This window comes from Odocoileus virginianus, unplaced genomic scaffold, assembly GCF_023699985.2.
Source record: "Odocoileus virginianus isolate 20LAN1187 ecotype Illinois unplaced genomic scaffold, Ovbor_1.2 Unplaced_Scaffold_9, whole genome shotgun sequence".
NCBI classification, from domain to species: Eukaryota; Metazoa; Chordata; class Mammalia; order Artiodactyla; family Cervidae; genus Odocoileus; species Odocoileus virginianus.
In genome coordinates, this window is record NW_027224271.1 from 2,121,585 (window position 1) to 2,193,673 (window position 72,089).

Genomic DNA, 72,089 nt, shown 5'->3' on the forward strand with positions numbered 1-72,089 from the left:
TTTCAGATTATTGCTATGATAGTAATTTATAAGATCAATTTCTGTACCACTACATGTAGGCTGCTTAATTCCTGTGTAAAACTGATTTGCTTCTTGAAATATATCCTAGATTCACTTGAATTTTATTAATTTATAATCACAAGTGCTTTGTTATACCAATTATTTGGTTATAGTATGAATTAGAAGGAAGACCTGCATGGTATTCACAGTTAGGGAATTGCATTCAATGATATTTCAACTCTAGCTAATAATGGTGTCTTTAATATAGATAAATCATATTAGAAAAGAAGTGATTCCATCGTGTTTACTTGATTTCCTTGCACAGAGGGCAAGAACTCCATATAGACCCTAACCTATCACCCTGAACTGCCTTCTTATTCTGCCCTCATGATAAAGCTCTGAAGAATAAGGGGCTGAGTGGCCTCATTGCCATTTATTGATGTCCTAAACCTTGGGAGGTTTGCATTTCATTCAAGACATGAATGTGATGATGGTGGGCTGCATGCATGCTACATGATTTTAAGTACATGTCCCCCAAGATAGTCCTTTTGTTAGAGATGCTTGAATTTTACATAAAATAATCATGATCACAGTTCCTGTCTGAAAGAAGCTAAGGACTAGCTGGCAACAAAGGAGGAGAGAAAAATCCAATTAGCTAATGAGAATAGGCCACCTCCAGGGTTGCATAATTCAAAGGGGTGTTATTCACTTAGCTTCTGATATGAACAATGGTCCCTGTGTTTGTGCAAGTAAATGAAAATATAAATGAACTGATAATACAATAGTAACTTACAGCTGTAACTCAATTTTCTCCAGATATCAAAAAATTTTGAAGAACAGCAAAGTTAGATTAATAATACTGACCCAAATTTCTTATCTTCTTACCCTACCCACATACTTCAGAAGACCCTCAGCCTCTCATTCAGATCCCCATACTTTCAAGTATTTCTGGGAATTCCTAAAAGGGCTCTCGCATTTTCTCATGAGCAAATCCAGGCTGCTATGGACAACCACCCTCACTCCACTGCATTTGCTCTTAGCTATTACCATTCACTGCATTGCTGCCTCCGACTGGTCTGCCACTCTACCCTGCAGGACTTGTTCATAAGAAAATGTGAAATCTCAATAAAAGCAAAAATAAACAAATGGGACCTAATGAAACTTAAAAGCTTTTGCACAACAAAGGAAACTATAAGCAAGGTGAAAAGACAGCCCTCAGATTGGGAGAAAATAATAGCAAACGAAGCAACAGACAAAGGATTAATCTCAAAAATATACAAGCAACTCCTCCAGCTCAACTCCAGAAAAATAAATGACCCAATCAAAAAATGGGCCAAAGAACTAAACAGACATTTCTCCAAGGAAGACATACAGATGGCTAACAAACACATGAAAAGATGCTCAACATCACTCATTATCAGAGAAATGCAAATCAAAACCACAATGAGGTACACGCCAGTCAGAATGGCTGCTATCCAAAAGTCTACAAGCAATAAATGCTGGAGAGGGTGTGGAGAAAAGGGAACCCTCTTACACTGTTGGTGGGAATGCAAACTAGTACAGCCACTATGGAGAACAGTGTGGAGATTCCTTAAAAAACTGGAAACAGAACTGCCATATGACCCAGCAATCCCACTCCTGGGCATACACACCGAGGAAACCAGATCTGAAAGAGACACGTGCACCCCAATGTTCATCGCAGCACTGTTTATAATAGCCAGGACATGGAAGCAACCTAGATGCCCATCAGCAGACGAATGGATGAGGAAGCTGTGGTACATATACACCATGGAATATTACTCAGGCATTAAAAAGAATTCATTTGAATCAGTTCTAATGAGATGGATGAAACTGGAGCCCATTATACAAAGTGAAGTAAACCAGAAAGATAAAGACCAATACAGTATACTAACACATATATATGGAATTTAGAAAGATGGTAGCGATAACCCTATATGCAAAACAGAAAAAGAGACACAGATGTACAGAACAGACTTTCGGACTCTGTGGGGGAAGGCGAGGGTGGGATGTTTCGAGAGAATAGCATCAAAACATGTATATTATCAGGGTGAAACAGATCACCAGCCCAGGTTGGATGCATGAGACAAGTGCTCTGACCTGGTACACTGGGAAGACCCAGAGGGATTGGGTAGAGAGGGAGGTGGGAGGGGGGATCGGGATGGGGAATACATGTAAATCTATGGCTGATTCATGTCAATGTATGACAAAAACCACTACAATAATGTAAAGTAATTAGCCTCCAACTAATAAAAATAAATGGAAAAAATAAAAGTAAAATGTAAAATCTCACTAAGACTAAGAGCTCATGTGCCAGGCACTGGTCTCTCACAAAGACATTCTCCTACTGGGATGGGTGCACTGAGCCCTTAAATGATCAAAATTGTGTGTGGTGAATAGGAGAGAATGTTCAACTTCTCTTTGTATTGTATTCTGTTAGAGAGTACATACATCTGAAGAATGAAACAGTCCTCTGTGTTTAAATCTACTGTCCTCTCTCTGACATCAATCCAAGGGAACTGGACCAGGGAGATACTAACAGCTTCTAAGTTGTCCTTAAAACAACTCTTCTCCTCTAACAATTAAGGTTAAACCACTGTGTCAAGCTTGTTTATATCTGCATCATCCTTTCATTTTGACGTGTTCTTGTTCAGAAGTCCCATCAGTTAACCATGCAGAGATTCATTAGGACAGTTCATCATACAAGTGAACCATGGATGGGCATTGCTTTAGGGTACACAGGCCAGGAGTCCAAGCACAAATGTATGCCATACATTAGAAGTTATTGTGTGTTTTCACACACATTCAGTCATCCAGTCTTCACAGCATCCCTGTGAATTAAACTATGTTTCCCCATAAAAGGCATCACAATTCAGAGAGGAGATGTTATTTGCTCAAGGTCATTTAAATGGCTTGATAACATTAGGAAACCAGAATTTTTTCTCCACAAGATTTCTTTTCTTAATTCTTCCTAGTCAGAGGGCTTATTTCATTTCATTTGGAAAACTTCCTGCCAAATTAGGGCATCAAAGTAAGCGACACTAAAAGAATTATGCAATGCTTAGACCGTATCAACCTACTCTCTGTTTCATCTACATGGACAAGTCATAACAGCAGTAACGATCACATCACCTGATGAAATACACCATACTTAAGGCATGTAAAGAGACTAACCTTACTGAGACTGGGTTCAGTAGGTTGGTGGGGAAAGAAACCCTTGCAAAGATTTGAGGAGAAGAGAGGTTCAAAAGCTGAGAAACAGGGCTAGATTATTTTGATAAACTTGAGCTATCAAGTAACATACTATTTGAGAAATTAAAGGACATTTATGAGGATACATATAGAGCAAGAATCTTTGCTACTTGGGAAAAGATATGTTTGACCATACTTGGTAACAGAGAAGCAGCTAATGGAGAAAAATCCAAAGTACAAAAGAGAAAGACAATATTGTAAAGTAATTAGCCCAACTAATAAAAATAATTGGGAAAAAAATAAATAAAAAGTGGGAGAAATGAAAAAAAGAGAGGGAGAGAGAAAGACAACATCTTGATGAAGTGAGGGCCCAAAGAAGGCAGGAAATGAATTAAATACATATTGTCCTGGGCTTCCCTGGTGGCTCAGTGGTACAGAATCTGCCTGAAAATGAAGGGGACTTGGGTTCAATCCCTGCTCCGGGAAGATCCCACATGCCTTGGAGCAACTAAGTTGGTGTTCCACTACTACTAAGTCCATGTTCTGCAACTCCTGAAACCCATATGCCCTAGAGCTTGTGCTGAGCAACAAGAGAAGCCTGTGCACCACAACTAGAGAGTAGCCCCCACTAGAGAAAAGCCTGCACAGCAACTAAGACCCAGCACAGCCAAAAATAAATATAAATTTTAAAAAAATAACCAGAGTGTCCTGGGGTTAGTCTAGGAGTAAACATACCATAGAATAGGAGAAATGAAAAGGCAAAAGAAAATGTCAACTTTAATCATTGATGAACTGTGGTGTTTGAGAAGATTCTTGAGAGTCCCTTGGACTGCAAGGAGATCCAACCAGCCCATCCTAAAGGAAATCAGTCCTGAATATTCATTGGAAGGACTGATGCTGAAGCTGAAACTCCAATACTTTGGCCACCTGATGTGAAGAACTGACTCATTGGAAAAGACCCTGATGCTGGGAAAGATTGAAGGCAGGAGGAGAAAGGGAAGACAGAGGATGAGATGGTTGGATGGCATCACTGACTCAATGGACATGGGTTTGAGCAAGCTCCAGGAGTTGGTGATGGACAGGGAAGCCTGGCATGCTGCGGTCCATGGGATCGCAAAAAGTCGGACACGACTGAACTGAACTGAATCATTGAAGAAGCTTTCAATAGTCTGGTAAACCTGCTTTTATTTTAATTATCTTAATGAATATTCATAAGGAAAAATGTAAAGTGGACTTTCCTTCTCCCATCTTGAGAGTCATTTATGGAAGAGCAGAAATAGCTACAAGAGAGGATTTAAAGTTTAAGTCCAAATTTTGATACATGTCTTGACCCCAACAACATGGTGTTATCTACCTAAAAGACTTCTGATGTCTACATGAGATAAGGGACATGTATATGCTTTATAAATTACAATGATAAATATTAGTTATTTTTACTAACTACACTTTTTTGAATATGCTTAAAACTTAATAAATGCCTTTAAGCAGTAAAAAGTCATATAAAGATAAGGAAAGTGGGAATAAGAGATAGAAATGTAGCTAGAATGAGAGAGAGAGAAAGAGAGGTTGAGAGAGACAGAGAATCAGCTAAGAAAACCAACATCAATGCCAAGCAGACAAGATTCAAACTTCCATAAATTACCAGACAAATGGACACTTCTCTGAACTGACAAAATATTAGACAGGATTTCTATCAAAATCCAGTAATGCCACAGTGGAATTCTGTGTGTGTGTGTTAGTCTCTCAGTCATGTCTGACTCTTTGCGACCCCATGGACTATAGCCTGCCAGGCTCCTCTATCCATGGGATTCTCCAGGCAAGAATACTGGAGTGGGTTGCCATTTCCTACTCCAGGGATCTTCCTGCCCCTATCTTTGATCAAACTCTCAAGACGTGAGATGCCTGAGTTTCTTCAATTGGTTAAGAATATGATGCCAAAATCAGCAGAGCATGATTCTTGAACAAGATATTGCATATCTGTTTCTGGTTAACTGCATGGTTGTTCATCATTAAATCTACCCCAGAGTCTATTTTCATTCTCTTCATTACCTGGTGTATCTGTCAGTGCCGCTGGACTATGACAAAGATCCAGACCACAGCTGCTTCCTGTTACTTACCTCCTCCCATCTTTCCCCTCCAATCCCCAGCACTGTAATGAGGCCACAGCAGGTGCACCATAGAAGCACATCATGTTGAATTAAGGGGAACATCCCTTTTATTGTGTTCATAATACTTTATTTGCTGATGTTTTGATTACTGTTTAGAACACATAATAAATGTAGCCAAGTAGGCCAGTGTACTACTGGCAAATTTTTGTGTCTTATAATCTATGCTAACAACAGCAGCAATAGCAATGATATCACCCCAATTACTTGATGGCCAAACACTGTATAAACATTATCCCTCATACTTGTAATTCAGCAAGACAGGCATAATTAGCCCTGTATTACAGATGAAAACGTGTGATGCAGAAACATTAACTGCCTTTCCCATGACCACACCTGTATAAATGACATGCTCTGACCTAGGTATATATGTGTCTCAAGTCCATTCTTTTTCCATTCTGCCATGTTTTCTACCCAAAAGAGTTGAGGCTTAAATGAACTGATGGCATCTTCAGAATTACATTTTATTAAAGTTAGCTATCCAGCCATGTGAGGTATTGACTTGAGTGTCCCCCTCAAGGGGCATGGTAGCACAGGCAACTCGGGTAACACAACTGAAAGAGAATATACTGGCAAGACTCAGATCCCAAATTCCTCAGAGCCTTTCCCTCATCCCTGGTAATGGGATCTCAAGTGAAGAGTAGTATTAATCATATTCTTCAATTTATGACACATTGTAACTATTAGCTTTTGTAAAGCCTCTCTCGATTTTACATATCTTCATTCCCTTTTATCCCCAATTTGCCCTCCCCTTCTCCTCCTACCACAGACAACTGGTGTAATGGGGTTAACATACAAAATGCCTGTAAACTGTGTATCTTTCTCTGTGTGTGTCATTAATTTTTAAATTTGTGTGAGTGGTATTGAGATCTCACCTTCTTTCTTACTATTTTCACTCAATATTTTACTCTGTATAGACTTAGTCCATTTTGTCTCTCTTGCACACCCACCATAATGAACAATGAACAAAATCAAATACCTCTCACAGAAAAAAACAACAAAATGAAAATTGCAACAAATAACTTCTGTATATGGCTATGCATAGACCTGTGTGTAATTCTGTTTGGGATATTCAGCAAAACTATCAGGTCCTCGAGTATGTATATCTCTATTGTACTTTGACTAAATACCAGCAGTTTGCTTTCCAGAATGACTGCACCAGTCTAGGCACCCATCAGCAGAAGCCTTTGCTAATATATCATTTTGTCAAGTTTCCTGGATTTTAAAACGCATTTTCACTCTCCTGACAGCTCAGTTCCTAGTATTAGGTGGTAAATATTATGCCCAAGGAGGTCTCACCAACAAACTAATCAAATGATGAAGTGTTAAAAGAAAAGAAAGAAAGGGCTTCACATCACATGTTCTGCACACTTAGCACCTGGAAGAAAAACACTGACCATGTTCATCTATTGTGTTCTAATTCACACGTCAAGTATGTTCACAGGGGAACCATACAAAAGCACTCTTCCGCTTTTGTTTACATCTCTCTATCATGGTTTTGACGAAGCAAAGCTTTTTAAAAGTGTCCACGAAGGAGAAATTCATGTAATGATATCAATGATTTCGTGTATCTTTAGGTTACATCTATACAAGCTACCATTCATCACTTCCTTAGTTTACTGTGGTTTCAATTGTCAACAATGATAGGTGTTTGAAGGGTATGTCTTAATTAAAAATCAAGCTTCAACTCAAAGATATTTTCCTATCAGTTTGGAGGCAGCATGACCAAGTTTTGGTTTTACATTCTATTTTGGATACTCCCCAGAGTTTATATGGGTAGAAGCGTGTTTCTGTTACTTACTTCTATTCTATACTTCCATGCCATGCAATTACATGGTGTCTGATATGAGAAGCATTTAGTTATAGCTCCTTGTTAACATAGTAGCCAATATACCTTCCATAAACCAAGACTTGGGGTTGAATTTGCCTATTATGGAGTGTTGTTTATTCCATAAGAACGTAACTCCTTAAGAGTTGTATACACTATTACATAACCAGTGCCTTGAATCCTGAGTAAGTAGTATTAAATGATTTATTTTTCATTCAGCCTAATGGAAAAATCCTCCATAAACAACAGGAATATTCTACAAGCCCTCTTCCAAAGGCATGGGGGATTTGCACAACGAAGTCTTAACCAAAGGAATTCAGGCTAGAGGACAGCAGATTCTGGAATGACAGTCTGATCTGATTGCAACTGCTTCAGCCATATCTCAGCACTCCCCAGTAGAACCAACAGAAATGGAATAAGAATATAGGCCCAAAAATCTGGTGTCTTAGGCTCAACTGTCTTTATATGTCCCCCAAAGCCTACCTAAAAACACTTATGTTCTGCTTTATCTTACCTTACTCTTCTCTCCCCTTTGTAATAGCTATACTTTGTTCTAAAATTCAAATGATCCTAATTATTAGGAGAAATAATTATATGTGAAAGAAGAAATGACAAAAAAATTACTGAAGAACACATGGAAATGGATTTAAAAGAGCAGGGGAAAAATAGCTTAGAGAAATCTTGCCCATTGACCTCATTGTATGTATTGGTACATATGGTATTGTGGTCCAATGCCACATGAGGTCACTTCTTAATTTTTAATATTAATAGAAAAGGAAATTGCATCAGGTAGATAAATATAAACAAATACACATACAAGATGTCACATAAAACCCAAATGAACTTTTTGGACAATCCAATACACACACATACACATAGATATGTGTGTGTGTGTATGTGTGTGTGTGTATTTACATATACATGCTTCACCCAAGTATATTTAAGCATATCTAAGGAGAGGCGTGGGTTGTAATAACAGCATTACCTTTGTGATCTCAGTTTCCCCATCTGTAAAGTTAAAGCATTTTTGTAATTTTTAAGGATCCTGCAATTTTTAGTTCTCAATTCTCTGGCTGATATTAATGCTGTATATAAAAATAAAAATTCCTGATTATGCTTAAATTTCCCAAAACGCAAACTACAATCTATATCTGATTCAAACAAAAGAAGTGCTTGAAGATTAAACATTAGCCGCTATGACATTTCCCAGCATTATTAGAATTAGGTTATAAGCTGTGTAAGAAAAATTATAGGATACTGATGATTAATAACCTGTAGTGAAAAACTCCGTGGGAGCGTGTACTGTGTGAACTATTATTAGATTTTAAAGGCACTGGGGAAATCCACCTGAGAATTTGGACAGATGCCCTTGAATTCATGTGCTTAATATTAATTTTCATTCCTAAGTAGCTAGATACTGTGCTGCAGACAGAGGTCATTGGAAAGGCCCACTATTGTGTGCCAGAGTCTTCAGAGGTTAAAAATGCACCATACCTAATACTACTGAATTTGTGTGAATCAGGAAGACAAAAAGTAGGAATGGATAATGCATTTCTTATAAATAATTAATCTTTCAAGTAAAACATGTTTTATAGATGACTATACCAAAGGTAGAAGCAAAAGTCCCCTCCCTCCCAAGGAATTACAGAATTGTCACAAATATAACCATCCTTAGCTCCTATCACCTGCTAAAACTCACGGTGGATTTCACAAATGAACCAGTCTACCCACTTGAACTGTTTGGGTATCTTAGTAAAGCTAATACCAGAGCCCTGTGATGAGACATAATTCATCAACAGATCCTCATGAGTAAATGTCTACACTGAATACATGGATCTTGACAAACCATGCAGAGGTGTCATCAGCCCTGATGTGTGAGTTACTTACCTGGTTTTGGTGGTCCAGGGTGAGGCAGACAAAAGGGCTTAAGCCCTAGGATGTCTATGCTATAAACTAACAAAGGCCAGAGAGAGTGTAACGTGATGGAGGCACCCACGTTCCATGTAAAATTAACAGAGGATGCATCAAAACTCAGTCAACAAGATAAACGATATTTTAATGCAATACTTTAAAAAAATCAAAATTAATCATAAACAGGATTTTTTTAAGTGCTAAACTTTGAAATATGACTCCTGTACCATTTTTAATTCCACATCTTAGGTAAACGCCTCCCTCGCCCAGCTTCCAGTCCTATGTGCTCAGTCGCTCACTCATGGCCGACTCTTTGTGACCCCATGGACTGTAGACCATCAGGCTCCTCTTTCCATGGAATTTTCTAGGCAAGGATACTAGAGTGGGTTGTCATTTCCTTCTCCAGGTTCCAGCCCTAATATCATGCCTAAAGTGAATGTTTAATGCTAACTGAAGTCTGAGTCTCAAGATTTTTCCCTCATTTGCTGCTAAGCTATACAGATATAACACTTGCATAAAATACTCATTAAAAATCCCTCTTGATAAAATGAGACTACATACTCTATGGGAATTATTTTAATCCTAATTTCACTAAAATTGCTACAAGGTTAGTTTGCAACACTTTTTTTTTCTTCAAATAAATAGCACTTGAAGAGATTATGAGATATAAAGTACTCCTAAAACCGTCATGATGGGAGGGATTGGGGGCAGGAGGAGAAGGGGACGACAAGAGGATGAGATGGCTGGATGGCATCACCGACTCGATGGACATGAGTTTGAGTAAACTCCTGGAGTTGGTGATGGATAGGGAGGCCTGGCGTGCTGCGATTCATGGGGTCGCAAAGAGTTGGACATGACTGAGTGACTGAACTGAACTGAAAGAACAACATTTTGATCAGGCAAGTAAAAGCAAATTGGAAACACTCTATATGTATTTGAAATCTTTGTGTTTCAAAGAATGCTTGGGACATTCAGCAGCACTGATGAGGGAAGAAAGATGATCAATTCCAGCAATGCTTGGTCCTAGGTGTGATATTTCTACATGGCCAGTCAGAAGAAAGGGATGTAGAATAACCAACAAATGGACAAGGCTTAATGTGCCTGCATATTGGCATCACTCATAGATTTGATTATACTTTCACAAAAGACATCAATTTTGCTATCTACACATGTCTGGAAAGAACCCTTGATTTCAGATTCCAAACTGTTGCTCTTTATTCTCAGAAATAGACTTGAAGGAAAGAACAACAAAAAGGAGTAACACTTGCATAAACTGAACTCTAGTATTGAATTAACAATGGCATTCTAAGGGTAGTAATGGAATGAATAAAATGCTATAGGGGCACCAGCGGTGGGTGAAAAGTTCTTCAATGGTGGGAAAAATGAAATCAGGAAAGATGTTGGAGACATGATAAATGAAATAGGCCTTAAAAGGTGCACAGGGATTCTCCAGAGGAAAGAGGGGGGTTCAAGGCAGAGGCAACCACATCAAAAATAAGAGTTTATGATGACATGATCTTCTTTGCTTTTCTGTCAAAGAGCTAAGATGAAGGACCATGACACTCAATGCAATGTAGGAAATTCAAGGAAGAGTAAGACAGCATAGACAAAATAGCACAAAGAAGTGGGAGGAAAGAGAGAAAACATCCAGCTTGAATTTTACACAGTGGATCAAGAACAGCATCACAGGGGAGCAAACACCAGAGCTGAACACTGAGAGGTGATGGAACGTGAGTGTGCACAGATGATAACCGGAGTCAGAGGCACACATGATGTTAAAGCAGCAAAGAGTTGTTTGGTTTGGACATGACATGTATGAAAAGGAATAATGAGAGAGAATGTGAGAACCTTAGCTGGAGACCGGAGAGCTGAGGACAGCAAAGTCCAGATTTGTATTTTTAGGCAGTAATTAAATGGCAATGTCAGACACTGGTGGTTTTGAAACAAGGGTGTGATCACAATTGTGCTTTGATAGATAAATCAGACCACAGAGTGTAAAATGGAATTAAGGGAAGAAAGACCAAAGGCAAGGAGACAAGGAAAGAGACTTTAAAAGTTCTACTAGGATTGCTGGATCCAGCAATCCCACTTCTGGGCATACACACCGAGGAAACCAGATCTGAAAGAGACACGTGCACCCCAATGTTCATCGCAGCACTGTTTATAATAGCCAGGACATGGAAGCAACCTAGATGCCCATTAGCAGACGAATGGATGAGGAAGCTGTGGTACATATACACCATGGAATATTACTTAGCCATTAAAAAGAATTCATTTGAATCAGTTCTAATGACATGGATGAAACTGGAGCCCATTATACAGAGCGAAGTAAGCCAGGAAGATAAAGACCATTATAGTATGCTAACACATATATATGGAATTGAGAAAGATGGTAACGATAACCCTATATGCAAAACAGAAAAAGAGACTCAGATGTATAGAACAGACTTGTGGACTCTGGGAGAAGGCGAGGGTGGGATGTTTCAAGAGAACAGCATTGAAACATGTATATTGTCTAGGGTGAAACAGATCACCAGCCCAGGTTGGGTGCATGAGACAAGTGCTCGGGCCTGGTGCACTGGGAAGACCCAGAGGGATCGGGTGGAGAGGGAGGTGGGAGGGGGGATCGGGATGGGGAATACATGTAAATCCATGGCTGATTCATTTCAATGTATGACAAAAACCACTGCAATGATGTAAAGTAATTAGCCTCCAACTAATAAAAATAAATGAAAAAAAAAATAAAAGTTCTACTAGGGAACTCCACCTTAATTCAGGACATGATCCTTTAAGACAAGTTGAATCTATCTTCAGGAAACTCTGTGTTGCAAGTAGTGCTGGCATGAAAACCTTACCAGAAGAAATCCCTGCCCTTTAATCCACTCTCAATTCCTAGCCCTAAGTCGGAGCCAGTGCTCTAGCCTTTAGTTGATATAGTTGCTTGATGTGCACGTCATCATTTCTGTTTATCATATACCTGTTCTTTAGTAAGCATTGTCAGGTGCCTAGCATTGTCTACATGTGGAATTCAAAATGGTTTCCATCTCTGTGGGTAGCCCTCTGGCTATTGGTCCAACTGACTCAAATGTCAGCATGACTTTTGAAGGTTCTCCACTGGCTTACAGGTTGAAATTCAAGCTTCTTGGCTAGAGATACAAAAGGCTCTGGGACCTGGCCCTTGGTGGAATCTCCAGCTTCAATTTTCATCAGTCTCTGACCCACAATTTACGTTCCAGCAACACGAAAACAAATGTAGTTCCGTCTTCACAAAGCCCTTATCTTTGCCTCATAACTCACATTGTGCAATACCTAACTCTCCCTTTCTCTAACCAAGTGAGGCTCCTTTTGGTGTACTTCCTCAGTGAAGTCTTCCCTCACAGGTGACTTCAGATTCATGTACCAGTATGCACCATTGGATGCAATGTCATGGATGGTCTGATAGAAGAAGACTGGTCTTAATGCAGTGAAGAAAACAGACTGTGAGCTTGCTTCCTCCTGAGATTATGAGACAAGAGAAACTGGATAATAGCCTTGGCATTTCCTCCTACCTGCCTGCTCCTTTGAGTCAGTCCTGCCAATGATCTGTTGTGCTGTCATGAACAAAGGTTGCTTCATCTCACCTGCTACCCTAGGGGACAGTCTTAGACTTTTTATTAAGGCTTCAGCAAAGAATCACAGCAAGTTTTTGGTTTTTTAGAATCACAGCAAGTTTTTTGTTTTTTTTTTGTTTTTGTTTTTTAGGAAGCTGAGTTGATTAAACCATTCCCGACTCTGCACCTTACACTTCATCATTGTGACATGAAGACTCAAAAGCATTTTTCACCCAGGGCTAACCCTTTTTTTTCTCTTTTATCTTCGTCCCTTGGATCCCAATTCACTGTCAATAGTTCTAGTATTTAAATGTGGACCAGGAGTCTATTTGAATTTAACACAAACATTTTAATGGTAGAAAATCTGGAAAACACAATACTATGCAATGAATGTCTCTGTCTTCTGAGTGTCTGAGTGTTGTGTATGTGTGCAAATACTTACATGGAATTATGTAGTCACATAACTCCATTCTTAGAGCAATATTCTGTACTTCATTTTAAATTTGCAATTTGAATTTTTATGAACACTTAGTCTTATAAACACTTGAAATGTACTAGTCTGTACATACTGGTTCTCAATTTTCACTTCTACAATGTTGTCCAAACATAGACTTATGGAAATTTAGAATGGCAAGCGACTCAGAAATTTAGTCCAAATTTTTCACTTTATGTATATGGAAACTGAGGCACAGATCAAAGAAGTGACTTGAAAGTCACACAATTAGTTGCTTAGCAACGGCAAAACTTAACATTTATCTCCTGCTATGTAGCCTCCCTGTTGTGCCCAAACCACTACTGCCACCAATTAAGCACTGTGCTAACCAAAAGAGAATGAAACCACAAATAATTTCCCTCAAAGGGCTAGTTCTCCTATCCCATAAAAATGGTTTGTAAATCCTGTTACTCTTATGTGCTAATTTTCCAATATTATGTACTAAATTTCCAATATCACCTCTCCGCTAGGATGACTTTCTCAGACCTCACAGGGCCAGTTAGTCACCTTTAACAACATATTGTAATTTTCTCTGTTTATGTCTTACTCTACCTTCCTAGTCTATGAAATATTTGAAGCCAAGGGCCACATTTCATATATGTCACCATGGCCATATATTCAATTCCTCTAGATGTTGTAATAAATTTTCACAAACCTAGTAGCTTAAAACAACAGAATTTTATTCTCTCACAGTTCTGGAGGTCAAGATTCTGAATTCAGTCTTACTGGGCCAAACTCAAGGTGTTAGACAGACCCTACTCCTTCCAGAGGCTCTTCTGTGCCTTGCTGCTGCCAGCATCACTTGGCTTGTGTTCACATCACTCCAGTTTCTGTACTTCTGGTCACACTGTCTTCTCCTCTTCTGTTTATGTCTAATCTCCCTCCACCTCCCACTTCTAAGGATACATATGGTTGTAGTTAGGACCCATCTAAACATACTTGACTTAATCTCAACTACAAAGTAGTCTGTCTGTTTTTGGCCACATAAAGTGACAATCAGTTTCCAGAGACTGGGACATGGGGAATATCTTTGGAGAGGTGTCATTATTCAGCTTGCTGAAACCTCCACTTCAAGATTAGGATCTGACTCATAGCACAAAGAGTTTATATTCACATAGTTCTTTGGGTACTTAGCATATCTTTAAACCACAGTTTACAGAATCAAGCTTCTCCATTTGGCCTTTCCAGTGTAAGGAAAGCATTTACAATCAAGATGAGATGCAGCCAGAGATTCAGATCTCAGATACCTAGGTAATGAACTGATTTCACAGCTTAAATACAGTTAACTTTGGTTATGATAACAGTTTGGAATAAAGAATATTTATTTCCTACTGATTATAAAATCACTGCTTGCATATTATAGAATATTAAGGGGAAAAAAAAGAAGGAAAAAATATAAACTAAAAAAAATCACCTGTAATTCCTTTACCTATAGATAATCACTGTTAACATCATGTTTATTTCCAATACATGATATATATGTATACATAAATAAGCATGCTTAAACAAATACATTTTACATTTGGTATATGTATCCCTAATATTGTAAATTATACTATTTCATATACAGTAATAGACATCAGTTCAGTTCAGTTCAGTCACCCAATCATGTCCGACTCCTTGCGACCCCATGAACTGCAGCACGGCAGGCCTCCCTGTCCATCACCAACTCCCGGAGTCTACCCAAACCCATGTCCGTTGAGTCAGTGATGCCATTCAACTATCAGAGGACAGAGTAATAGACATATATATCATATTTTCTTAGATGGTTTTATACCATATTATGTGGAACATTTCTGTAGCCTAATTTTACCCACTAGGCATATCATTAGCATTTTCCCATGTCATTAAAAATTCTTTGTAAACATCATTTTAGTAGATGCATAATGGTCCATCATGTGGATGTACCATAATTTACTTTACCATCCCCTTAATGTTAGGCAATTGGGCTGCTCATAAATGACTTTTTATACCACTGAATTATAAAATAAATGAGAGGCACCTATCAAAGTCAAGCCAGTATTGGTGCAAGTTGATGAGTTTATTTTCAAAGACTGGGAAACATATGCTTCCATATAGCCACACTTAATACAGAGTGTTGAAGTACTGATATTTAGACCATGTTCCAGCATGGCTTTGCCCCCACTATCTAACAGTGTAGTACCTATGGTCCAGTGCTCTGCAGCATATGTTTATCAAGAGCCAGAGAGTATGAGATGGGCAAAGATGTGTGGCAAGTCAGGAAGAGTTTAGAAAGTTACAACCTGAAATACTTCCCTTGGAAGATAAAGCCCAATCCAGGTCCGGATATGAGCCAGAAAAGGCATGGGGTATCCATAAGGCAAGTGAAGTTAGATGAGGAGGTGGCCACTGAGTGGCTTAGTTGCCTCCAGCAGGCCTGGGTAGATGCAAGAATATTGAGAGCTAGATGGGAGGTAGAAAGAATAAGCTTCAGATTTTTATACCTGAAGGGCCAGAGTTTAGCAGTTTCCCCCTTATGCATGGTTTCCCTTTCTATGGTTTCAGTTTCAACTGTGGCCCAAAATATTAAACGGAAAATTCCAAAAAGAAACAATCAGTTTTAGAATGCACACCATTCTGAGTATCTTGATGTAGTAGCTCCACCCACCATGGGCATGAATTATCTCTTTGGCCAGTGGGTCTTCCCCATTATTCAGTTAGCAGCTGGCTCAGATAACAGATTGACTGAAGCAGCATCAGCAGTGCTTGTGTTCAAGTCACCCTTATTTTACTTAAGAATAGCCTGAAAGCACAAGAGTAGTGATGTGCACAGATTGAATATTATCTTCCTGTGCCAATTTATAAATTAAACTTTGTCATAGGTATGTATGTATAGGAAAAGTGACAGTATATAAGTGTGGAGTTTGGTACTCTACACAGTTTCAGGTATCCACTGAGGGGGATCTTGGAAGGCATCTCCCACTGAAATAGAGAGAACCACTGTAATTCTTTCAGGCAGGGAGATAAGGTTTGTGTTTTTGTGCTTGCTTCTATGCACATCAACTTTCTATCCCCTGTATCCTTTTCAAAGTCTTAAAGAAACTGACCTGACTTCTCATAAATTCAGTATTTAAGAGCTTCCTATGTGCTAGGTTCCATGTCAGTGCTTTTATTATACATCATCTCTTAGCATCTTCCATCAATCCTATGACAGAGCGTCCTTATGTTACACATAAAAGTAACTGATGTTCAGCAAGGTTAAGCACAACTCAAGATTGTTCAATCAAGATGAACAAGCTCAGGAATCCACTGGCATTCCAGGGGTTAGAACTTGGCACTTTCACTGCTGAGGGCCCACGTTCAATCCCTGATCAGGGAACTAAGATCCCTCAAGTCATACCGTGTGGTTAAAAAAAAAAAAAAAAAGTTGTGCAGGTCTCCAAAACTGTGCTCTTAAGTCCTCTACCTCATTCTCATCCTAGGTTTCTGGGCTCATTTCAAGATATTCTAGTTCTAAGATTCCAGTTGGTACCTAAACAAAGCACTTCATAAATATGTGTCTTTGGGTACACAGAAAAAGCTGGGGCTGGAAAAACAATTCAAACTTATGACTCCCTCCCAGTGAATTAATTTCATCATAAGCACTCAGGGGTCATTTTCTTTCAATCTCCTGGTGCTTGCGTAGAATCTTTAAAACACACAGAACAGTCACTCTGAGTTTTACTGCTAGTGGAACTCTAATTATATGAAAGGAACATGAAATTTAAGAGATATAAAATTAGAGATAAAGATGTCTTTAAATAGTATAACTCAGCATTGAAAGATTGGGAAAGAACTTTGAATGTCAGAGCATTAACAAATACCCTTGATATATTAAGGCAGGAAATTCATTGCTTTAAAGTTTAAATGATTTCTTTTGTTGGGGCCCAGGGCAGGCTGCCCCAAATATGCCTCAATGGCATATTGATTATTTTAAATTAATGTTACTTAAGGAAAGACTGATGCAAGAGGAACACTCTGACCCCCCTTGCTGTCTTCCTGGACACATGAAGTGAATCTCCCATGTCAAAGGTGCTCTCCCTGCATCTGAGCTAGAAGGACACCCTTAGCACCAGAGACGAAGAACTGGGGGCTAGAAGCCTGTAGAAACAAGCCTTGTCACTTTAACTGACTACCCCAAGCCCAAACTCTGTTCAGATTCTTCACTAACTCAGCACCCAAAATCTGTGTCTCTTTGTCCTGTCAACTTTATTGTTTCTTTGTTTGAAAAGTAAAAATGCTGTTTGCTTTGGCCACCTTGTAAGACCCATTTCTATTATACCTCTATGTACTCGAATTAAAAATTGTTTCTTTTTCTATTAATCTCTCTTTTGTTAATTTCCTTATCATATGCAAAACTCAAGAGGAGGAGAGAGGGAAATTTCCCCTCCCTGACACTACTGAAATGGAGCAGGACCCTATGGTCCTTGCCACCCACCTCCCATGTCCTCGGCCTGCCTTTTGTCTGTAGAAAACTTTAGTCAAAGAATAAGTTTAACCAGAAAAGTGAGAAATGTGGAAACAAAGGAAAACAAAGGAAGTTGAATAATAACAATGTAGTAATTAAGCATAGTCAAAGACCTTTAGTTCCTTCTCAAGGGCTATAGACAATATTCTGAGTCATATCCTGTGAGCACAGTTTGAAACACCAGGTGAAGTTAACTACATGATGACTGGACTGTACCCACGACAAAGCTGCCACAATTCCAAGAACTGGCCTCAAAGAAATGGGAACAAATGGACCCTGGAACTGAAGATTAACTGTACCTAAAACAACCAAGATGATGCTGGTCAGACCACCAATGACCAATTTGAAGATGACTGTCAGAGCTGACTGTGCTGTTTCTGCATATAGCCCTCTTTTTCTGTTTACAAAAGCTCTTGCTCCACTGGTTCCAATGTGTGGGGAGGGAGTCGGCCTTTGGACAGATGTCCACCACCCTCCCCTCCCCCCAGTTGCTGGCATCTGAAATAAAGCAAACTTTCCTTTCCACCAACCTGGCCTGTTTATTGGCTTTTGAGTGGCAACAGCCAGATTCCACACACACTTTTGGTAACACTATCTTTCTCACAATCAATGGTCACCCACTCATAACATTATGTTTAATACCAGCCACAGTGACAATGTTGATTATTCATGTTAATAAATTATATATCACTGAGTAGGAGTCATCTGAATTAATTTCCTTTGGTCCTGAACCAGTTTTGCCTAGACATTCCAAAACTTGGCCAAGTTTTTATATTTTCTTCATACTTAAACTTGTTTTCCCATAAGTCTTACTTTGTAGACATGTGATTTCAGTTCTGTTCATTCAATGCAATTAGTCTTTCTCTACCAGGAATGCCTTTTACCAGTATACAAAATCATTCACAAATATTCTCTTCAACATTCCCATTGACAGGAAATTCATTAAATCTTGGTGTGATCTATTACATCTTTCAGCACTTACAATGTTTAGAAAAGCTTTCTTATCCTTATTTTGATCAAAATTCATCCCCCAAAGCTTTCGTTGTTTTTAATTATAGTTTTATCAGATGAACTCTCAGAGAAAAGTCTAATTTTTCTCCCACAAGTTTCAAAACACTGAGATTATAATATTACAACACTCTGGTACTGATACAAAATAATTAATAATGATAACTAATCATTAGATAGTGCTTACTGTATGCCAGGAAGTATTCTGACTTTTTACATATATTAACACATTGTAGTAGTCTCAACAACCCTACCTCTTAGATTCTATTATTATTCTCATTTTATGGAGAGGAAATTGACACTGAGAGAGAATAGGTAACTTGCCAAAGGTCATGCTATTAATGAGTAGGGGAGCCAAGATTCAAATAGGTTCTATGTTTGAGGCCACTGGACTATATACATATGAAAACTGATTTATATTATGTTATACTAGACCAGATTACATTATGTTATGATATGTGAGTTAATTATCACACAGTCTAAAGAGTTGGATGTAAAGCATGGATTAAAGAGTAAGGCATCAAGTCATTAAGGAATATAAAACACAGGTAAATATATATTTCTGATCTCCCTCCACCATCACAGTTCTCAGAATCTAGGCTAGGTTCTAAGGGGAAAAATTAGAATATCCATTTCTGGATAAATGTACAGGTACTGACACTCAAGTATACCAGTCAACAGTACAACGTATTTGCTCACACTTTCCAAATATATTTTTATCATCCCATGCTTAAATATTCAGTCAACCAAAGGACAACAGACATTTGAGAAAATTCTTCCAAGAAAAGATAGAGACCTTAAGAAATGAACATAAGAAAACATGAAGAAGAAAGAGATAATTTAAGGAGCAGAAGTCATCATTAACAATCTCAGATAAATAAGATAAAATATTAAAACCATAAAGTTAGGCAAGATGTTATTTAAAAATAAATATTGCCCCACAAAAGAAAATCATCTTCTAAATAAAAAATATGATTTCAGATTTAAGAAAAAAATCTTGGTAGAAACTGGGCAGTAAAATCAGTATGTCATGTAGAAAGTGGAAGTTAAAGATCAGTGACATAGTGCCATCAAACTTCTCAACAGCATTATTGGAAGCTAACTGATAAAGGATCAATGCCATTGAAAGAGAGAAATGACATTAACTTAGAATTCCACAGAAAGAAAAAATATCAATCAACTGTGTGAGGAAAATAAGTATATTTTCAGATATGCAACGGCTTCAAATTAAACTTCCTTGAACTTAAAAAAAGTCTATTTTTATAGGAGAATTTTCTATATCAAAATGAAGGAGGAAACAAAAAAGAAAGAAAGATGAGATCCAGCAAACAGGAAATCTAAGTCTGGAAAGTTCCAGCATCCTTGGACCTTATATGTCACTCAATTTGGTCCCCTTAAATATAAGTCAGACCACTTTTCTCCTGATTAACACACTGTAGTGTCTTCCTATTGCACTTACAAGCAGATAAAAATTTTTTTTTCACCTATTTCTCTACCCTCCTTCTGTCTCTCAATGTTGTAGACATTTTGACCTTTGATCAGGACCCTGAATACGTGAATGGCTTCTAGCTGTAGGGTTTGCAATCTATTTTTTCTTCCCTGGCATGTTTTCCCCTCTGATCTTCACAGAGCTGTAACCTTCTTTTCATCCAGCTCCAATACCAAATACCATGTCCTTAGACTCTTCAACTGTTTATTTATAATTGTATCAATGCCATCCTTTATCATCCTTACATTGTATCATTTTTCTTCAGTCTTTACCATTACTTGACATTATTTTATTTATTCATTTATTTTAATAATTGTTTTTCTACCCTTCTATAATGTAACTTCCAGGAGAGCAGGGGTTCTAATTTATTCCTTGATCAACCCCTATTGCACAATCGGTTCCTAAAACATGTCAGGTGCTCCATTAAATATTTGTGGCATAAATCAAATTTACCAAGATGTTATTAATGTGTGTTTTTTTTTTTTTTGAGCACAAGGCATGGATAATCTCTTTACACCTTTTAGTAGGTTCTAAAATTTCTATAAGCATTTACTACTTCCATAATTTACAAAAGAACCAAAGAATTTCCCTGGTGGTCCAGTGGTTACGAATCTGCCTTGCAATGCAGTGTACACTGCAGTTTGATCCCTGGTCGGGGAGGGTCTCACATACCATGGAGTAACTAAGCCTCTGCACCACAACTACTGAGGCTGCGCTCGAGAGCCCTTGAGCCACAACCACTGAGACAACATTAAGGCTCCCTGTGGATGAACACTGCCTCTAACAAATTCTCCTGAGAGCTGGCACAGAGGAACAAAGAGAATGTTGTTGTGGCTTCACATCTCAGAATCCCGGTCTGTTTGATTAGCCACCAAAATGCAATTTGGCCCTTGCATCTTCCATCTCTGGTGGAAATCAGAGACAATATTCTCACTCATCACAAACCCAAACTCTCAGGACATTGAAGAAAACAAAAAGAAAATCTCATCTGGTCTTACACAGGGTACCTACAGCAAAGTTTGTCTAAACATGTTGGTCTGGTGGGAACCACGAGCTTACAAATCTCTGAGGCCAGCTTGATCAACAGGGTCTTAGGGTTAATGGCTGTGTTCTACCCTACAGTTTGCCTCCTTATGACAAATCTCACACACAACAACAACAGCAACAACAAAAACAGAGACAAAGGAAAACAAAGACCATCTTGAGAGGAAGGAAAACAACAGTACTCATAACAAATCTTTACCAGAGTCAGTATACTTGAGAAAGAACCTTCAACAAATATTTTCTCCTACTAATATAAATTTAGAAAGAGAAAATGACTCATCATTCTTTCTTCCTTCAGAGCCTGCAGCAGAGATTGGAGAGATTGTCATGGTAAGAACTCTTACCTTCTGTTGATTCCTGTCAAAGGTCCCAGGATCTCTCAGCTGCAGCATCTCAAAACCAGCAGTGTCCAGCCAGTGGAGAGGCCTACACTGGGCGCCAAAACTGTAGGAAAGGAAATATTTTTCATTTTTGCTTTCTAGGATCTTTGACTGGTCTAGTAAGCAAAACAGATTAACAAGAGAAAAACAAATTTTGTACGTATGGGATGCTCAAAGACAGGAGACCCAAAGACAGGCAATTGAGGTTTATATGCCATACAGAGTTAAGGAGAAGGGGTAGGGACTTGGGCTTCAATGGGGAAGAAAACAATGTACAGGAAGATGAGAAGAGCAAATGTTTGGTAAACAGATGTTTGTTTGGCCATACAGACAAGTCTTTCTGATATTAAATGTCATCACTGACATTCACTATCTTCCTGCTGTGGGCCTTCTACCTGTATTCTTTTCGGCAATTAAGGGAGAGCTAAAGAGCTTTCCCTGAATCTGTGAGATCACCATTGTTTTCAGCTCAAAACAATCCACATGCTGAAGTGGCACATTTTGGGTCATATACACTAGTCCCTGGGGAAAGGAAATTGAAAAACCTCTCAAAAGAAAAAAAAAAAAAAAAAACCCAAAAACCATATATTATGACCCAAGGATTCAGAAAACACATTAAAACAAAGATGAGATACAAGCTGAAAAGTGAAAGTCACTCAGTTGTGTCCGATTTTTTGCAACCCCATGGACTGTAGCTCACCAGACTCCTCTGTCCATGGAGTTCTCCAGGCAAGAATACTGGAGTGGGTAGTCATTCCCTTCTCCAGGGGATCTTCCCAACACAGGGATTGAACCCATGTCTCCTGCATTTCAGGTGGATTATTTATCATCTGAGCCACTGGGAAGCCCAAGATACAGGCTATGATCCATTAATTTAAACATTAATCCGTAGTACTAGTAGGAACTTTGAGAAGGGTAAAGGGCAAAGAAGTCAGTACTCTTTTATATTACTTTTGGAAAGCAATTTGAAAATAAGTATGAATAATCCCGAAGTTCGTTATTGCATTTGACCTGGTAGTTCCATTTTTGGAAATTTATCCTAAAGATAAATTTACACACACACATACATACACAGACACACACACACACACACACACACACACACATATATACACACACAAGGAGATAATTTAAAATCTCTTAAAACTGTAAAAACCTCAATGTTCAATAGTATAGTATGGCCAATGAAATATTATAGAGCCATTGAAAGCAATTACTTTGAAAAATACAGCAACATGGGGGAAATCTTGTGATATAGTGCCAACTAAGAATCTCCATGTGGCTGAAAATGTAAAGAGAAAAGAAAGGTTAGGGTGTGTGTGTGTGTGTGTGTGTGTGTGTGTTGGGAGGCATGACAAAAGCTGTTGAAGATTCTTACAACCAATGAAAAAGGGTCTTGAATGCAATGAGATACAAAAAGAAGACAGTGTGGTGGTATTAATATATTTGAAGCCTATGTGAAAATTTGATGTATCTTGCAGAAATATCAGTTTTATATAAATAGTATAAGGAAAAGGGTTATGTTCAATTGACAAGTAGAGTGTGGAATCCACATTCATTACAAAGATAAATTTTGAAACTTCAAAGAAAATTGAAGTTCTTCCCAACAACTGAGCTCATGGGAGTATGTGTTCATACTCTTTCTTAGGGAGAAATGTCTCAGTTATACCATTTAAGACGTAAAACAGTCAGGAGAGTAGGAAGTCAGTGACAAATTTTAAGAAATAAAATAGCATGCTGAAACGTATGCTTCAAAAATATACTCAAGCAGTGTAGGTTAGGTAGAAGCCACATGTAGGCTCTCCAGTGAGGAGATTGTTGTGACTGTCCATTTAGAGATAGGGGACTTGAGCCAAGAAGGTGTGAGAGTAGTCATGAATGAGAGAAGATGGATGTGGGAGAGATGTCAAAGATACAATCATGATTTTTAATATGCAATTAGGGGAGATAGCTGAGAGGAAATGATCCGACGTAGCTCTGATGGTGTCATTTTCCTCCTTCAAAGCTCTCGATCACTTTTTCTTTTCTGGCTTGTAGTAATAACTTTATTTTTTTGGTCATTTTATTTATTTATTTTTTTAAACCAACTCGTCTGCAAGAAGTTATAAATCAGAGAAATCATCATTGGTCACATAACTGACAAAGGTTCACATTTACCATTTAGCCATTTTCAATGACAGTTCAACCAAAGACAACAATGTTTAAACAAATAGAATTTCTTAAACATTTCAGCAACGTCCTTTGAAATTTTCTTTGCAAGTCTAAAGAAGGATTGGTGTCTACCTCTTGCAAATACAGGATAGTTATAGCAGTAGTATTGGTATTATTGTCATTACTAATATTGCCAGTTAAGCTGTTTGGTCCAACCAGGGTGACAAGGACAAATGGCATTTGGTGGCAGCAGTGTGCCAGGCTCAGTGAAAGATACGGGGTCTTAACAGATGAGCAAGATATGGCCCACAACCTGTTAGTTCTATGTTCTTTACCAGAACCTCCTGTCGTAAAATAACTCCTGCAAATAGCTCATTGTCTCTGCTAATTCTACTATTATTAGCCTGACTGTAATCCAACATCATACACTTAAATAAACCAATCAGAGAAGCATGGAGAATAAAAATATAAAAGGATAAATTTACTGAAAGTATTTTTTATTTTTTGAGAGTGTATTTTTTAAATACAGAAATTAATACTTTACATATTTCAACTTATAGGATTCTGCCATATATATATATATATATATATATATATATATATATATATAATTTATTTTAATTGGAGGCTAATTACTTTAAAATATTGTGGTGGTTTTTGCCATACATTGACATGAATCAGCCATGGGTGTACATGTGTTCCCCATCCTGAATCCCCCTCCCACCTCCCTCCCCATCCCATCCCTCAGGGTCATCCCAGTGCACCAGCCCTGAGCACCCTGTCTCATGCATCGAACCTGGACTGGCAATCTGTTTCACATATGGTAATATACATGTTTCAATGCTATTCGCTCAAATTATCCCACTCTTGCCTTCACCCACAGAGTCCAAAAGACTGTTCTATACATCTGTGTCTCTTTTGCTATCTCACATATAGGGTCATTGTTACTATCTTTCTAAATTCCATATATATGTGTTAATATACTGTATTGTGTTTTTTCTTTCTGACTTACTTCACTCTGTATAATAGGCTCCAGTTTCATCCACCTCATTAGAACTGACTCAAATGTATTCTTTTTAATGGCTGAGTAATATTCCATCATGTATATGTACCACAGCTTTCTTATCCATTTGTCTGCCGATGGACATCTAGGTTGCTTCCATGTCCTGGCTATTATAAACAGTGCTGTGATGAACATTGGGGTACACGTGTCTCTTTCAATTCTGGTTTCCTCAGTGTGCATGCCCAGCAGTGGGATTGCTGGGTCATATGGCAGTTCTAGTTCCAGTTTTTTAAGGAATCTCCACACTGTTCTCTATAGTGGCTGTACTAGTTTGCATTCCCACCAACAGTGTAAGAGGGTTCCCTTTTCTCCACACTCTCTCCAGCATTTATTGTTTGTAGACTTTTTGATAGCAGCCATTCTGACTGGTGTGAGATGGTACCTCACTGTGGTTTTGATTTGCATTTCTCTGATAATGAGTGATGTTGAGCATCTTTTCATGTGTTTATTAGACATCTGTATGTCTTCTTTGGAGCAATGTCTGTTTAGTTATTTGGCCCATTTTTTGATTGAGTCGTTTATTTTTCTGGAATTGAGCTGCAGGTGTTGCTTGTATATTTTTGAGATTAATTCTTTGTCAGTTGCTTCATTTGTTATTATTTTCTCCCATTCTGAAGGCTGTCTTTTCACCTTGCTTATAGTTTCCTTCATTGTGCAAAAGCTTTTAAATTTAATTAGGTCACATTTGTTTATTTTTGCTTTTATTTCCATTACTCTGGGAGGTGGGTCATAGAGGATCCTATATCAGAGAGTGTTTTGCCTATGTTTTCCTCTAGGAGTTTTATAGTTTCTGGTCTTACATTTAGATCTTTAATCCATTTTGAGTTTATTTTTGTGTACAGTGTTAGAAAGTGTTCTAGTTTCATTCTTTTACAAGTGGTTGACCAGTTTTCCCAGCACCACTTGTTAAAGAGATTGTCTTTTCTCCATTGTATTATTCTTGCCTTCTTTGTCAAAGATAAGGTGTCCATAGGTGTGTGGATTTATCTCTGGGCTTTCTGTTTTGTTCCATTGATCTATATTTCTGTCTTTGTGCCAGTACCATACTGTCTTGATGACTATAGCTTTGTAGTATAGCCTGAAATCAGGGAGGTTGATTCCTCCAGTTCCATTCTTCTTTCTCAAGATTGCTTTGGTAATTTGAGATTTTTTTGTATTTCCATACAAATTGTGAAATTATTTTTTCTAGTTTTGTGAAAAATACCATTGGTATCTTGGTAGGTATTGCATTGAATCTACAGATTGCTTTGGGTAGTATACTCATTTTCACTATATTGATTCTTCCAATCCATGAACATGGTATATTTCTCCATCTATTTGTGTCATCTTTGATTTCTTTCATCAGTGTTTTATAGTTTTCTATATATAGGTCTTTTGTTTCTTTAGGTAGATTTATTCCTAAGTATTTTATTCTTTTCATTGCAATGGTGAATGGAATTGTTTCCTTAATTTCTCTTTCTGTTTTCTCATTGTTAGTGTATAGGAATGCAAGGGAGTTTTGAGTGTTAATTTTATATCCTGCAACTTTACTATATTCATTGATTAGCTCTAGTAATTTTCTGGTGGAGTCTTTAGGGTTTTCTATATAGAAGATCATGTCATCTGCAAACAGTGAGAGTTTTGCTTCTTCTTTTCCAATCTGGATTCCTTTTATTTCTTTTTCTTCTCCGATTGCTGTGACTAAAACTTCCAAAACTATGTTGAATAGTAGTGGTGAGAATGGGCACTTTTCCTGAATTTAGACGAAATTCTTTCAATTTTTCACCATTGAGGATAATGCTTGCTCTGGGTTTGCCATATATAGCTTTTATTATGTTAAGGTATGTTCCTTCTAGTCTTGCTTTCTGGATGGTTTTTTTTTTTTTTTTTTCATAAATGGATGTTGAATTTTGTCAGAAGGCTTTCTCTGCATCTATTGAGATAATCAAATGGTTTTATATCTTTCAATTTGTTAATGTGGTGTATTACACTGATTGATTTGCAGATATTAAAGAATCCTTGCATCCCTGGGACAAAGCCCACTTGGTCATGATGTACAATCTTTTAAATATGTTGTTGGATTCTGTTTGCTAGAATTGTGTTAAGGATTTTTGCATCTATGTTCATCAGTGATATTGGCATGTAGTTTTCTTTTTTGTGGCATCTTTGTCTGGTTTTGGTATTATAGTGATGGTGGCTTCATAGAATGAGTTTGGAAGTTTACCTTCCTCTGCAATTTTCTGGAAAAGTTTGAGTAAGGTAGGTGTTAGCTCGTCTCTAAATTTTTGGTAGAATTCAGCTGCAATGCCATCTGGTCCTGGGCTTTTGTTTGCTGGAAGATTTCTGATTACAGTTTTGATTTCTGCACTTTTGATGGGTCTGTTAAGATTTTGTATTTCTCCCTGGTTCAGTTTTGAAAAGTTATAGTTTTCTAAGAATTTGTCCATTTCTTCCAAGTTGTCCATTTTATTGGCATATAGTTGCTGATAGTAGTCTCTTATGATCCTTTGTGTTTCTGTGTTGTCTATTGTGATTTCTCCATTTTCATTTCTAATTTTGTTGATTTGATTCTTCTCCCTTTGTTTCTTGATGAGTCTGACTAATGGTTTGTCTATTTTATTTATCTTCTCAAAGAACCAGCTTTTAGCTTTGTTGATTTTTGCTATGGTCTCTTTTGCTTCTTTTGCATTTATTTCTGCCCTAATTTTTATGATTTCTTTCCTTCTACTAACCCTGGGGTTCTTCATTTCTTCATTTTTTAGTTCTTTTAAGTGTACAGTTAGGTTATTTATTTGAGGCTTTTTTTTTTTTCTTTTTCTTGAGGTAAGCCTGTATTGCTATGAACGTTCCCCTTAGCATTGCTTTCACAGTGTCCCACAGGTTTTGAGTTGCTGTGTTTTCATTTTCATTCGTTTCTATGCATATTTTGATTTACTTATTATTATTTTTTTTCATTTCTTCTGTGATTTGTTGGTTATTCAGAACTGTGTTGTTTAGCCTCCATATGTTGGAATTTTTATTTTTTTTCCCCCTGTAATTCACATCTAATCTTACTGCATTGTGTTCAGAAAAGATGCTTGGGATGATTTCAATTTTTTTGAATTTTCCAAGTCTAGATTTATGTCCCAGAATGTGATCTATCCTGGATAAGCTTTTGTGTGCACTTGAAAAATAGATGAAATTCATTGTATGGGGGCAAAATGTCCTATAGATATCAATTAGGTCAAACTGGTCCAATGTATCATTTAAAGTTTGTGTTTCCTTATTAATTTTTTGTTTAGTTGATCTATCCATAGGTGTGAGTTGGGTATTAAAGTCTCCCACTAAAAAAAATTTTAAAAAATAAAAAAATAAAGTCTCCCACTATTATTGTGTTATTGCTAATTTTATCTTTCATACTTGTTAGCATTTACCTTATGTATTGTGGTGCTCCTATGTTGGGTGCATATATATGTTTAATTGTTATATCTTCTTCTTAAATTCACCCTTTCATCATTATGTAGTTTCCTTCTTTGTCTCTTTTCACAACCTTTATTTTAGTCTATTTTTTCTGATATGAGTACTGCTACTGCTGCTTTTTTTTTTTTTTTTTTGGTCTCTATTTGTGTGGAATATCTTTTTCCAGCCCTTTCAGTCTGTATGTGTCCCTTGTTTTGAGGTGGTTCTCTTGTAGACAGCATATATAGGGGTCTTGTTTTTGTATCCATTCAGCCAGTCTTTGTCTTTTGGTTGGGGCATTCAACCCATTTACATTTAAGGTAATTATTGATAAGTATGATCCTGTTGCCATTTACTTTGTTGTTTTGGGTTCGAGTTTATACACCTTTTCTGTGTTTCCTGTCTAGAGAAGATCCTTTAGCATTTGTTGAAGAGCTGGTTTGGTGGTGCTGAATTCTCTCAGCTTTTGCTTGTCTGTAAAGCTTTTGCTTTCTCCTTCATATTTGAATGAGATCCTTGCTGGGTACAGTAATCTGGGTTGTAGGTTTTTCTCTTTCATCACTTTAAGTATGTCCTGCCATTTCCTTCTGGCCTGAAGAGTTTCTATTGAAAGATCAGCTGTTATCCTTATGGGAATCCCCTTGTGTGTTATTTGTTTGTTTGTTTTTCCTTGCTGCTTTTAATATTTTTTCTTTGTGTTTGATCATTAATTTGATTAATATGTATCTTGGGGTGTTTTGCCTTGGGCTTATCCTATTTGGGACTCTGGCTTTCTTGGAGTTGGGTGACTATTTCCTTCCCCATTTTAGGGAAGTTTTCAACTATTATTTTCTCAAGTATTTTCTCATGGCCTTTCTTTTTGTCTTCTTCTTCTGGGATGCCTATGATTCGAATGTTGGGACATTTAACATTATCCCAGAAATCCCTGAGGTTGTCCTCATTTCTTTTAATTCTTTTTTCCTCTCTGCTTCATTTATTTCCACCATTCTATCTTCTACCTCACTTATCCTATCTTCTGCCTCCATTATTCTACTGTTGGTTCCCTCCAGAGTGTTTTTTATCTCATTTATTGCATTATTCATTATTGATTGACTCTTTTTTATTTCTTCTAGGTCCTTGTTAAACATTTCTTGCATCTTCTCAATCCTTGTCTCCAGGCTATTTATCTATAACTCCATTTTGTTTTCAAGATTTTGGGTCATTTTTATTTTCAGTATTCTGAATTCTTTTTCAGGTTGACTCCCTATGTCCTCCTCTTTTGTTTAGTTTGGTGGGCATTTATCATGTTCTTTTAACCTGCTGAGTATTTCTCTGCCTTTTCATCTTGTTTAGATTGCTGTGTTTGGGGTGGCCTTTCTGTATTCTGGCAGTTTGTGGTTCCTCTTTATTGTGGAGGTTCCTCCTGTGGGTGGGTTGGACGAGTGGCTTGTCAAGGTTTCCTGGTTAGGGAAGCTTGCATCAGTGTTCTGGTGGATGGAGCTGGATTTCTTCTCTCTGGATGCAATGAAGTGTCCAGTAGTGAGTTTTGAGATGTCTATGGGTTTGGTGTGACTTTAGGAAGCCTGTATATTGAAGCTCAGGGATATGTTCCTGCATTGCTGGAGAATTTGTGTGATATATTTTGCTATGCAACTTGTTGGCTCTTGGGTGATGTGTTTTTAGTGTAAGTATGGAGGCTTTTGGATGAGCTCTTATCAATTAATGTTCTCTATAGTCAGGAGTTCTCTGGTGTTCTCAGGTTTTGGACTTAAGCCTCCTGCCTCTGGTTTTCAGTCTTATTCTTACAGTAGCCTCAAGACTTCTCCATCTATACATCACTGATGATAAAAAATCTAGGTTAATGGAGAAAAGATTGTCCACAATGAGGGACACCCAATAAGGTTCACAGAGTTACATGGAGAAGAGAAGAGGGAGCAAGGAGATAGAGATGGCTAGGAGGAGAAGAGGGAGAATCAAAAGGGGAGAGAGCAATCTAGCCAGTAATCAGACTCCTAAGTAAAAATGGGTACTGAAGATTGGAATCTTCAATGGATATTGAACCTTCTTAAAGGTACAAAATTGATAACAAATACCAAAAAGCAAAGATTAAAAATCTAGAGTAGAGGTTAGACTCTCAAAAATACAATATTAAAAAAAAAATCACAAAAATTATAAAAAATATATATGAAATTTGCTTTAAAAATAGGGTCTTTTTTGGTGAGGTAATAGTACATTATAAAAATGAGGAGTAAAGGAGTAATATAGGACTTATACATATATTTTTTAATTTAAAAAATGATAATAGTTAAAATATTTTGAGAAATTTCTCTGGAGCTGTTGTGGGCAGTGTGGGGTCAATTCAGTTTCAGATAGTTCCTTGTTCCGGCTTATCCTTCTCAAGATCTATAGGCCCCTTCCAATGTAGTCGGTGCTAACTACAGGGTTTTAATCTGTTGCACCTGTCACTTCCAAAGTGGTTCCCTCTGTTTATTTTGGCTTCTTCTGTTTGCAAGTATCTTCGGTGTCTACTTTCTGCCCTGACTCAAGGGGGCGAAGGTGGTCACTTATTTAGGCTCACTTGTTCAGTTGTGCTGTTGGGATGGAGGAACACTGCAAACAAATATCACAGCCGTGTGTGGAGAGTGTTCAGTGTCTCAGCCACACTGGGTTTGCCTCAACTCACAGTGTGTGTGCTTTCCCTGTCTACACTGCTCAGGCTCCAGGTTGCTCTGCATGGGAACTGTCTAAAGTGGACCCTGAGTTGTGTGCACTTCCCAGGTCTAAGCCACTCAGGTTCAGGTTCTCGGGTACTCCACAAAGGTGCAGACTCGGTTGGGCCTGCATTTTGTGCCCTTCCCAGGTCTGAGCAGCTCAGGCAACCAGGTGCTTGTTGAGTGCAGTCTCCCAAGGTTTGGGGGTGCGTCTTATCACTTCCCAGGTCCTGGCTGCTCGGTTTCCTGAGTGCGCAGTGGAAGCGCCATCTCAGGTGTGTTGTGTGTCTCTCCTGGGGAGCTGATCTCTGGCTGTGGCCCTCCTGGTGGATGTCAACTGTCCAGGATCCCAGGAAGACTTGGTTAGCAACTGGGAGCCTGCTCGCAGTTTGGTGGAGGATGGTCTCTGGGGCAGAGTTTGCCCCTTGCCTTCTGGCTCTGGCTGTTGCCCGCCTGCCTCCCTGCCTCCTGGTGGGGGATGGGCCTGTCCACAGCTGGCTAGCTCTCCTCTGGTATTCTCTCAGTCCTTTGTTCTGTGAGTGGGTCCAACAATGCCTTAGGTTAGGGTTTTTCGTGGGAAAGTTCTCTCTCTCTTTTTTTCTCTCTCTCTCTCTGGCTATCCCACAGTTTGGGTTGCTATCTCAGGTTAGCTCCCTCAGACTGCCCTCAGGGCATTCAGGCCTGGTCCTTACCCTAAGCAATGCAGCCCGCGCCTCCCTGTTCAGCCCCTGCTTGCTGGTGGCAGATGTGAGCATCTGGGCTACTTCTCCACTGGGAGTTGCCAGTTAGGCACATAATCTGTGGGTTTTATTTATTTATTTATTTTTCCTCCTGTTATGTTGCCCTCTGAGATTCCAAAACTCCCCACAGATCCGCCGGTGAGAGGGTTTCCTGGTGTTTGGAAATTTCTCCTCTTTCATGACTCCCTTCCCAGGATGGGTCTCCATCCCTAACTCTTTTGCCTCTCTTTTTATCTTTTGTATTTTGTCCTACCTCCTTTCAAAGACAATGGGCTGCCTTTCTGGGTGCCTGATGTCCTCTGCCAGCATTCAGAAGTTGTTTTGTGGAATTTGCTCAGCGTTCAAATGTTCTTTCGATGAATTTGTGGGGGAGAAATTGGTCTCCCCATCCTATTCCTAATATTTAAGACTGTTTCTCCAGTAGTAAGTTTAAAACACTGAGCCTGGCACTCAAGATCTACAAAGATAGAGCCCCAAAATGCCTGTCTTTTTGGATCTGACTTACAGTGCTAGTAGTCATGAGTCCTTGCCATTTTGCAAATAGCCCTGGCCTGTTCACGCCATTCTATATGCTTGAGATTTCTCTCACGTGTCTACTTGGCCAGGCTGCACAATCTACTTCAGGGAGCCCACTCCTCAGTGAAAACACTCTAATCAGTCTTGAGTTGTGAGCTCGCATTTCGGGGAATGCTAAAAGCCCTGGAACCTCATTTCTTTTGTGTCACACACTTCATCCTTGTCTCAGCAGGGAAACCTGTTATCCTAGTTATCCTCGTATCCCAGGAGTCAGATCAAAGCAGTGCTCAAAGTTCTGTCGTGGTTCCCACCTTGATGAGCTAAATGCAGAAGTCCTTAGAAATCCCCATCTCAGTGTTTCTCAATCAACTCCAGCTACACATTTGATTCCTATTGAAAAGTAAATTTAAAAAATCCATGTCCAACCTGGACTCCAAGTGAATCCAATCCTCAGGGGTGCTATTTTCTGAACCTCCCCCAGGTGATTCCCCAGTGAAGTCAGGGTTGATTGAGAGCCACTGAGCTAGTCTGAAGTGAAGCCGCAGGAACAGATGATCAGCTGAGTGCTCACTTCATGGACTAGAGGCCCACTCTGGGCCACAGGTGGCCTCTTTCTGAACCATGAACACCTTTCTCCAGTACCTGCCTCAAGCTCGAGCTTATCCACACAAATAAATCAATATGCATGAGCTTACTTAGAACATGGTCACCCTCAGAAACTGTCAGTTTCTGCCACTTGGAAACATTTTTTCCTCTGAAGAAAATTATGAACATAGCTTGGTCTGCGGAAAAATGTGATCTTTTTTAAAAATAAATATTTGATTCAAGTTTATCAAAACTGCAGTTGACAGAAAGCCACCTTTGTGAGAGTTAGCAAGTACATTGTAGAACCGACTCCAAATGCCTTGGGTGTGGTGCCCTGCCTACCTGGGGAGGGCCTGGTGGTGACTGTGCAGCTGCCGCTCTTGCCCTCCCATTCTGTCTGTCTGGTCTCTGTGGTTCAGGGGGGTGCTTCAGCCTCATACCTATACTTTAGAATTCTCTCAGTAGTGTCTTGTCTGTGAAGAACTGTTGGTTTTTCTTCTTGGGAAGGGAGTGGAGTCAGGAAGAACCTATGTCACCATTTGGTGATGTCACTCCCAGAATAGAATCCATCTGGCAAAATGAGGCAATGAAATGAATCTAAAGAAATGCAGTAGAATTGCTGAAACACAAGCCAAATATATCAGAGGTTTGATGTAGAAGCAGCACACAGAAGAGGTATTTAGGGTGGTGACTATGAGTCAAGAGTGTGGCAGTTTTCAAACCTGAGCATTCATTAGCACCACCAGAAGGGCTTGGCAAAACCGTCTGCTGGCTTCCCCCTTCTCTGATTCAATAGGTCTGGGGTCCAGTCTGAAAATTCATATTCTAACAAGCTACCAGGTGAAGCTGATCTTTAGACTGCCAGCCCAGGGACAACTGCTTGAGAATCACTAGTGTAGTATGAAGTTCAAACGAGATTACTAGAAGTTTAGATGGTAGAAGCAAAATTTGTGCAATGAATTCAGTCATTTCAGTTCAGTCACTCAGTCGTGTCAGACTCTTTGTGACCCCATGAATCGCAGCATGCCAGGCCTCCCTGTCCATCACCAACTCCTGGAGTTTACTCAAACTCATGTCCATCGAGTCAGTGATGCCATCCAGCCATCTCATCCTCTGTCGTCCCCTTCTCCTCCTACCCCCAATCCGTGCAATGAATTAGGTAATACTACAAGTATTCTCCATCAGCTCTAGTAGGCGTCTGTGCAATGCATGCCATAACCAGCAAGACGATCAGAGAAGAGAACTGGTGAAGGGACATGTGACCGGGTCATATGAGGAACTTGGGTAGGAATAAAACTGTCTAATTTGGAGAAGAAAAGATTTAGCTAGGACACAATGACATTGCTCTGTTCAACTCCAAAGGGCTATTACATGGACAAGAGAATTTTTCTCTGGATAGAGCTAGTATCCATGGCTATCCATTTTAGGAGACAGACGTCATTCAGAATTAAGACAGATATTTCTAATAGATGGAGCTGTCCATTGTTACACTGAGCTGCTTCCCAAAGTATTTAGCTCCTATGAGTCAAGATTTTCAAGCATAGACCAAAAGGGATTCAAGCATTATATGTGGAATAGGGAATAAATGGTCTCTGAGGCACTTTCAAAACTGAGAAATCCTATGAATATGTGGATATAGTTACCATTAGTTATATATAGTCTGCCAACATAAAACTAATACATTTGAAAAGAGGGACTATTGAATGATGGTATCCAAAACATATTTCCAAATAGTGGTTGAAAACCTAAGACTAAGATTATTTAACAAGTCTATGTGTGTTAGTTTCTCAGTCTTGTCTGACTCTCTGTGACCTTTATGGATCATAGCCCACCAGGCTCCTCTATCAATGGGATTCTCCAGGCAAGAATACTGGAGTGAGTTGCCACTTCCTCCTCCAGGGGATCTTCCTGACCCAGGGATTGAACCCATGTTTCCTGCATTGGCAGGTGGGTTCTTCCCACTAGCATCACCTTATCCAGTGCAATTTGATCCTGCAGGGAGGAAATATTTATAATAAGAGGTATCAAGGCAAAACCCAGACAGACTGCAAGGAAAGAAAGGTAAAGAGAGGTACAATTGATTATGGCAACGTACATGGAGAAGTTAGACTAAGAGCAGGCAAAAAAGAAAGACAGATAAACATTCATACTTTCCATGGAAATTTACCACCCACAGCAAATATTTTGTCTCTATTCTGACATCTAATATTACCTGCAGTTATGTAAGAGCCCAAATTTGATGTGAAAGATCTGGGAATTGATTAGAGTTAAGAGAACACATGAGGATTGTAGGTCATATAAATATATGTGTCATCAGTGCTGAAGTAGTAAATCCATCTGGGGAGGGGGAAGCAAAAACATAAGGAGCATGAGATAGAAGAATGTTACTGCAAAAATGCTATTTTTGACTAATCTAGACACCCATCTCTGAGGGGATGACAAGGATCTGGGGACACATGGTCCCTAAGGATGTTCTGGACAAAGTGATGGTTTGATACTGTCAAGTACGAATTGGCACTTGCCATCTACCTCTACAAGGATTAAATCATGTGCTGCTGCAGCTGCTGATTTTCAACAACCCCTGAAAGGAGTTCAGGGTGGAGAGCAGAAATGAGGCACTCTGTGCTCTGGGAAAAACTGGCAGGACAGGTCTTCAGACAGTTAGATATTTTCAGGAGCCAATTTTATGAGCCCAATTTGTATATCTCCTTATAGAGAAAAGTAGTAAGATCCTTCCTGGTGAAGACGGCTCCCTGTGACTAGCAGAAATGAAGTGAAGTGAAGTGAAAATCACTCAGTCATGTCTGACTCTTTGTGACCCCACAGACTATACAGTCCATGGAATTCTCCAAGCCAGGATACTGGAGTAGGTAGTCTTTCCCTTCTCCAGAGGATATTCCCAACTCAGGGATTGAACCCAGGTCTCCCATATTGCAGGCAGATTCTTTACCATTTGAGCCACAAGGGAAGCCCAAGAATACTGGAGTGGGTAGCCTATCCCTTCTCTAGCAGATCTTCCCAACCCAGGAATTGAACCGGGGTCTCCTGCATTGCAGGCAGATTCTTTACCAACTGAGCTACCAGGGAAGCCCTGTGACTAGCAGAAACCTTCTACAAAAACATGCACTTGACTGCATGTACTTCCCCCTTCACCAAAATCACGTATATACCGACCTTCCCCATTACCTCTTTGGAGCAGCTTCTCAGAGTTATCTGATATGTTGTCTCCGAGGCTACTGTCCTCATTTTGCCCCAGTAAAACTTAACTAGCAACTCTCATGTTGTGCATTTTTTAAAGTCAGCAACACTACAGTATTTTCGTGATTCAAAGGTAAGCTCTTTGCCCTCTTCCTATTGTTGGCCTTTTCGTCCTCTCTCTTCCTGTTCCCCTCTGATCTATACTGAGAAAAAATTGTGATATCAGTCACTTCTACTCCATTTTGAGTGAGGGAATGTGAATGTGTTGTGATACACAATGATGTATTTCCCTTATAAACTTTATACCATTATTAACAGATTTCAGGGACTCCCCTGGTGGTACAGTGGTTGAGACACCATACTTCCAAGGCAGGGGGCCCAGGTCCGATCCCTGGTCAGGGAACTAGATTCCACACACTGCAATTAAGAGCTGCTGCAGCCAAATAAATAAATACCTGGGGCATCCCAGGTGGTGCAGTGGTAAAGAATCCACTTGCCAATGCAGGAGACACAAGAGATGCAGGTTCAATCCCTGGGTTGGGAAGATCCCCTGGAGAAGGAAATGGCAACCCCCTCCAGTATTCCTGCCTGGGAAATCCCATGAACAGAGGAACCTGGTGGACTGCAGTCCATGGAGTTGCAAAAGAGTTGGACACAACTAAGCAGACACACACAACAGACTTTAAGGCACCAAGGATAAATATGTGAAGATCTGGGGCAGAAAGAAGTATTTCCTCATGTCAGTTCCAACATGTTGTAAATCATGCAAATTTGGAAAATAATATGAACCTTGGGTGTTACATGATCTGGAAAATTTAAGAATACATGTAAGTGTCGTTGCTCAGGAGCAAGAGATGTTATTTCAATTATTAAATGAAGTATTTGTATTCAGTTGGCTAGCTAGCCCAGTTGTAGTAGATCAGTATAAAGGCTTCAGCTCTTATATATGGCAATAAGAACTAGACTATTAGAACTGGAAGGGGTATTAAAAACCAGCTAAACTCCAATCCTCATTCTCTATATGTTGAAAATAGAGGCTTCATGGTAGGAAAAGAATTGCTAAATTCAGAGGATGAATGAGTAGAAGCACTGAAATATGAAGGCCACGTTGTGCTAACTTGGTCACATCTGCATTCTCAAATGGCACCCATATCCATGACCAACCCTCCTGTTCTGCCAAAACTTTCTCAGATTTAACACTGAAAGTCCTGTGTCTGGGGAATCAGTCCAGGGTAACTGGAATGACTCGCCACCCTACCTGACCAGTTATTTTGAAAACACATGCCAGCTGACCAAAGAAGATCTGTATAGACGTGCCTCACAAAATGTATTACCAGTGCCAAACTGGCACTGGGTCAGGATCTTATCACATCATCTTCCTGATCTTCCTCCCCCTCCTCTTCTTCTTCTTTCTGCTTAAAATCTACGTATTTAACAATTTACATTTTTTAAAAGAATAAAAGTTAATAGTATGTACTATGCATTGTACTAAATGTAGAGAATTCAGCAGCAAACATCAGAAAATCCCTGACCTCATGGAGCTTACATTCTGATTGAAGAGAGAAACAAACAAACAAAAAACCCAAATAACCTAGTGAGATAGATCATATGTCAGCAGGTGATCAGTGATAATAGAGAAAAATGAAGCAGGACAGCGAGGGGTAGAGTTGTCTTTGTGGGATGCTGCATTTTTATGTATAGTTGCCAGGGAAGGGCTCTCGGATGAGATGTGGCTTGATAATTTACAAAGTCATTTCCGACATGATTTCAATTATACAAGCATTTTCAAAGAGCATTATTATCAGATTAAACTTCAGTTTATACCCTCATTTAATTTGTGAGAGTCTGTCACTGCAGCGGCCAAATGTTCTAATTCCTCCCCCGAGTTCCTACAACTGCTCTTCCAGTAGTGGCATTTGTTCTCCTGAGGGCCTTCCATAAGAATATCTGAGAGCTTTTGAACATCCCAAAGGCCCCTGACAGTCACAATGCAAACATTACCAAGGTCTTCCAAAACTATAATTTGTGTTTATGCTTCCAGATGTTATGGAAAAATGAAAATAAAGCTCTACTGAATGACAGCACCTAACAAGGTGTCTGGGGACAAAGTATATATTCAACAAATATCTGTGGAATGAATGAATGGATTTATAGAAATCCAAAATGAAAGCCTTTGATCTTGATTCAGATATCACTTTCTCAGTGAGTTCAGTTCAGTCGCTCAGTCGTGTCCGACTCTGCGACCCCATGAACCGCAGCACGCCAGGCCTCCCTGTCCATCACCAACTCCTGGAGTCTACCCAAACCCATGTCCATTGAGTCAGTGATGCCATCTAACCATCTCATCCTCTGTTGTCCCCTTCTCCTCCTGTCTTCAATCTTTCCCAACATCAGGATCTTTTCAAATGAGTCACCTCTTCGCATCAGGTGGCCAAAATATTGGAGTTTCAGCTTCAACATCAGTCCTTCCAATGAACACCCAGGACTGATCTCCTTTAGGATGGACTGGTTGGATCTCCTTGCAGTCCAAGGGACTCTCAAGAGTCTTCTCCAACACCACAGTTCAAAAGCATCAATTCTTCTGCACTCAGCTTTCTTTATATTCCAACTCTCACATCCATACATGACTACTGGAAAAACCATAGCCTTGACTAGATGGACCTTTGTTGACAAAGTAATGTCTCTGCTTTTTAATATACTATCTAGGTTGGTCATAACTTTCCTTCCAAGGAGTAAGCATCTTTTACTTTCATGGCTGCAGTCACCACCTGCAGTGATTTTGGAGCCCAGAAAAATAAAGTTCAGCCACTGTTTCCACTGTTTCCCTATCTATTTGCCATGAAGTGATGGGACCGGATGCCATGATCTTAGTTTTCTGAATGTTAAGCTTTAAGCCAAATTTTCCACTCTCCTCTTTCACTTTCATCAAGAGGCTCTTTAGTTCTTCACTTTCTGCCATAAGGGTGGTATCACCTGCATATCTGAGGTTATTGATATTTCTCCCAGCATTCTTGATTCCAGCTTGTGATTCATCCAGCCCAGTGTTTCTCATGATGCACTCTGCATATAAGTTTAATAAGCAGGGTCACAATATACAGCCTTAATGTAATCCTTTTCCTATGTGGAACCAGCCTTTTGTTCCATGTCCAATGAAGCCTGCAGTGATTTCCAGACTTAGAACAGCAACCCCTCTCCTACACTATCCTTCTCAGCTAGTTTTTCTCCATAGAACTTGCTATCTTAACTCCTTCATACACTAGGTATTTATTTTATTGTCTTCCTCCTCTCATTACAATGGAAGTCTCATGAGAGCAAACATTATTTTTTATTCACTGATATATCAAGTCCCACGAATGATGCCTAGAAAACAGGAGCTCCAAAATATTCCATGTCCATGACTTTCTCTCAAATCCATCCCTGTTTCTCTAAATCAACTGCCAGCTGTTTCACCATCTCTCCCATGGGCTATTATGTCCCCCTAATTGATCCCTCTACCACCTCTCCATAGAGCTTCTACATGACAGTCAAAAAAATCCTTCTGAACTGAAAGATCTATTATGCTACTTTGAGACTTAAAATCCTTAGGGTACTGTCCAAACTTCTTCTCCTAATCTATGGGACCCAATTTGAGATTGTTTCTACTTCTCTTTTCAGTTATGTTTTCCCTCCTTTATTTGGTGGCTGGTGGTTTAGTCGCTAAGTTGTGTCTGACTCTTGCGACCCCACAGACTGTAGCCCCCAGGCTCCTCTGTCCTGGGATTCCCCAGGCAAGAATACTGGAGTGGGTTGCCATTTCCTTCTTCCAGGGGAGCTTCCCAACCCAGGAATCAAACCCAGGTCTCCTGCACTGCAGGGGATTCTTTACCAGCTGAGCTACAAGGGAAGCTGTATTTCTCCTCCTTTACTTGCACATGCTTTAAACTCCTTTTCTTATGACCTAAGTCAGCCCTCCTCCTTAAGCATAATATGTATAAGACGTTCCCAGAGTAAAGGGCAACTCCATTCTTCCATTTTTCTCATGCCATCCATAAACCTTGGAAGCATCCTTTTGCACACTCCATATCTAATCCAGCAACAGATCCTGCTGCCTCTGCCTTCAACATATACCCAAATCTAACCACATCTCAATGCCTCCACTATGAGTATGGACAATGTCACCTCCACCATTTCTTGTCTGCTTCCAGTCCTCTTCCTTCGACAGCCTGTTATCCACACAGTGGCCAAGGTCACTTTTCATGGTATAACTTAGAAATGTTCTTCCCTTGCTCTTAACTCTCTAATAGCAACCATCTTACTTCAAATAAAGCCCAAAGTCCTTGCCATGACCTGTAAGGCCCTTTGGGGCCTGATCCCTGTCTAATCTCTGGCATCACTGCCTGCCACCCTCTCTCTTCCTAACTGAGCTCCACTCACACTGGCACCTACATTGTTGTAGATCTTCATGCTAGTTCTGCCTCAGGGCTCTGAACCTGTTGGCTGTTCCCTCTACATTGTATGCTCTCTAATACATTCATGCTTCTGCTCAAATGTCGCCACCTTAGTAACAACGTTTTAAAAGCCCCCTTCCCAATCTCTACCCTCTCATCTTGCTTTATTTTTCTTCATAGTACTTACTATCATCAGACATTGTAAGTTTATTCACTTATTTGTTTAATTGTCCAGTTCCCGTGCTAAAATCTGAGCTCAGTCAGGGAAGGGGTTTTATTTTGTTCCCTGCTCGATCCTTGAGTACTTGGAAGAGTGTCTAGAACACAGCAGGAAGTAGACGATCAATAAATATTTGTTCAGTGAATGAATACTCTCTTTGCACATGCTATTTTCTCAGACTAAAATGCCTTTCTTCACCTTTGGTGAAAGAGGTAAAGCATTTCTCAAGGCCTAACTCAATTGTTTCTTCTTCTGTGAGGTACCTCAGTACCCCCCTCTCCAGCCCACTCCACCTTGGGAAAAATAAACTCAGGAAAATCTTTTCTCTGATTAGTCTTGATATTTCACCCATCTACTTACAACATTCAATCTACTGTATTATACTATTTTCTTTCTTTCTTAATCTGAGCCACTTACTCCCATCCCAGTCTGATAGCCTCTTTAAGATGGAGAATATATAGTTTTTTTTTTTTATAGTCACCCATTTCCTCTGTTTTTTCATACTGTTCATGGGGTTCTCGAGGCAAGAATACTGGAGTGGTTTGCCATTCCCTTCTCCAGTGGTCCATACTTTGTCATAGCTTCATTGAGTTACACATGCCCCTTCACCACAGGAAGGCTTTGATTCAAGTGCTCACTATGGTTAGCCTTTTGTGATTGTGATTTTTGTTCTGGAGGCTGTGGGATTATTGCTCTTGCTTCTGTCTGCCCTCTGATGGATGAGGATAAGAGGCTTGTGCAAGCTTCCTGATGGGAGGGACTGACTGTGGGGAAAACTGGGTCTTGCTCTGGTGGGCATTTCCTCTGCTGAAGAATCCATCTGCCAATGCAGGAGACTCAGGTTCGATCCCTGGGTCAGGATGATCTCCTGGAGAAGGAAACAGCAACCTACTACAGTACTCTTGCCTAGAGAATCCCTTGGATAGAGGAGCCTGTTAGGCTTCAGTCCATAGAGTTGCAAAGAATCAGACATGACTTAGTGAGTAAAACAACAACAATGACACTTCGTCTGCAGGACTGACTAGGTAATTTTTTTTAAAGTGAAAATGAAAGTAAAAGTCGCTCAGTAGTGTCTGACTTTTTGTGACCCCATGTACTGTCCATGGAATTCTCCAGGCCAGAACACTGGAGTGGGTAGCCTTTCCCTTCTCCAGGGGATCTTCCCAACCCAGGTCTCCCACACTGCAGGCGGATTCTTTACCAGCTGAGCCACAAGGGAAGTGCAGATAATTTTTAAAGTCCCATGTAAAATGACAATGTGAAAATAAATTCAAGATGGCAATAGTGGAACTTAAACCATGCGTGAGATCCCTCTATGCATGGGACCATGTGTGACTACACAGATGACTGTGTAGGGCTGGCCCTGCTCATCTGGCAATCAAAGGAGCTCCTTCTTTCCATCTCCTGTTCACAAGCCAGTACTTCTTAAAGCCTTCCATGCCTCCATTCCAAACATTCCAGGTAGAGGTAGTTGTGTCTCCTGAAATATTTTCACAATTCTCAATGCTTACATTTTTTATTTCTTTTTTTAAAATTTATTTTAATTGGAGGCTAATTACTTTACAATATTGTAGTGGTTTTTGCCATACATTGACATGAATCAGCTATGGGTGTACATGTGTTCCCCATCCTGAACCCCACTCCCACCTCCTTCCCCATCCCATCCCTCTGGGTAATCCCAGTGCACCAGCCCTGAGCACCCTGTCTCATGCATCGAACCTGGACTGGCGATCCATTTCACATATGATAATATACATGTTTCAATGCTATTCTTTCAGATCATCCCACCCTCGCCTTCTCCCACAGAGTCCAAAAGACTGTTCTATACATCTGTGTCTCTTTGCTGTCTCACATATAGGGTTATCATTACCATCTTTCCAAATTCCATATATATGCATTAATATACTGTATTGGTGTTTTTCTTTCTGACTCACTTCACTCTGTATAATAGGCTCCAGTTTCATCCACCTCATTAGAACTGATTCAAATGTATTCTTTTTAATGGCTGAGTAATATTCCATTGGTATATATGTACTATATCTTCCTTATCCATTTGTCTGCTGATGGACATCTAGGTTGCTTCCATGTCCTGGCTATTATAAACAGTGTTGCAATGAACATTGGGGTACACGTGTCTCTTTCAATTCTGGTTTCCTCGGTGTGTGCCCAGCAGTGGGATTGCTGGGTCATATGGCAGTTTTATTTCCAGTTTTTTAAAGAATCTCCACACTGTTCTCCATAGTGGCTGTACTAGTTTGCATTCCCACCAACAGTGTAAGAGGGTTCCCTTTTCTCCACACCCTCTCCAGCATTTATTGTTTGTAGATTTTTGGATAGCAGCCATTCTGACTGGCATGAGATGGTACCTCATTGTGGTTTTGATTTGCATTTCTCTGATAATGAGTGATGTTGAGCATCTTTTCATGTGTTTGTTAGCCAAATAATTTCACAATTTGTATGGGAATACAAAAAAACCTTCAAATAGCCAAAGCAATATTGCGAAAGAAGAATGGACCTGGAAGAATCAACTTGCCTGACTTCAGGCTATACTGCAAAGCTACAGTCATCAAGACAGTATGGTACTGGCACAAAGACAGAAATATAGATCAATGGAACAAAATAGAAAGCCCAGAGATAAATCCACACACCTATGGACAACTTATCTTTGACAAAGGAGGCAAGAATATACAATGGAGAAAAGACAATCTCTTTAATAAATGGTGCTGGGAAAACTGGTCAACCACTTGTAAAAGAATGAAACTAGAACACTTTCTAACACTGTACACAAAAATAAACTCAAAATGGATTAAAGATCTAAACATAAGACCAGAAACTATAAAACTCTTAGAGGAAAACATAGGCAAACACTCTCTGACATAAATCACAGCAGGATCCTCTATGACCCACCTCCCAGAGTAATGGAAATAAAAGAAAAAATAAACAAATGGGACCTAATTAAACTTAAAAGCTTTTGCACAATGAAGGAAACTATAAGCAAGGTGAAAAGACAGCCTTCAGAATGGGAGAAAATAATAGCAAATGAAGCAACTGACAAAGAATTAATCTCAAAAATATACAAGCAACTCCTGCAGCTCAATTCCAGAGAAAGGAATGGCCCAATCAAAAAATGGGCCAAAGAACTAAACAGACATCTCTCCAGAGAAGACACACAGATGACTATCAATGCTTACCTTTATGGTCATTTATACTATTTTGCAATTTTTTGTTTAGTTACCATTCCTGTGATTGATCATTCCATATCAATCTACTGTGAGTTCTACCAGACATCAGCTTTGACTGATTTACCGCTGAGCCTGACCCTTTGGGTGCTCTGCTGCCGCTGCTACTGCTGCTGCTGCTAAGACGCTTCAATTGTGTCTGATTCTGTGCGACCCCATAGACTGCAGCCCACCAGGCTCCCCCATCCCTTCTCCAATGCATGAAAGTGAAAAGTGAAAGTGAAGTCGCTCAGTCGTGTCCAACTCCTAGCAACCCCATGGACTGCAGCCTACCAGGCTTCTCCGTCCATGGGATTTTCCAGACAAGAGTACTGGAGTGGGCTGCCATTGCCTTCTCTGATGGGTGCTCAATAAATGCTTACTCATCAAATGAGGGTCTACTGAAAACCCTAACCTTCCACTGTCATTCATATCAAAAGATGTTTTCCAAATTTATATGCAAACAACTTGAAACCACTCTTCTAATAATGCTGAACCTTCAGTGCTTGATATAAAGAACCACACTTTCAAGAGACTTTTTTTTTTTAGCTTTCTTCACCCCAGTATTCTGAAAATAAGACACAGAGCCTTTGAACTTTGTGGATTTCAGATGAATTGGGTCTGTGCCATATGTATGTACTTTGATGAATTTTAAAATGGCATCCTCTAAAATATTGACATGCAACATTTGGAATGGGAAAAAAAAGTAATTTAGAAAGAAACCAAGTCACGTCTATTCCCCACTGATATTTAACGCTGTTTGACTCCTGTGGCAGCCTCTAACACATTAACTTCTATCTTTTCATTTCCCCTTTAGTATGTGTCCTCATCCCTGTTTTTGGTGATTCACAAGAGAGAATTTTCTAGTCTCCTATAGTTTTATTGTCTGGTAAAATAACTGCTTTGAACATAATTGCATTATTTTCTTAAAGGTAAACAGTTGTTAAAATTCAGAATCTAATTGGATAATTAAAATTTCAAGAAAGCATGATAGCAATTTCCTTTGTATAAATTTGTCTTTAAAATTATGCTTCCCAATCTTATTTTTACTGTGCATGGCTTTTAGTTCTAGGCAGAGCCACTATTATGAGTTGTTAGCTTACACAGAAATGTAGTGAAATGCTTGATCCCCCAAGAACATTATTAATTCATAATGCAGCCTCAGTGAGTCCCTCCAAGTGCATTCTCAGTTAAAACCTGCACAAGAGCCTTGTGAAAACCTGTGATGTACTGAGAACATTCTGCTGTCTCCACTAACTGAACCTTGTTGCACACGTCTAAAAAGCGTATTACTCTGGTTTTGTTATTTTGAAGCTCTAGGGTTTAATTGTCTGTTATAGCAACTAGATTAATAATTCAGAAATTATCTAAACAGTTTTTATCACACTTCATGAAAACACTGAATAACAGTTTCTTTCTTTCTTTCTTTTTTTTTTTTTTTTAATGCAGCTTGCAGGATCTTAGTTCCCCACCAGGGATTAAACCTGAGCCTTTGGCAGTAAAAGCACTAAGTCCTAGCCAACTAGATCACCAGGGAAATCCCAGAATAACAGGTTCTTACAGTTGAACCGACCCATTCTATTCTAACTTTCCATAAAGACAAAGATGGGTCTTCTATAGCATCCAGAGAGAAAGAAAAGAACTGGCCTAATCTAAAAAAAAAAAGTTTTCATTAAAAATCTATTATCATTAATGATGTAACAGCTGAAACATTCTCCTTAAAATCTAGAAAGAGACAAAGAGGTTCACTCTCAGCACTTTTATTCTAACATGTACTGTAGGGTCAAGTCAGTACAGGAAGACAGTAATCACCAGTGCAAGAATTAAAGAGGAAGAAACAGAACTGTCATTTATAAATGATACAGTTTACCATGTACAAAGGAAAGCAAAAATTACCTCAAATTATGAGAAATAATAAGAATTTAATATGGAGACATTATGTAAAATCAATATGTAATTTTAACAAGAACTATATGCATTTACATAATGTTTATTCTGAGTCAAGTTATGTCATAGTCACTTTAATTATATTAGCTAACTTTAATACTCACAACAACCCAACAAGATATTCCTATTTAAAACTTTAGGAAACTGTGGCACAGAGAATTGTAGTAATTAAAGCAAATTTACACAATAACAGTGCCAGAGCCAGGATTCAAACCTAAGTAAGCTACTTCCAATAACCAAGCTCATAGTCACTATATTTTATTCAATTACACTGCTATATACTTGAAGCAGAATTAGAACATATAGTTTTAAAGGATGTGTTCCTTAACATCAACAAAATAGAAAATTCCTCAGAATAAATTTATCAAAGCATAACCAAGACTTGTATAGAGAAAATTGTAAAATGGCTTTGAAATACATTAATAAGAAGAGCTAAATAATTGGAGCCATGTACCATGTTCATGGAAAAGATGATACATTTTATTAAATACCAATTAAAATCCCAACAAGGCTTTTCAAGAAAATTGGCAATATGATTCTAAAATTTGTATGAAAAAACAAGACAAAGAATATTTAAGACCCCATTGAAGAAGCAAAATAAGGTAGATTTGCACATACATGCTTTACTATTAAGCAATAGCTATTAAGGCAATCTAGACTTCCAAAAGAAATATGAACAACCTCAGTTATGCAAATAATATCACTGTAATGACAGAAAGTGAAGAGGAACTAAAGAGACTCTTGATGAAGGTGAAAGAAGAGAGTGTGGAAAACTTGGCTTAAACTGCAACATCCAAAAAACTATCATGGCATCTGGTCCCATAACTTCATGGCCAATATATGGGGAAAAAGTGGAAACAGTGACAGATTTTATTTTCTTGGGCTCCAAAACCACTGCAGATGGTGACTGCAGCCATGAAATTAAAAATGCTTTCTCCTTGGAAGGAGAGCTATGACAAATCTAGACAGCATATTAAAAAGCAGAGACATCACTTTGCCGACACAGGTCCATATAGCCAAAGCTATGGTTTCTTTGGTAATCATGTACAGAAGTGGGAGTTGGACGATAAAGAAGGTTGAGCACTGAAAAATTGATGCTTTCAAGCTGTGGTGTTGGAGAAAACTTTTCTAAGTTCCTTGGACAGCAAGGAGATCAAACCAGTCAATGCTAAAGGACATCAACCCTGAATACTCATTGGAAGGACTGATGCTGAAGCTGAAGCTCCAATACTTTGGCCACCTGATGCAAAGAATTGATTCATTAAAAAAGACCCTGATACCAGGAAAGATTAAAGGCATGAGGAGAAGGGTATGACAGAGGATGAGATGGTTTTATGACATCACTGATGCAGTGGACATGAGTTTGAGCAAGCTTTGGGAGTTGGTGATGGACAGGGAAGCCTGGCCTGCTGCAGCCCATGGGGTCACAAAGAGTCAGGCATGACTTAGTGACTGAACAACAACAACAACATTAAGGCTTGTGGTATGGGCAGAGAGACAGAGAGACAGAGAGAAACAGAGAGACAGAGACAGAGAGAGACACACAGAGACTGGCTCATGCAAGAGCATAAAAGCCCAGAAGAATACCTGCTCCCACTTCATTTCAAAGCTTTTACACATGTGCGCTTCCCTCTGCCTGGAAGGCTCTATCCACTTTGATATTGTCACAGCTTATTTTCCTCTCATCTTCAGGTCTTTCCTCACATGTCACTTTCTCTGTGAGACCTTTCCTGACTGCCCTAAACAAAGTTCACCTTTCCCTTGCCTAGTGTCTCCCTTCTCTGCTTCACCTTGTCCATAGCACTTATCACAAACTGCCCTATCATGTATTTAACTAATTTGCTTTATTTGCTTTCATCCTGAAAAGCAATGTGAGCTGCATGAGGGCAAGGCTCTGTATCTCTCTTATTCACTTCTGTATTGTGAGTACCTAGAACAGTGCTTGACACAGAGTGGCAAATAGTTACTGAGACCGTGGAGTGAGTGAATTTCCTGATTACTTTATAAAGCTTCCAGTCTGCCTGAAACAACATTGCACCAATCCTGCTCTTGAAAATGATATTGAGCCATGCCTAGATAATTTCTCAGGATTTTGCTTTGTATTTTGTTAAAATTGTTGTTGATGTACTTTTCTTTTTTTTTTATTTTTGGTTTTTTTTTGATTTATTTTTATTAGTTGGAGGCTAATTACTTTACAACATTGCAGTGGTTTTTGTCATACATTGAAATGAATTAGCCATGGATTTACATGTATTCCCCATCCCGGTCCCCCCTCCCACCTCCCTCTCCACCCCATCCCTCTGGGTCTTCCCAGTGCACCAGGCCTGATGTACTTTTCTTGAAAGAGTGGGGTATAGAGATGGAAATTTTTCCCTTCTTCTGGTCTAATAATTTAACTGACAGATTAATAGCAGTCAAATTAACTTAATTATATATATTATATATATAGGAGACCCACAAACACATGAAGACTCAAGGCAATCGGGCTGTTAAGGCTTATAAGCCATTTGGAACTAAGGGCAAAGGGAGAGGGGTCTGGGGTTTCAAAGGGGAGGGAGACAATTCACAGGGAGTTGAGAAGACCAAAAGTTTGGTAAACAAATGTTGGGGATGAGGTGCAGGTAAATCTTTCTGATGCCAAAAGTTTTCTCCAGTAATAGGTCTCTGCCTGGTACTGGTCCTCTCATCTTCATTCTTATAGACAGTTAAGGGAAAGTTTTGCCTGAGTTTGCTGCATCTTAACTGCCATCGGCTCAAAACAATCCACATGTCAAATTGGTAAATTTAGGGCTATAAAATTCTGCTCCATATCAGGGGAAAATATACACTTTCCCCCCACAACACAAGGAGACAATGGAATTCTTTGTATTTTGGGTGTTTGTTTTAAAGGGGAGCAGAAATTGACACCCCAAAATATGTCTCTTTGGTATAAGAACTATTTGGGGCAGGTTATTTTGAGAAACTGTAGACACAGGAGAAGCTGTGAAAACCAAGAAGTTACACTTTTGTAAGAGATGTTCACATCTGTATGTCCATTTGTAAACTCTCTCTCTACAACCCAGGAAGTGGAGGAAGACTCTAATCTCTAGAAACATATCCATGGAGAAGGCAGCCACCCAAATCTACACAACAACCTTCCCTTGTTCACTATGCTCTTCCTGGTCACCTTGCATAACTGACTCCCCCACCCTCAACCTCTTTCTTTTCTCTTTACCTGAAGATGATACTTAATGTGGTGGCTTGGACCATTTTAAGGAGTTTTTCAGCTTTCCTAAGTCATACACACATGGGGATATCCATATTATTAAACTCCTGTTTGTTTTTCTCCTGTTAATTTTTCTTTGTATTACAGGGGGTCTCAGCGAAGAACCTACATGGTAGAGGGGAATTAGCTTTCCTTCCCCACAGCTTCTTTGGCTAAGTACTATCTTGTCACTATGCTCACCAGGTTCACAACTCGAAGTTAGAGAATACCTGGAAGACACATACACAGACTTTCCTTGTGGAGTGTGTGTCTGCTGAGAGTCTGGCATTGAAATCAAAGCCCTCTGACCTGGGAGAGGGGGTGTGAGCCTTTCAGAAAGAAAGAGACCAGCACACTATTCTTTCCATTTGCTCTTGTGTAGCACACTCCACAGTACACTATACAGGATGCTAAATAACATACAGTTCATAGGCATGGAGATCTAAAGTCAACAACAGGTGAAATTATTTCTTTCTGGAAACTTTGTGTTTTCTCCAAAAAATTTTGAACTCTGTAGATCTACAGTTGCCTATAAGATTTCTTCAGTATTAATTAGTGAAGCACAGTTTGATATTATGAGCATAATAAAAAAAAAAGGTAAAAATGTCACCCTGAATTCATCCTGAAACAATAGCTTCACAACAACTTAAAAAAAAAAAGATGAAAAATCTATACAACTTAGCAAAAAGAATGAAAATTCCTAAACATGAGCAATATTAAAATCTTCCCATCCTGGCAAGGGGGAGGAGATGCTCAAAGCCAGATTTAATTTAATTTTAGCTGACACTAAATTTTGTACCATTTCTTGCCTACATGCTTCATAAACCTAACCATTCTACTCCTCTTCTTGAAATACTCTAACTTGAAATACTCAGTGCCCTCAAGATAAAGCCTCAACTTATCAATTCACCAAACTTTCCTCTTCACGACCAGGCACCTGTAAGTCTTAGCCCTTATCATGCAGCTCACTTTCAGTTTCTAGTCATACCTGCGGTTTTCCACACGAGCCATCTTCTCTCTCATCTTTCGTCTTTGTTCCCATTGCTTCCACGCCTGGGATAGAGCATCCCCTCCCTGATTCTTCCCAAGGAGAACTTACTCATCCTTCAAATCTCTGCCCTAACGAGCCTTTTCTCACCATCCAACCCCCACTTGAGACTATACTTATGGCCTCCTCTGCATGTGCACAGTCTGCTATGCCTGACCATCCCAACTCTCATCACACTTGTGTAACTGTTTATATGCCATCCTCATAAAGCTTTGAGCTCCAGAAGAGCAAAGATTGTCTTAACTTCTCATCAATAATGCCTGACATATATGTGCATGCTAAGTTGCTTCGGTTGTGTCCAACTCTTTGCAACCCTATGGACCATACAGCTGCCAGGCTCTTCTGTCCATGGAATTCTCCAGGTGAGAATACTGGAGTGGATTGTCATTGCCTTCTCCAGGAGATCTTCCTGACCCAGGGGTTGAACCCTCATCTCTTATGTCTCCTACATTAGCATGCAGGTTCTTCACTACTAGCACCACCTGGGAAGCCCTGGCCTAGATAAATGAAGTAGAAATAGTTTCTAAGAGGAGCTATTAAGCAGTGGAGTGGAATGCCTCAGAGGGCAGTGGCTTCCTCACAACTGAGGCATCCTAGCAGATCATTGTCTACTACCAGTCTGGGAGATTGTTGCCAGAAGACATATTTTAATTAAGGGTTAAGCAAGGTGACTTCTGAGGTCTCTTCTAACTCTGACATGAAGCAAAGTAAATCTCTGCAGTGCCAAAAAAATTAAAAATTCTATCAGTTCAGTTAGATTCATGATAGTTGAATTCAAATATATGCTCAATTTATATCTAGTATAACCCCCTGCTGTTGGCTATCTACCCTCACATACATGATCTCATTTTGTCCTCACTATTATGTGAAACACATGTTGCCATCTCTACCCTACAGACCAGGAAACTGAAACTCAGCAAAGCAGCAGAGCCAAGATTCAGATTATGATGAGTTTGACTCAGAGTTCAGGGACCTCTCCATTACATCCTATTTAAACAATCTTGCACAATGCCAAGATTACCAAGGAACTTACATGAACATCACATAGAAGGTCAGAGACACTTGAAAAGAAATGTACTCTAAGGGAAAATTTACTTAGTGAGCCTAAATTTTGGGTACCCTCACCTTGTCCTGTCTAGGAGACAGCAAGAATGAAAGAACAGCAGGCCCCAGCAAGGGCTGGAAAGTAAATTTATAATTATGGATAAACTGGATGCTACAAGGCATTAGACTCTAGGAACAAGTCCAGAGGGAACAGTTCATAATCTTGAAAACAAGATATGATCCTGGGGTCGGAAAACTGACCCCAGACTGTTTCTCAACTGGCGTCTCAGAGTCACATGTTTTACATATCTGGTGGAAAATCTATAGATAAGAATATTAGTCTTAGTTACTGATTTGTTATTGATTACTGTTTCCTAATTACTCAGTGGTTAATGATCATTTTGTTCTTTGGCCCTGAAGGCCACATGAGTTATAATTTAACTCCCCGCATATTCTTTCACTCACAGCTGAAAGTATAATAAAGCTGGCTTGGATTCAGTTTCGGCACCTTCACCTTGGAGCGGTGTTGGTCCCCTGATCCTCGCTTTTCTCTGAATTCTTGTGTCTTGTTTCTCATTCTCTCCCCGTATCGCCTTTTGGAAACCCTGCTTGTCGAGCCGGTCTCAACAGTCCTGCTTTCTGGTGAACCCTTTATGCTTTTCTTTTACCTTCAGGCTGGTACAAGACACCTTTAAAAACTGAAATGAACTCATCCACTACTGAACCACAAATGAACTCATTACTATTAATATTAATTTATGCCAATGTTCAAAGAACTTTAGGCCTGCTTTGGAATTTGAGAGACTGCTTCAGGAATCACTGTAAAATAAAACATGGAAAGGTCTGAGTGGAAAATGGTGGTCCTATTTGATGAATCTAGCTATATTTTGGGTTTTATCCGTGGGGCTTGGGGGAAATTTCTTTAGGCAAAATGTATCACAAATTATGCATGCTCTTCTTCAGAAATTAATGATCAGAAGTATGAATATAGCAATGTTGAGAATTTCAACTCTCCAAGCAATATTTCATCTTCACTCACAAATATATGCAGAAAACAAACTGATATTAATTTTTTCCCTTTTTATCTTATGACATTGGACTACTACTAAATTAATATTTTTTTAGAGGAGAGTCTTAATTTTTATTTCCCTTATTCTTCAACATCAGTCATGAAAATAAATTATGAGGGAAATGTAATACTTGTTGATCATTCTTCCTTTTTCACCTTTTTCCTCCCTTTTCCAGGAAATGAAGTGTAAAGTAAAAATGGAGAAAATGCAAACATGTCTGTCCATCTAGAGCATTTGGATTTTAACAGGATACAGCTCATATTTATCAAAAATGAAAAGCTCAATGTCCTACTTCAAACATTTTTCCCAAACTTAAATCTTTATAATGTTAATTTTCATATCCCTCAAAAAATAGCTCTAACATGGTTATTAATTTCTATGGAAAGAGAAAAGCTGTATGTGAAGGACAAATAAAAAAATGATGTATTGAGTGACCACAATGTTACTTGTTACAATGTTAAAATGTTACAATTTTAAAACTTTGGTTTTGCCTTTCCAAAATGCACTGGATGAAGGGGGGTTAAAGGAGAACAGAATTGTTCCCCCCAGAATATGTCTCTTTGGCATATTGATTATTTTGAGCTGGCTATTTTTAAGAAGTAGACACAGGTTGAAGAGCTGAAAACAGTAGAAGTTACCTTTTGTAAAGGTCATTTACATTTGTAAGTGAAATCTCCATTTGTGCCAGTATCTCCCACTCTGTACCAGGAAGAGATGGACAACTAAATGTCTAGACAATTTCATCTGCTTAACAGCCTTACTCTTGTCTACTGCGCTCCTCCTGGTCATCTCCCATAACTGACTCCTCCACCCCCAACATCTTCATGTGTCTTTAGCTGGAGATGATACTTAAGGTGGTGACTTGGGCCACTTCAAGAGTCACTCAGCTTTCCCGGATCTCTCCCATGTATATAGGAGGTATCCATGTTAATAAGTTTGTGTTTGTTTTTCTTCTGTTATTCTGTCTTTTAGTACAGGGGGATCTCAGCCAAGACCTTAGAAGGGTAGAGGGAAAATTTCTTTCCCTTCTTCATGCAGCCTCAGTTTTTCAACTGTAAAATGGGTAATGATAGTGCCTACTTAAATGATTAATTATACAGATTAAATGAGGTAATTAAGTATTTAGCTTAATACCCGAACTTACAATGAATGTTTGTTGCTATTGTTCAGTCGCTAAGTCATGGCCTACCTTTTTAAGATTCCATGGTCTGTAGCCTGCCAGGTTCCTCTGTCCATGAGATTTCTTAGTCCAGATTACTGGAGTGGGTTGCCCTTTCCCTCTCCAGAGGATCTTCCTGACTCAGGAATCTAATCTGTCTCATACATTGGCAGAAAAGCCCTTACAATGAAAGTTTAGCAAATGCTAATTGGATGAATAAACAAATGCATGTGTGAGGATGAGATACTGGGGAGAGGACTAAGAAGGAACTTTTGAGGAGTAGCAATCTAGTTTGGGAGACAGAAAGGATTGTGTTGAAAATAAAAGCCAACTATATTATATATTCTTTACCAAGTGCTTATAGATGGTGAAAATTGCAGAATGTTTGAGGCCTAACCAAAATAGATAGTATAACATGACAAACTAGGCAGACAGCTGACATTGTACATATCAGCAGAATGAGTAAGGATGGAGCATTAGGGCCAAATAAAACAATTTTTCTAGAGTAGGGATTTACAAAGCGAAGGATTTCTCAGAGTTGAAATGCCCAAAGGAATAGCTGAACACAAAATTTATCCTGTAAAAAGTACAGTTTTGCTAACTTATGTCATCCAAATATTTTACTTTTAATTCTAATTCTTTGCTTTCAAGTTAAGTCAGGGGACTGGTTCACATAGTTGGAAAATTTCCCCTAATCTTTCTGTTCACACAGACACAACCATGATAATAGTAGTAATTCTGCACATGTCTGGGTCTTTTAAAATTTCTAGAGTACGCTCACTGATTATCTCAATTTTCTAAACAGCCACCGTAATATCAAAACATATCTCCCACTTTAGATATGCAGGCATTGAGCTTCCAAGAAGGAATGTGACTTGCCCAAAGCCTGAGATTCAGAAATGTAGATACAGAATTCACCTCTCTGGCCTCCAAGAAAGAGTTGGGAATCCTTTCTCTTATACCTCAGAACCATGTGAGAACCTCTGGACTTTGTTGACTTCCCTAATAGATTAGGAATTTCTTTTTCTTGTTATTAACTTACACTTGACATATATTATTACTTTCAGATGTATAACACAGTGATTCAATATTTTTACATGTTATGAAATAATTATCACAGTAAATCCAGTCTGTCACCATACAAATGTGTTATATTATTGACTATATTACCAATGTGTACATTGCATCTGTGTGACTTATTCATTTTGTAACTCTAAATTTATAGCACTTAGTCTTCTTCACCTATTTCATCAGTTCCCATCACTACCCCTGCCTATAGCAAACATGTTTGTTCTCTGCATCTATGAATCTATTTCTGCTTTCTTATAGTTCATTTGTTTTCTTCTTGCATCCCACATGAGTGGAATAGTAATTTTCTTTCACTGTCTGACTTATTTCACTTAGTGTAATACACTTGCATCTCCTGCACTGGCAGGCAGATTCTTTAACACTGAGCCACCTGGGAAGCCCACAGTAAACATAGGTGTACATATATCTTTTCTAGATAGTGCATTTACTTTTTCTAGATATGTATCCAGAAGTGTAATTGCTGGGTTGTGTGATAGTTCTATATATATATATATATTTCTTTTTCTTTTTTTTTTTTTTTTTTTGAGGAACCTACATACTGTTTTCCACAGTGGTTGCACCAATTCACATTCCCATGTATAGGAAAGTTCCCTTTTCCACACATCCTTACCAACACTCATTATTTCTTGTTTTTTCTTTTTTTTTGATAACTGCCATTGAAACAGGTATGAGGTGATATCTCAATATGGTTTTATTTGCATTTCCATAATGATTACTGATGCTAAGGACCTTTTCATGTGCCTGTTTGCCATCTATATGTCTTCTTCAACCAGATGTCTACTCAGGTCCTCTGCCCATTTTTTAATCAGGTTGTTTCTTTTTTGATATTGAGTTGTACAAATTTTTTATATTTTGGATATCAACTGCTTATGGAATATATTGTTTTCTAACATCTTCTCCCATTCATTAGGCTCCCTTTTTGTTTTGTTGATAATTTCTTTCCTCCATGTCTTACAGTTTTCCAAGTGCAAATCTTTTACCTACTTTGTTATGTTTATTTCTAGGTATTGCATTCTTTTTGATGCTATTGTAAATGGGTTGTTTGCTTCATTTTTCTTTTTGATAGTTTAAGTGTATAGAAATGCAACACATTTCTGTATATTAATTTTGCATCCTGCATATTTACTGAATTAATTTATTAGTTCTAATAGTTTTCTGCAGAGTCTTCAAATTGGAAATTGAACCTTGACTGATATTGAATATACTTTAAAAGGAACATGAAAATTGAAGAATAGCAGATTCTACTTCTATCTCTAACAGAACAGAGATGAGATCAGGTTTGTGATAATAAATTTGTATTTTCAGAAATATATTTCACAGATAGCCACTAACATTTACTTCTTAAAAGTCACCCATAAATCAACCATTTTAGTATCAGTAAAATAAATGCATGTCCATCCAGGAAATGGTGCATTCCACTTGCAAGGAAATTGTAGGTGTAAGATGCAGTTAGCAAACATCACTTTCTTCAAGTTCCAAGTGCATGTTTGGAGGTGCTTTGAGTGATGTATAGACCTTCTGTGCAATAAACAATAAACAAGCCTGATTAATTCTGTGCACTGTCTAGCAGACCAGGAAGAGTTGTACTAACCACTGCCAATTTGGGAACTTTAGAATATAAGTATAATGGCTGTGAGATACTCAGGAATTGAGATTCAAGTATCAATTTCCTTCAGTTAAAAATAAATAAGGAAAGCAGATGAATCTTTACAAAAGCAAAATGAATCAAAAATAAAAAGATAAATTTGCCTCATTTTTATAAGCTAAAGTGGCATGTGTGACAGAAGTCATATTTGTGACATTCTAGCCCCTGGTTTTAACTCTAGTGTTTCCTTATCCAGTACCCACCATCTTACCCTTAACTAAAGTGCTTTGCAACTCACATGCTTCTTTTTTCCTTCAAAATTACACTGATTTTTTAAAGTGTAACTCTAGAATGTCATGATGCCAGAGTATCACAAAATAGCACAACGTTTCAAGCAAAGTCCACATTTTTAATCAAGCAGCCACTACTGGAATGATTCCCCCATAACTCATTATAGCTATTTAACAACTGGTAACATTCTGCCACATTTCATTGATTTAGACATGCATATACAGTTGACCCTTGAACAATGTGGAGGTTATTCCAAGTACCACTTGTAGCCACCCTTCTATTCACAGTCCCTCTGCATCTATGCAATCAATCAACCACAGAATGTAGTACTGTATATTTACTACTGAAAAATATCTGTTTATAAGTGGACTCACACAGTTCAAAATCGTGTTTTTCAAGGTTCACCTGTGTATGAATGTATGTGTGTGTGTATGTGTATGTCTTTTCTTGAGCCATTTGGAATTAAGTATGACTCGACATCTTTAAAACTTCAGCATGCCTTTTCTGAAATTAAAAATGTTTTAAGACGCTCAGTCACGTCTCTTTGTGACCCCATGGACTATACAGTCTATGGAATTCTCCAGGCCAGAATACTGGAGTGGATAGCCTTTCCCTTCTCCAGGGGATCTTCCCAACCCAGGGATCAAACCCAGGTCTCCTGCATTGCAGGTGGATTCTTTACCAGCTGAGCCACAAGGGAAGCCCTAGAATACTGGAGTGGGTAGCCTATCACTTCTCTAGTGGATCCTCCCTACCCAAGAGTCAAACCGGTGTCTCTTGCATTGCAGGCAGATTCTTTACCAACGGAGCCATCAGGGAAGCCCTTCCTACATAACAGAAACCATTATTACCCTAAGAAAACAGACAACTTCTGAATACCTTTGAGTATATAATATTTTTTAAAAATTTACCACTGTACCCTAAATATCTTTAATATATTTTTCCAAACCAGAATCCAATCACGTTTTACTCATTGCATTTGGTTCTTCTGTATCTTTAGTTTTTGTTGTTGTTGTTGTTGTTGATTTTCATTTATTTTTATTAGTTTGAGGCTAATTACTTTACAATATTGTAGTGGTTTTTGCCATACATTGACATGAATCAGCCATGGATTTACATGTGGTTCCCCATCCTGAACCCCCCTCCCACCTCCCTCCCCACCCCATCCCTCTGGGTCATCCCAGTGCACCAGCCCTGAGCACTTGTCTCATGCATCCAACCTGGGCTGGTGATCTGTTTCACACTTGATAATATACATGTTTTGATGCTGTTCTCTCAGATCATCCCACCCTCACATTCTCCCATAGAGTCCAAAAGTCTGTTCTATACATCTGTGTCTCTTTCTGTCTTGCATATAGGGTTATCATTACCATCTTTCTAAATTCCATATATATGTGTTAGTATGCTGTATTGGTGTTTATCTTTCTGGCTTACTTCACTGTGTATAATGGGCTCCAGTTTCATCCATCTCATTAGAACTGATTCAAATGAATTCTTTTTAATGGCTGAGTAATATTCCATAGTGTATATATACCACAGCTTCCTCATCCATTCGTCTGCTGATGGGCATCTAGGTTGCTTCCATGTCCTGGCTATTATAAACAGTGCTGCGATGAACATTGGGGTGCACGTGTCTCTTTCAGATCTGGTTTCCTTGGTGTGTATGCCCAGAAGTGGGATTGCTGGGTCATATGGCAGTTCTATTTCCAGCTTTTTAAGAAATCTCCACACTGTTTTCCATAGTGGCTGTAGTGGTTTGCATTCCCACCAACAGTGTAAGAGGGTTCCCTTTTCTCCACACCCTCTCCAGCATTTATTGCTTGTAGACTTTTGGATAGCAGCCATCCTGACTGGCGTGTAATGGTACCTCATTGTGGTTTTGATTTGCATTTCTCTGATAATGAGTGATGTTGAGCATCTTTTCATGTGTTTGTTAGCCATCTGTGTGTCTTCTTTGGAGAAATGTCTGTTTAGTTCTTTGGCCCATTTTTTGATTGGGTCATTTATTTTTCTGGAATTGAGCTGCAGGAGTTGCTTGTATATTTTTGAGATTAATCCTTTGTCTGTTTCTTCATTTACTATTATTTTCTCCCATTCTGAAGGTTGTCTTTTCACCTTGCTTTATCTTTAGTTTTATTTAACCTATAATATTAACTTTTTCATGACATGGCATTCAAAGAAATCAGACCATTTACTTTGTATAAACTCCCACATTCTGAATTTATCTAATTGCTTTCTCTTGGTATCATACAAATTGTTCCTTTATTCTAAACTTGAAGGTAAGTCTTTTTGTTCATTAGATTTGGGTTAAAACAAGCAAACAACAACAAGAAAACCCCGAACAAAAAACTTGGCAAGAATAAATCATAGGTGATGTTCTTTACTTCATATTGTTTTACAGATCTTCTCTTTCCTTTCCTCTGTCAAAGCTTGCCTGGATTATTGCTCTAGCTATAGGTAGTTTGGTTTAAGTAGGAGCCAGCTATAGGAGACAGAGAATGCATTACCTATTACTGTCGTTCGGCCTCTTTTCCCCTGATCTTAGATGTTCTTTAGATCCAATTTTGCTTGCACTGCACCAACTTTTTGCAATTCCAAAATATATCCAGCCTATCTTTTCAAAATGTTTTTAGTGAAGTCATATCTTCTTTCCATACAGATTTCAAATAGGCCATCTCAACCTAAATGTCTCTTCCTCACACACAAGACCTGCCTGAAGGCCACAAGACGAAGATAACACATGACAATATTTTAACATTTTTTTCTTTTTCCCTAATAATAGAGCCTTAGTGGGATATGACATACACATTTTGCCTTTGTTTTTTATTTTTTTCCATTTTATGTTCAATCTATCACTTTGTTTTAGGTCCATCTCTTGTACAGTGTATATAATTGGTTTACACAGAAAAATCACTGCATTTCTCCTTGCATTTTGTTGTCCAGGATGCTCCATCTGAGAGAGTTTGATGTAGTTTTAGGCTCTGTGTGACAGATGAATTGTGTTTGCAGGAACCAAAGAGACTGACAGTTGGGTAGGTCAACAACTTTGAAATGGAATTTTAAACCATCTGTATTTTTTGTCATATGTCTTTCATCTCGTTTTATTTATTTATCTCATTTTACTTTTGTTGTTATTTTGTTTCTTCCATGAGTGCTCTGTTTCCTGATAAGTCCTTGATCTTTTGTTTGCTTTCATCATCTTCAGTGGCTTAGAAAATATTTTATTCACTTTAATTTTTGTTAGCAGTTACCAGTCCTTAGCATGTATTTCTTTATTTATTAGAGTGTAAAATGAAATTATGCTTAAGAGTGTGCTCTATGAAAAAATAAAATTAACACACTTCTGTTTCCCCTCTTTACTCTTTCTAGTTTTGCTAATAATCTAAAATTTAAATCCAGATTATTGTTATAAAATTACTATTGCTTCCTTTGTCTAGTTTGTTTTGCACCAGGTTTTGCAATCATATTTACAACAATTATTCTGATATCAGTCTATGTTTAATTGCACTCTGCATACTATCAGTACTTGGTACCAATTTTCTTACACATATACTTGAATTTCATTTTATTTCTTAGTAATCCTGAGTATTATTCAAATGTTTTTTCTAAGATAAGAACTTGAGTGGCATACTTTCTAGTCTTGCCCTTGCTTTCGTAATTTGAAAGGCAATATGGCTAGATTTAAAATACTTGATTCACAACCCTTTTCCCACCAGATTGTCTAGAACATTGGTTTTCTTTTTCTTTATTCCTTTATTTTTTTTGCTGCTCTGCATGGCTTGCAGGACCTTAGTTCCCAGACCAGGGATTGAACCCAGGCCCTCAAATTTCCACATGTCCAGATTAATAGAATGGTCAATCATACTTTTACTGGCCCGTGGCGTCTCTTATTTAATATGGCAAGAATCTTCTAAATATTTGGTTTTACCCAAAAGGCCAACCCTGTGTTTCTCACTTAACCTTGAAAGCCTGATCAAGTTGTCCCTTTCAAGTGCAGCGGATCCCACATCTTTTACAGTTTTCTCAGTGTCTTGAAATAAGTAGATATCAAACAGTTGTCTCCCTATATTTAGTATTGCAGAGGAAAAGCCTGAGGGCCATCTAACTTTTTTGGCAAAGCAATTTTATTTTTAATAGATGGGTATATGTTTGCTAAAAATGCATCTTTAAAATTAACGTGTTTTTTTTTTTCTTACCATGATGTATCTGAAATATGGGTCTTCTTACTTTTTCCTGATTTGTTGATCCTTTCCATTAGTTCCATAGGTCTCACTCACAGTGAGTGCACTTAAGAGGTACTGTTTTTCTTATATCTGCATGGATTTATTAGTGGAAACCCATTTAACCCTGCAATACTTCCTTCTTTACATATGTACCCATAATCTTCCCATTAAAAAGCACATTGTTAACATCATATAATATTTCAAATGTTAAGTAACTGAAATAGGTCTCTTGGGCTTCCCTTGTAGCTCTTTTGGTAAAGAATCCGCCTGCAATGCAGGAGACACAGGTTCAGTCCCTGGGTCAGGAAGATCCCCTGGAGAAAAAATGGCAACCCACTCCAGTATTCTTGCCTGGGGAATCCTATGGACAGAGGAGTTTAACAGGCTACACTCCATGGGGTTGCAAGAGTCGGACAGGACTTAGTGACTAAACAACCACTACCAATAATCTGTATTTTTAGACTGTATTAATACATAGAATTCAGGCTCCCTGAACACATACACAAAAGTCTTTATACTTAAAATATGAAATCAACATACCTCTTTAATTTTAAAAGAAATATTTAAACAAACAGTATAATAAATAAGTGCATTAGGATGGTACTCTAAGTATATACTCTGAGTCTACAATTTTAACAGGGAAGATTTAGTTCATTATGTCAAATCAAAAATATTAATATTACCATTGTGTTCTTGACTGTTTTCATGAATTCCTGAAAATGTCACTCAGTTAAAATTTATTACTATAAAATTTAAGAGTCTTAACTTTTTGACTCTTTTATCACACAGGCAGGTTGAAAAGCAACATTGATCACTTCACCTAGACATGTTTGTAGCAAAATACCTATATAAATCAGTCATTCCTCATCATTAAGAAAATGAAAAGACAAACAATAGACAGGGAAAAATATTTACAGTACATATATCTAAAAAAGATTGTTATTCAGAATATATGGACCACATCTCCAACTGAATGTAAAAGGTAATCAGCTCAATTAAAAACCACACACACACAAATTTGCATACTCTTAACAAAAATATATATATACTAACGGCCAATAAGAGCATGAAATGAAACTCAGTGTCATTAGTCAGCAGGGAATGCCAATTAAAATCACAAAAGACATCACTATATTCACACTAGAATGGTTAAAATGAAAAGAATGATCGCAGGAAGTGTTGATGAAAATATGGAACAACTCAGAAATCTCATGATTGCTGGTGTAATTGCAAAATGGTGCATACACTTTGGAAAACAATTTGATAGTTTAACAAAGTTAAACATATACTTACCATATGATCCAAAATTTCACTCCTCAGCATGTAACCAAGAGAAATAAAAATACATCTAAACAAAAACCTGCATATGAATGTTCATATCAGCATTATTCACAATAGCCAAAGTCCAAAAAATCCCAAATGTCCTTCAACTGGTGAATGAATAAACAAACAGTGGAATATAACACAGCAATAAAAAGGAAATTAAATTTTAGTTTACACACAACACAGATTAATATCAAAGGCATTATGGTGAAAGGAAGAAACCACACACAAATAGCTCATACCATTTGATTTCATTTATGCAACATTCTGGAAAATTTAAATCTAATCTATTGTGACAAAAAGCAGATAGGGAAAGAAGGAAAAGTGGGGAAGCTGGGGAAGAAGGAAAAGTGATTTCAAAGTCACAGGATAGAATGTTTTGGGTCATGGAAATATTTTATATCTTGATTGTGGTGACAGATACATGACCACATATGTTTGTCAAAACTTAAACTATACCCTTGAAATGAGTACACTATTAAATATAAATTATTATGCAATAAATTTGTTTCAAAAGTTATAATAAGAAAATGTTAACTTAAAAACAAGAAAGAATGTGAGATTATAGCTATAGTTAGTTCTAGGTATATTCTACCAGCAGCAAACAAAAGGGTCAAAAATCTTCCTCTGTAGGTGCTGAATGTGACAGAGCAGCCGATAAATCTGGCTGTTTATTCTGTTGCCTCAATCTGTACCTCTAAGTCATGCTGCCCAATTATCCCAACAAGTCATACACACTCTGGTCAGCATGAGGTCAGTGTCCAGCAATCGTGTTCCCTATTCCAGATCCCTGGCCTGGCAGACAGTATACCTTTGTCGAATGGTCTAGAATTCCTCACTTACCAATCAACTTGAAATGAACTGAGCAATCATGAGATACACCATGTATCCTTTGAGATACTAGAAAATAAAGTGTTAGGTAAATGATCAATTTCAGCTCAGGAGGAGTTGCAGACATGTGTTTAACAACCCAATTAATAGACTGCAGTGGGAGAAAAGAGAACAAGTGAAATAATTATAGATTTCAATATTTTTCAACTTTGGTTTGTTTCCCCCTTGTACTAATTCTTATTTGACTCTATTACATGCTGTGAACTTACGTAAAATAGAATCTATAAAAGTACTTGCCGAATGTTTCAAGAGTCTTCTCAAGTGAAGCTGCTCCCCATACAACAAACCAAAATGGTTTTCATGAAATTAGTTAGAATTTACTAATTTAGTAAATTAGTTACTAAATTAATTAGTAAACTTTGACCTCAGCTACAGTGTGAGATAGAAGCCTAGAACTATGGAAACATTTTTCTCCTATTTCCTAAGAGAGTAATTAGGGAGGTCATAGTTGAAAATGTCCCAGGCTACACTGAAAGAAGGAATTTGACTCTAACTGCTAGAAAGAACCATTTTTATGCCTAGGAAAGTCTGTCTGTACACAGGACATAAGATTTTCTTATGAAGGAGAAGCACAAGAAACAAAGATGCATTCACACCAGCCACCACCACCAGTATCCCAGTGAACCCTGAAATTCTCAAACATTCAACTCACACTCTAGGCTTAAAAATACAGAATCTTATAGTCTCCTATGCTATCTAGGCAACATATCTTGCTTTATTTAGGGTATTTTAAGATTTTCTGTGTTAGAAATATGTGGCAAAGAACAATGTAAGTATACAAAACATGAGTATTGGGTGGATTTTCACAATAAGAAAGGAGTCTGGTTTTAAAAATTGGATCCATTCTTGACCTTCCTTGAAATAGAGAATTTCCTCAGCATGCTTAAAAGCTATCAATTAACCTTGAAATTTAAATTTGCATGAACTTTTCAGGAACATATTATGAAATACATTATATTAGATTCCTATTGCTGCTGTAATAAATTGTTACAGAGTGGCTTAAAACAACACAAATGTATTCTCTCACAGTTCTGGAGGTCAGAAGTCTGAAATGTGTCTCACTGGGCTAGAATCAGCTTGTCAGCAGGCTGCATTCCTTCTGGACATTCTAGGGGAAAATCCATTTCCTTGCTTTATTCAGTTTCTCAAAGTCATCTAAATTCCTTTTCTCATGATCCTTTCTTCTGTTCTCAAAACCAACAGTGTAGCATCTTCAAATCTCTCTCCTCTGACTCTCCTTGTATCCTTGCATCTCCTTGTAATACCTTCTTGCTTTCCTTTTATAAGGACTTTTGTGTACATTCAGCCTACCCAAAATACCGGAAGTCTCCCCATCTCAGGATTCTTAGTCACATCTGCAAAGGCCCTAGTGCCATGTAAGGTAACACAGGTACAAGTTCCTTAGATTGGAATGTGCATGTCTTTCAAAAAGTCATTATTCTACCTATCATACACAGTGGTATTTTTTTTTTCTATGTAGTTTGGGGGAAGAAATTTTTTTCTTCTTCCTTTCCTGGTTCTTCTGGCTGGTCTAATAATTAAGTTAACATGGAGAAGATTAGTAGGAGAAAATCAAATTATGAATTTCAAATTCTTACAGGACCCCATAAGAATACCAGACCTACAGGTAGTCAGGGAATTGAGGCTGATATGCTACCCTGAGCTAAGGAGAAGGGGTAAGGGTTTGAGACTTCAAAAGGAAGGAAGATAAATCATAAGGAGAAGGTAGGAAGAACAGATGTTTGGTAAATAAATGTTTACCAAATAAATAAAAGATGGCAGAGGAATAGGATGGGGAGATCACTTTCTCCCCCACAAATTCACCAAAAGATCATTTGAATGTGAGCAACTTCCACAGAACAACTTCTGAATGCTGGCAGAGGACACCAGATACCCAGAAAGGCAGCCCATTCTCTTCAAAAGGAGGTAGGACAAAATATAAAAGACAAAAAGAGAGACAAAAGAGTTAGGGACAGAGACCTGTCCTGGGGAGGGAGTTGTGAAGGAGGAGAAGTTTCCACACAGTAGGAAACCCTCTCATAGGTGGGTCTGTGGGGAGTTTGGAATCTCAGAAGGCAACATAACTGGGAGGGAAAAAAAAAAAAAAACAACTATAGAATACAAGCCTAGCTGAAACTGCGGAAAAGAGAACTTCCCCGCGAAAGGCTCTAACCTAATAACCTAATGCGCAGCCTGGCCCCCTCACAGAACAAAGGACTGAGCAAACTCCAAAGGAGAGCTAGCCGGCTGCTGCGGACCAGACCCTCCCCACCCAGAGGCAGAGAGGCAGGCTGTGACAGCCAGAGCCGGAAGGCAAGCGCCGCTGCAATCTCAGACCCATAGATGGCACCTTCCACCAAACTGTGAATAGGCTCCCAGCCGCTAACCACGTCTACCTGAGATTCTGGATGGTTGACATCCACCAGGAGGGTCGCAGCCTGAGATCAGCTCTCCAGAGGAGACACATGGCATACCAGATACGGTGTTCCCATGGCGCACCCAGGAAACCCAGTGGCTGGGACCAGGGAGGTGATTAAGACACATGGCACATCTGAGACAATGTGCTGGCCAAGAACCTGGTCTCCTGAGCGGCTCAGACCTGGGAAGGGCATGAAATACATGCCCAACCCACAGAGACTGAGCCAGAACTGTGTCTGAGTGTCTCCTGTGGAGGCATAGGTCAGCAGTGGCCTGCCACAGGGGCTCTGGGTGCAGCAGACCTGGGTTTGGCATAAGCCCTCTTGGAGCAAGTCACCATTAACCCCACCATAGAGCCGCCAGAACTTACACAGAACTGGGGAAGCAGACAACTAGAGGGCACAAACAAAACCTTGTGTGCACCAGGACACAGGAGAAAAGAGCAGTGACCCCACAAGAAACTGACCCAGACTTGCCCGTGAGTGTCCAGGAGTCTCCAGTGGAGGCGTGAGTCAGCGGTGGCCTGCTGCAGGGTTGGGGGCACTGAGTGCAGCAGTGCATGCATGGGACCTTTTGAAGGAGGTCACCATTATCTTCATTACCTCCACCATAGTTTGGCCTCAGGTCAAATAACAGGGAGGGAACACAGCCCCGCCCATCAACAGAAAATTGGATTAAAGGCCTACTGAACATGGCCCCTGGAGAAGGGAATGGCAAACCTCTTCAGTATTCTTGCCTTGAAAACCCCATGAACAGTATGAAAAGGCAAAAAGATAGGACACTGAAAGACGAACTCCCCAGGTCAGTAGGTGCCCAATATGCTACTGGAGATCAGTGGAGAAATAACTCCAGAAAGAATGAAGAGATGGAGCCAAAGCAAAAACAACACCCAGTTGTGGATGTGACTGGTGATGGAAGTAAAGTCTGATGCTGTAAAGAGCAATATTGCATAGGAACCTGGAATGTTAGGTCCATGAATCAAGGCAAATTGGAAGTGGTCAAACAGGAGATGGCAAGAGTGAACATCAACATTTTAGGAATCAGTGAAATAAATAGACTGGAATGGGTGAATTTAACTCAGATGACCATTATATCTACTACTGTGGGCAAGAATCCCTTAGAAGAAATGGAGTAGCTCTCATAGTCAACAGAAGAGTCCAAAATGCAGTACTTGGATGCAATCTCAAAAATGACAGAATGACCTCTGTTCATTTCCAAGGCAAACCATTCAGTATCACAGTAATCCAAGTCTATGCCCTGACCAGTAATGCTGAAGAAGCTGAAGTTGAACAGTTCTATGAAGACCTACAAGATTTTCTAGAACTAACACCCCCAAAATATGTTCATTTCACTATATGGGACTGGAATGAAAAAGCAGGAAGTCAAGAAATACCTGGAGTTATGGGCAAATTTGGCCTTGGAGTATGGAATGAAGCAGGGCAAAGGCTAATAGAGTTTTGCCAAGAGAAGGTACTGGTCATAGCAAACACTGCTTTTCCAACAACCAAGAGAAGACTCTACACATGGACATCACCAGATGGCCAATACTGAAATCAGATTGATTATATTCTTTATAGCCAAAGACGGAAAAGCCCTATACAGTCAGCAGAAACAAGACCGGTAGTTGACTGTGGCTCAGATCATGAATTCCTTTTTGCCAAATTCAGACTTAAATTGAAGAAAGTAGGGAAAACACTAGACCATCCAGGTATGACCTAAATCAAATCCCTTACAATTATACAGTGGAAGTTACAAATAGATTCAAGGAATTAGATCTGATAGAGTGCCTGAAGAACTATGGATGGAGGTTCCTGACATTGTACAAGAGGCAGTGATCAAGATCATCCCCAAGAAAAAGAAATGCAAAAAGGCAAAACGGTTGTCTGAGGAGGTCTTACATGATCTCTGAAAAGAAAAGAAGTGGAAGGCAAAGGAGAAAAAGATATACCCATTTGAATGCAGAGTTCCAAAGAATAGCAAGGAGAGATAAGAAAGACTTCCTCAGTGATCAGTGCAAAGACATAGAGGAAAAAATAGAATGAAAAGAATAGAGATCATTTCAAGAAAATTAGAGATGCCAAGGGAACTTTTCATGCAAAAATGGGCACAATAAAGGACAGAAATGGCATGGACCTAACAAAAGCAGCAGATATTAAGAAGAGGTGGCAAGAATACACAGAAGAACTATAAAAAAAGATCTTCTCGACCCAGATAACTAGAGCCAGACATTCTGGAATGCGAAGTCAACTGGGCCTTAGGAAGCATCACTGCAAACAAAGCTTGGAGGGGATGGAATTCCAGTTGAGCTCTTTCAAATCGTAAGAGATGATGCTGTGTAAGTGCTGCACTCAATATGCCAGCAAATTTGGAAAACTCGGCAGTGGCCGCAGGACTGGAAAAGGTCAGTTTTCATTCCAATCCCAAAGAAAGGCAATGCCAAAGAATGCTCAAACTATTGCACAATTGCACTCATCTCACACACTAGCAAAGTAATGCTCAAAATTCTCCAAGCCAGGCTTCAACAGTACATGAACTGTGAACTTCCAGATATTCAAGCTGGATTTAGAAAAGGCAGAGGAACCAGAGATCAAATTGCCAACACCTGTTGGATCATCAAAAAAACAAGAGAGTTCCAGAAAAACATCTACTTCTGCTTTATTGACTATGCCAAAGCCTTTGAGTTTCTGGATCACCACAAACTGTGAAAAATTCTTCAAAAGATGGGAATACCAGAGCACCTGATCTAGCTCTTAAGAAATTTGTATGCAGATCAAGAAGCAACAGTTAGAACTGGACATGGAAAAGCAGACTGGTTTCAAATACGGAAAGGAGTACATCAAGGCTGTATATTGTCACCCTGCTTAGAGTGCATCATGAGAAATGCTTAACTGGATGAAGCACAGATTGAAATCCAGATTGCCAGGAGAAATATCAATAACTTCAGATATGCAGATGACACAACCTATGGCAGAAAGCAAAGTCGTACTAAGAAGCCTCTTGGTGAAAGTGAAAGAGGAGAGTGAAAATGTGGGCTTAAAACTCAGCATTCAGAAAACTAAAATCATGACATCTGGTCCCATCACTTCATGACAAATAGATGGGGAAACAGTGGAAACAGTGAGATACTTTATTTTTGGGGGCTCCAAAATCACTGCAGATGGTGACTGCAGCCATGAAATTAAAAGACACTTGCTCCTTGGAGGAAAAGCTATGACCAACCTAGACAGCATATTAAAAAGCAGAGACATTACTAACAAAGGTTCATCTAGTCAAAGCTATGGTTTTCCCAGTAGTCATGTATGGATGTGAGAGTTGGACTATAAAGAAAGCTGAGTGCCAAAGAATTGATGCTTTTGAACTGTGGTGTTGGAGAAGACTCCTGAGAGTCCCTTGGACAGCAAGGAGATCCAACCAGTCCATCCTAAAGGAAATCAGTCCTGAATATTCATTGGAAGGACTGATGCTAAAGCTGAAACTCTAATACTTTGGCCACCTGATGGGAAGAACTGACTCATTGGAAAAGACCCTGATGCTGGGAAAGATTGAAGGTGGGAAGAGAAGGGGACAACAGAGGATGAGATGGTTGGATGGCATCACTGACTCAATGGACATGAGTTTGAGTAGGCTCTGGGAGTTGGTGATGGACAGGGAAGCCTGGTGTGCTGCAGTCCACGGGGTTGCAAAGAGTTGGGCATGACTGAACTGAATTGAAATAAATTTTTGCCCTGCCAAGGGGAGAAATCCTTCTTATGTAAGACAAAGTAATTGTTGTTGATGTTGTCTTCCAGGTACAGGCTCCCTATCTAAATTCTTCTAGGCAGTTAAGGAGAATGTAAAAAGAAACTAATTCCTGAGTCTTCAGTTTCTTAATAATCATCAGCCTAAAATAATCCTCATTCTAAATAGATACATTTTGGGGTGGCAAATTTTGCTCCCCTCCAGTGGCTAGAAAAGAAGTACACTAATAAACTAATTTTTAAATTTTTCTGTGCTTGTGAATGGAGCTGCAGTGAGGAACAATTGATAATACTTGTATATGAACTAGGGACTTCCCAGGTGGTTCTAGTAGTGAAGAACCCTCCTGCTAAAGCAGGAGACATAAGAGATGCTGGTTTGACCCCTGGGTAGGGAAGATCCCCTGGAGGAAGGTAATGGCGACCCACTCCAGTATTCTTGAGAATCCCATGGACAGAGGAGCCTGACCGGCTACAGTCCATGGGGGCCACAAAAAGTCAGACACGACTAAGCAACTTAGCATGCATGTATATGAGCTAGGTTTAGAATAATGCCAATGTCAGAGATAAAAGCTTGAAAACATTAAGTTCCATTGAACTAAACCTGATTGAGTTTGAGGCAGGAGATAGATGGGGCACAGGCTGAGCAGCTGAAGTTAGTCCCCTGTGGACAGATACTCTATGATAAAGATACTAGCAGGAGCAGAGTGGTGCTGAGTACTGCCCAGATAAGAGATAAAGAAACCACAGATTTCTCATTCTTGAGGTCAAGGAGAACTTCACAACTATATATACACAGAAAGGCTCCTCTGGGGTCAAAAACGGAGGGGGTGCCACCCCACAGTAAGTAGTGTCAACCTTTCCACAGGCCTCTGCACTGGAATCCATCTGAGACAAATTAAATATGGACTCAGAACCAGCAAAGAAAGATGATCGGCTAGAGGAAACCCAGAAGAAATGCCCCATAGAAGTGATTTAAACTACCACAAAGTGGTTAGGATTCAGTTCTCTCACTGCTGTGGACTGGCTTCAATCTCTCATCAGGGAAATGAGATCCTCCTTCAAGCTGCTTCCGGCCCAAGCCATCCAAAATTAAGCTGAATTCAGTTAGATTTTTGTGACAGAAGCAATACATATTCTAGTTAATGACATACATATTTTGTCAAACTCATGTAAGGTATTTAGCTCCCTTTCCATCTATGTGATATAGAACGATGAATAACAAGTAGATAATTCTCTTTTGTGTGTTTTAGTTGCCCAAATAAATCCCCCTCCTGAAAGAATGGGCTGAATTATTTATTCTTTAATAGCATAAAATCTAAACATATCTTTTAGCTATTTGGAGGTCACTTAGGCTTTAAGAAGCTATTCTGTCATTATTGAGTCATAAAACTTAACAGCCCATGAATGCTGCCTGAGTTCAACACCAAAGGCTAAATAGGATAAAACACTGCATTAATTACAGTCTATTATTATCAGCAGTTGGTTAGGGGAAATGTGGTTATACTGAAACTTCGAAATACATTTAAAAATTAAACACTTTCATAACAGTAACAGTGAAAACATTTTTAAAGTCAAAATCTATTTCACACCTCAAACAGCTTACTTGTGTTTGCTCTGCATCACTATGTTCCAGTTCCCATGTAGGTACATATTCATACATATATCCCTTGTTTTCAGATTCCTGTAATCATAATGTAGATACCAATTTCTATTTGGCCTTTTACACCCTGTCTAGTATGCTTATTTTTTGAAGTAATTATGTAGTGCTCATAATTTTTATTTTGAGGGCTATTGTGTATTCTACAATAAGAATGTAATATGATTTTCTTGATTCTATGATTAGACATTTATGTTGATTCCATTTTTAAGTCATGATAAACACTGCCATACATAAGGCTTTTGGGTGTGCCTTTCTTGGAGATTGGGGAGATTATTTTCTTGGGACAGTTTTTAAGTGTTATAGTAATCTCATCAAGTTTTAAAACTAATAATGGGAAATTTTTCTCCATGTTTGTACATAGAAAAATTCTCAGTGGAGACAAGGAAAGTACTTTCAAAAGATGTCAATAATATCCTTATACCAACATTTATACCTTGCCTGAAATAATTTTCCTGAGGACAGAGATAAGTGTGAAGAATATGCTGAATGAGTACAATGAGTACAATGGTTAGATTATACACAGATTATTGTTGATTATGAAGAAATTGTTATATATATATTTTTAAATGTAGAGGAATAAAAGGAATAGTGAATTTAAGAAGACTAGTGCTACATGCCAATGGAGCAAAATATGAAATTCTGTACAAATTCATGTATGTGGTTTGTATACAGTTGTATATAAAATATTTAATAATTACTGCTCCTCTCTTGAGCATTCAATTCTTAACGAATAGGGCTTTGAAGTTCTATTTATGTTGTATAGGCTACAACATTTTAGAGGTAATAGAGACATGAGACAAGTTAAAGTTCTCAAAGTACGTATATTTTAGTGTCAGTAATAGAGTATAAGGCAAGAAGTAGATTTGGTCTTATCAGATGATGGAATGACAGCAATTTCTATTGAATTCTTCATGCTGCTTGTCTTTTTGCTCTTAATTCAAATATACAAGGAGGAAAGACATTTTGTTAAAATTGTGACTAAAATACTTAACAAAAGAAGCAAGCCATGTGTTAAAGGTTCCCAGAGATGGGGGAAACACTGAAATAAATCGAGATCTTCTCCAGCTTTAATTTCATTATGTAGCTGCACAGTGTTTACCTAAGGAATTCACTATCATATGCAATTTGACTTTTAAGTAGAAATATGACCAATATAGACTGAAGCATTAAAAGGTGTGAGTGCCTGTTCGATAATGTGAGAGAAGTCAGGATGTATGCTAATGGGAAAGCTGGTTGGCTACCTTTACAGAGGAGAATATCTTTCAGTTGAATAGCTGTCCCTAACCACGAGTGGATCTACTAGAAAATTCCCAGTGCTTAATATCAGAGAATACTGATACACTCAACATTTTAAATGGGCTTAAGGTCCCATTCTGAATCACTGAGAATAAATGTTGTCAACCTGAATCCCTGTGAGGTGCTATTGAAATGATAATAGCTATCAATTTAATAAAAGGAGAATCTTTAGGTTGAGAGGCTCTTTTTTCTGTTCAGTCGTGTCCAACTCTTTGTGACTCCATGGACTGTAGCATGCCAGACTCTTCTGTCC